Raw genomic sequence first — 72,089 nt, forward strand, 5'->3', positions numbered from 1 at the left:
CCAATCCTCAGCGAGCTTTGGATCGTCCTTTGATAGTTGTTTAATTATCTTAGTCAAAACTGATTATTGTCTTTTTCCCCTCTTAATATGCTAGACATTTGGAAAATTTTTAGAATGGTGAAATATTATAGCATTTGCAATCGATCCTATACCCGAAGCGTATGGGACACGATGCATAATGTCTTACATAAAGATACGATAAATCTATCAATCTTTTGCCATAATATTTCATGTGTCACGTTCTTACAATTTGAACTATGAAGAGGGATACCGTAATCATAATCAAAATTTTAATAACACACTATGTATCCTTTGACTAAATTTATTAAAATTTCTCAATCTAAGCTTTAGATCTTGAAACGAAGTACAATATTCTCTCCCTTAATTATAGCAAAACAATTTTTCAACCCTTACGACATTGCAAAGTTCAACACTTGTTTTTCTATAATTAATATTGCTAACTTGCAATACTTACCATAATAATCATGCTACCACTTACATGATGATTATTTCTTTACCAGCATAACACTTATGCTCCCACTAGCTTTGACATGTATTTAGAATTCAGCTGAACTTCTAGAAAACAATTTCTTAAGTTCATATTTCTAATACTAGATGTTTCGATAAGACTCTATCTAAGCTTCTCAAACTCATACACCTTTCCTTGGACAGCTCATATGTATATGTCTAAACGATTTTAAGACTCATATCAATAAGTCTAAGATGTTCAGACCTATTTGCCATTTCCCACAATTCGAACTATGAAGAGGTATGCCGTAATCAAAGTTGAATTTGAGAAACCCAAATCATATAATGCTAGCTTCAAAATCTCTCTTAGTGAAAGCGTTTCCTTACCATCATTCTTATGAACGAAAGAAACCTTATGACACTTAGATTTTGTGGTGTATTCATTCTTGTCCATGTGAATTTGTCGTAACCATAATCACAAGATAATGTTGATGACAAATCCAAACTCTTATGGATAGAACTTGCTTTTCATAAATTCTTGCCATCAAGGGTCCCACCATTACTTCCAAGTTATTTAGCAGTTCACCCCTCCATTTCAATGTACTTTCCATTGAACAAGGTGCCTTTCCCTTATACAATCCATTGAGAACTCGTAGAACTCATTTGCATAATTAACTCAATTCGGAATGGCACAGAAACAAAATTGTGTCAACACGATAGGTCGTAAACCTCAAGTCGTGTGCTAGTGTTGTATTATAAGGTCTATTCTTGATTTGTTCTTGAAACTTTTCAAGACCATTAAGACTCCCACTGACTCATTGACATATAAGATTCCCTTGTTAAGAAACATTTCTTGACAAAAAAATATTCAAGAGTTAATGCAACCTTTATCAAGACAACACTTTTCACATAATTGGTCCTAGTTGGTCTTTGTCTTATCCAAGACATCACAACTTACCAATTTCAAATGTGCGAGAACAAGAAAACCTTTTCCAAGTTCCACATTTGACGAATGTTATAAACCTTCTTAAGACTTATCACCTAATTCACAATCTTGGAGTATAACTCTAAGACTTGACATTGGAATGAAGTATGATTGACTTCTTGATTTAACCATTTTCACAATTCTCATTTCCTCTTCTTAGACATACAAATTGTACTAAGAATCACTTAGAGGATCAATTGAGATATGGTTCTTAATCATTAAGTCCTATCATAAAACACAATAAAAGGTACTCTCCCTTCTTCTTAGAACAGAGAAACTTTTATCTTTCTGCCTACTTGATTCTTCTTATTCCTTCTGCTATTGATTGAAACTCTTTTAATCAATTCAGAATTATACTTAATCTTATAAGTGTAACCATATTTACTAAACATTAGTAAATCATGAAGGATATCTTGTCACTCTTGTCGTGGACTTGATCAACACACAACTTTGTGTACTTGATCTCATAGTCCTTCACTTGACACTTTGCCAACGACTAGTCTAAATTTCCCAAATGTGATAGTTTTCATTCATCATGCAATTCTTGTTGCACGATTCCAAGTTCCTATCCACTTGAAACTTGGGCGATGAAAACTATCCCTACTTGGTAAACTTTTGACGCTTCCACAAGTAATCTAATTAAGAATCAAATCCATATTGCTAATATTTAGAAGTACATAATCATCAATTTTTTCATATATGCCATTGCAAGGATAATCAAATAAGATAAAATCCAAAATTTATTTTATTCATCAAAACAACAGAAAACATGTCCTTACAACGCAAAATTCAAATGAAAAACTATGTATTCTAATACTCCTAACAAATCTAGCATAACTTCCTAAGCTCAAAATCTGATCTTCGAATCCATGCGATCGCAATCCATTTCTTCGTGACCAGACTCATCTTGCTATTCCATCAACCTTCCTTTCTTTTCTTTGATCCTACAAAACATGCACATGTGATCTTATCACATCATGTATAAAGAATAGGAATTTAATGGAGTTAGATAGTGGATTTTTATACCTGAAGCAGAGCCACACTTCTTGACTCTTCCATCTCTTAGATTCTTCAGCTCCTTTGGTAGCTTCGAATCCATTTCCCTTTCCCTTGGCAGCAAAAACATGTGGCCTCTCCTAGAGCGTCCACGGAAGCATGGTTGGTTGATTCACTAGACAAATATGCTTCATTACTTTGACAAATCATTTCTGATTCAGCAGCAATGAGCATGTAAGTTAAGTCAATGAGGGTCGCGTAAATTTCCATCATATAATACTCTCTTATGAACTTATCATATGATTCAGGGAGTGACTGAAGAACCCAGTCCACAGCCACCTTATTGGGGAAAGACGCACCTAACATAATCAACCTATCGATGTGTGATTTCATCCCTAGGACGTGAGCACACACGGGTTTACCATCTTCATGTTGCATTGCCAATAGGGTCTCGGTGATCTTGAACCTTTCAAATCTTCGATCTTGTGGGTTGGGGATAACAACGGGAGGAGGAGGAGGGAGTGAGATCAAGCTAGTCCATATTGATCCTTCACTTTGGAACAAGCTATCACTTTCAATAGGAACACCGTTTCCTTGGGATCCGGGAAGACCACGGTTAGAATCAGACATCTACCAAACGGGAGAAATTTCAAGTTAGTTGATTGATTGAGTCCTTAATAAATCACCCAAATGAGATATTAAGGCTAGGACCCAACACAATACGCCACAGCCTAGAAAAGGGATGCCGTAATCTAGTTGCAGAATATTTGAAGGTAAGTGAATGACGATTCACTAATTTTCCACCATGAAAAACGAAAAAGAAATTTAAGTTTTAAATTTATGAAAAACTCCTAGAATCTTTGAGATTCATTGAACATTTCAATGGCATGTTTAAATCTCGATATGCCCCTCTAGTTTGTGACTGGGATGTCGAGGATCACAAAGCGGGTGTGAATAACCATGCAAACTTACATAGTGCCCCCACATGTTACAGTTATCTATTCGATGTGCCGGTAAACCACACAAGCTCCACCGAACTATGACAAACATTGAGTCACCCTTTGCTACCTTCGCTTAGAGTTATTTAGTGTGCTGGTAAACCACACACGCTCCACTAACGTCTTCGCAAGGGTACAAAGTGTAATTTCATGGAATTGCATCAATTCACTTTTGCCTAAGTAACTAAGATTGGGAATTTGTAAAACATTTAGTTACTTTTGTACTTCATTATACTTATAATGGAAGGTTTTTGTCCTATCCTACCCGTTCGGCTAACGACCCTCCACTAGTCAAGAGTGCGGTGGGTAAGAGTGGATACCCATTCAATCGCCATTTTATAGGCAATTTCCTTAAACACCCCTTATAGACCAGCTTCGTGAATGAGGCCTACTAACGGTAAGACTAACTTTTACGTATACATATACATAATGTTAGACTTTTAATGTTATATATAGTATAGGGTGTGTTTTACACTTTTAAAATACTAGGTGGTCAAATATAACAATTATACTTTTAATTGTAAACCAAAACTTTTATGGATTTATTAAACTTCTTTTAATTACACACCTTAATTAATTAATAAAACCATAAGGGTGTGATTTTAACTTTTCAAAACAATACTAGGGTTTTAGAATTTAACATTCCTAAATTAAACTTTTAATCAACTTTTAAATTCCAAAACTTGAGTGCAAGTTTTGAAACATTTCAAAACATTAGGGTTTAGAATTTAAATATGCATCAAAATTAAACTTTCAATCAAAATTTAAATTCCAAAACTTGAGGGCAAGTTTTTGAAACTTTTCAAAACAATTTAGTTTTAATTTCTCTTAAAATTTCGAATTTATGACATTTAAATTAAAATTTTAAATGTTAAAACTCTTGATTTAATAATTATCTTGAATTAGACTATTAATTTAATTATTAAATCATAAGGGATTATCTAAATCATGAGGATAATTACTATTTATACATTTAAGATATCCTAATCCCTTAATTATCTCCCTAGATCTCGAAAATAAGGATAGGATAATGCAAAATCTATAATTACCATATATAACAATTAGAGGATAATTACAAGATATGGGATAAACAAATCCCTAAAATTTAGGATCTTATATTGGGGAGGAGGCAAATTTCACAAATCAAGGGATTAAAACAAACCCTAGATTTTGAAATTTAAGGGTTTAAGGAAAGGATTTGAAGATCTTATTCAAACTCTTGCAAATTAGGGTTTGCAAACCCTAATCTCGAAAAACCCTAGCCTCCTAGGGTTTATTGGCAATAAACCCTAATATGTCAAGTTCATACAATTGAATAAGCTAATTGAAAACAAGTTAACCAATGGCTCTGATACCACTGATGGGTTTTATACAAACAATCATATGTGTACATGCAACCCTAGCATTGGATCTATATTTTCACTATTAGATACACAACATTATGAACACATAATAAAACCCTAAAGATGATTGCTATTTTCGAAATTAACCAAGAAGGTTAGATTACATACCTCTTGTTGTTATATTGTAATAACAACTTAAATCTTCAAACCCTAAGTCTTGAAAGCAAGCACCACAAGTGTAGTGCCTCTAATGGCTCACAAACAAACCTAGCAACCAAGGATTACTATGGAGAGAGAAGGGAAGTGTAAAATTCGGCTCTAAGCCTCTCTTGGAGTGCCTTAGACGAAATCCAACCCTATAAGGGTTTATATAGGTGATAAGGAAGGTTTAGGATAAGGCAAGTGTATCTTAGATAACCCTAATCCCTTAACTTCCTCCCTAAGGCTTCCAAGGCACCCTTAGAGCCCAAGGAAACCCTAAGACATTCTAGATTTCGTTCCCCACCTCTAAGGGAGGTTCTAGAATGCTTCAATGCTCAACTTTTGAACATTGTCACCTTTAGTCCCTGCAGTTTTAATTAATTACTTTAATCCTAAAATTAATTCCAAATTAATTTCTGATTAAATATTATTTAAACAATATGATTTCTAATTAATATATTATATCCATAATACATTAATAAATCATTTATCTTGATTTCACATTAATTTATTAAGCAAGTAATAAATTAATAAATCATCCTTCTCTATCCAACAATTATCCTATTCCATTGCCAGGTTTGAAGGCAACCCAAAAGGACCATGCACAATCAGGTCAAGTACTTGACAAACATGGTTACGGGCTTAGACACTAATCCAACAGTTTCAGCATTTTGAATTTCAACTACCGTTGTTAAGCATTCAACCGAGTCAAGAATGAATTGTTGATCTGAGTTAACTATGTTGATCCAAGTTAAGTATGTTGTTCTCATTGTACGAGTAAATTGTAACGCCCGTAGATCCGGGCTAGTCAATTTAGAGATAATAGGGTCGAAAATGACTTTTCGACAAAAGATTATTTAGAATAAATAATCTTAACCAAGCTGTAGAATATGTTTCAAGGGTCCCGTGCATATAAAGAATGCCGAAATCCGAGTTATAACGAAGAAGTTATGGCTCGTCAAAGTTTCACGGCAAAACAGACACGGCACCGGGAAGCGTACATAGTGAATTTACGATAGAGGACTTTTTAGCCTTAGTGATCTAAAAAAAAGTTGTAGTATACATTAAACCAACAGCTTCCATAAAAAGAACGCTCAAATCTGACTTCGTATGAGGAAGTTATGAATTTTCTAAGATTTGACATAGTAGTGCACGACCCGAAACTCAAACTTTAGTTCGAGTGGTTTTTGGCCTACGTGACCTAAATGAGAGTTAAAGATTTCATTAATAGGAACTCAACGATAAAAAGACAGACGAAAACGGAGTCCGTATGCAGGAGTTACGAATTCTTCTCTGTCATTTAACAGTCTAATCTCCTCTTACTGTTAAATTTAAGATCGGTCGAGAATTAGCCAACGGAGTCTAAATGAAAGTTATGTTGGAATAGTGTCTAAGGCTGCAACTATATTAGGCAAATATTTGACCCGATTGTGCATGGTCCTTTTGGGTTGCCTTCACCATAGCAACTTGACAGGATGATTTATTATGAGAGAATAAATATTATTAATATATTATGAGAATAATATAAAGAATAATAATATTGTTATTTGATTAATATAAGTCATAAATTAATTAGTATTAATTTGGTGACTTAAAGAGATTAATTAAATAAGAGGGTATAAACTGTCAATTGTTTGATAGTTACACTTTGGGCTGTAAATCCTTATTGGATAGAGGATGGACGAATTCTAGGGCTTGGGATAGCCTCAAATTCGTCCAAGGCTATCTTAGGTAAGGATTAGGATTGCTTTAAGGAAAGATTATCCAACTAGGGTTTAAGGGTGAAACCCTAGGAGCCTTACAAGTATAAATAGACCCCTTGGGCAAGGGAAATCGGCATCTCATCTAAAGTAGAGTACCCCTGGCCGATTTCTTCCCTAACCTCTCTCTCAAATCATCCTCCTTGCTAGTTGGTGTTTGTAAGCCATTAGAGGAGTGACAATTGTGACTCTAGAGCTCCAAGACAACAAGATCAAAACAAGAGATTCAAAGGTGAACTTCTAGATCTGATTTTGTATTGTTCTTATACCTAATTAGTCATTAGAAGTCTTGGATTCAAAGCATGTTTAATTAGAGAAACCTAAATCCAAGCATTAGGGTTTACATGTACACATAGGATTGTTCATATGGCCAAAACCCATCAAGTTATAGATCTTATTTTTACCTACGCGTGTATATAAATAACATCAAAAACGGAGCTCATATGAGAATGTTACGAAATTTTGAAAATCAGTTGATTTCCACCCTGTGTGTGATGCCACATGTCAGCACCAGGCGAAACCTTGGATCCTACGCAACACCACGAAGTGGTGAGAGGAACCACGACGTGTTGATGCTCAAGGAATCCTATAAATAGAGGTGTCGGGTTTCATTCATTCCTCAAACCTTCCAACTTCTTCCTCTTTCTCTAGAACATCTCTCTAAGCCCTAAAACCCCCCAAAACGCCCAGGGAACCCCTAGCACGAGGCGGAAGCCCCGGAGCGCCTGACGGATCTGAAAAGAAGAGCCTTTGGCTCAGAAAATCTGCTTCGGCGAAGCCCGGTTTTTGATGAAAACCCGTTGTAAGTGAGCTATTCCTACGCTATTTTTAATATAGCTTTTATTTAATTATAGTAACGTTATTAGGAACTTATAATAAGTACCCGGGCTATTATTATGGGTTATATAAGTATCGTTTAACGCTTATATAATAGTAATAATAGCTAGTTTATCAATTAGTCTCGGTGAATATTAGACTAAACTCTAGTGGTAATGATACTAGGTTTTGACCGAGGAAAATTGTGTTAAGAGTAACGAAGTGCTGTCCGAGTGCCGAGTCACCACCTTCTCAAGTGAGTGTATAGTTACTTTCATCTTACACATAGATATGAAGTATTTTATATTAATTACGTGCTATGTGTGCATATTATCTGAATTCTTGCTGTCTATGCTGGATGAATGATTTTATACATGTTTTAAATGATTTAAACTGTATATTTATTTTATATCTACAAATATTTTGGGATAAAACATGGGTAGATGAAATAGTTGGTGTGTGATGAAATAAAATGATGAGAGATAGGTGATGATAGGAAGGTGATGATAATTAGGTGAGGATAGATAGGTGATGATGAATCGGTGATGTAGGATGAGAGATACTATAACCTTGTCCGACAATTTGGAGATGTAGTAATCTACCAGAGTATAAATGACGACCACGGTCTATTCTAGACAACCTCGTGGAAACACCAGCAGGCTCATAACCTGTAGGTGATGAATTACGAGTTCAGGCAATGTTGTAACTACGTATTCATGTGATGATACTCTAACTCTTACTATGAATTACGAGTTTAGGCGATGTTGTAACTACGTATTCATGCGATGATACCCCAACCCTTAGTAGGCACGTATGGAGGGAGTAATCCCCAAATCATTGCTGTCTATGGGATGTAGGAGACGATCCTTAGGAACGAACATATAAGGAAATGCGATGTAAAGAGATGAGTGGTAAATACGATATAGGAGATGACCCTTAAGATAGTTCTTTAAGGAATATTAAATGAAGAAAATGGGGATGGGTAATCGGATTAATTGTTTGGCAAGTATTATGTGAAGAAACAAATTAACTATATTATTGTGGGTTGGAAACCCTATGTACTCACCAGGTTTCCCAACCTGACCCACTCAGTTTAATTGTATCACATGTGTCGATATAAAGCTACACTACATTGAGAGATTAAGGAGATGTAAATCACTAGTGATAATGAATATAAGTTATATTTATGCTTATGTTTCTGTATTGACGATGACATCCCAAATGTTTTAAAAGGAATAAAAATACTTTTCTTCGGAAATACTTTGATAACATATTTATCATGTTTTACTGGGAACAAATTCCGCAACATTTTTATTAAAGGAGTTAATCTGATTTTTATAAAGCATAAACAAAATCGGTCTTTTCTGGCCGTAAAAATAGGGATGTCACATAAATCATTCTACATTCATGTTCAATAATCATATTATGCAATATAATACATGCATACATTATTGTTATTAATCTTTCGTTATTCTAGAGTTGTGCAACGTGTTTCACTACATGTCATTTCTACTTGAGGACTCTAAATGCTCTCTCTATATCCTTTATAGAATATTTTTTTTTTGTAAACATCTTTGTTTTTTCAGTTCGACGTACCGCGTATGCCTTCGCAAAGCATTCGCAAATGTGAAGTAATATGGGTATATTTCATCACAAAGGTAGTAACCATGTTTGTACTGCTGAAGAGAGTGTCTAAGGTCATTATATATTAGTAAAATTTCTAATAATAACATCGTCCTTTTGGGTCGCCGCATGACCCATTTGAGGAATTAGAAGAAAAATATTTAAGGAGAATAATCAGTTTATTAGTTTATTATCTTTAATAAATTAATTAAAAACTATTTTGGAATTAATTAATTCAATGGGTTGAATATTAATTAGTTAAAAGTTGATTAATTGAAATATTCCATAATCCCTAAGGATAAGGAGGATCTTGAAATTTGCATACATCCCACATCGGATTGCAGCCACATGTGAGTTAAGGATCGACAACCTATAAATAGGGTACTAGGGATCATAGCATGCTTGCTCGTTGGTTTGAATTTTCACATCCTCTCATTGGAACGATTTCATATCCCACTCAAGGGTTTGTGAAAATTTCTCTTTCTAGTTTTCTTTTGGTTCTTTCTTTGGAGTATTGGGTGTGATTCCATTAAAAGATTCTATTTTGGATCCTTGCATCCAATTAAGGGGGCAAGGACAAGATCGCAAGCTAGAAAGTCTCTAGTTGCTAAAGGGTTATGTTATTATATTCTATCTAGTAGTTGCAGTAATAGATTGAAACTTGGATCATTATAGATTGCATGTGCACATATGAATTTTGTTTTAGTCTTCCGTTTCCATATTCATGTATATTGAATGCCCTATAACCCAACATGGCAACATGTACTAATTCCCGTTCACTGTGAAGGACATATTAGGTGCTTTCCCGGTACATATGTTGTTAAAAATAAGGGAATGGGCATGAACTTTACGATCATTATTAGATCATGAAACCCCAAAGAATGCATGTCAAATCTACAAATCCAGATATACAACATCTTCCAGTATTTTAGTTGGGTTCACCTATATCACCTCGGGTATATTGATAGTGCCAGACATTTGGACATTTTCCCCACACATAAGCGTATAATCAAGGTTAACGATCATTCCTGGTAATCCATGTCTCTCTTCATGTGCCAAATACAATTTCTTAATATCATGTGTAGTAGGTTTACGTAAATATTATTTGTGAAAAAACTCATAAACAGATGTGCAAAAATGATCTACGCACTTATTTGCGGCCATCTCATATACTTTCAAATACTTGTCTGATGTATCATAGGCTATACTGCATCCTAAATACCTAAAAGCAGCCACACATTTATTTATGTATAGTACTAAAGCCCATTCTACCTCTAGCATCTGTTTTTTGTTGGAAATACATGTATCGCACCTCTAAAACCTATTAAGACTGAAACGAAGCTCAAATGTTACATCATTATGAAGACAATATCGCCAAAATAATAACGTACCAAGAGTTCATGTGTGGCTTGCCGATATCAATTGACAACCATTCTTATATTACTAACATTCGTACAATCTTCATTGACAACCGTTTTTATATTACTAACATTCGTATAATCTTCATCCAATTTGTTTTGCACAACATTAAAGAATTTTGCGATAAACTCCTTATCATCATCTGAATCATAATTTACAAAAAAATCCATTCCACATTAAATTTTTGCATAACATTTGAATTTTTTTTATAAAAAATAATAGTTTCACATTAAATGGAGGAGATGGCTTCTTGTTAGTCTTCTTCATTCATTGTCTACACCACATATCACCACGACCACGACAATTTATGAACGATCGGGATGGTGTTCACCATCGTGGTCGTTGCCACCTGGACCATGAAGGGCCGTTGAAGGTACCCAAAAAGGCCTAAGGTAATGGGACACTTGGGCAACATTCCCTTCGGTCCCTAGCATCCATCCTAAGCCATTTTTTTTGTCTACTTCCCACTTGTGACCGTCCGCCTTTATAACTGTGTAGCTTTAGTTTAAGGCTAATGTTTGGGAAAACCTTATAAAAACCAACATATTTTCATCAAAGTTTAAAAAAAACCACTATATTATGTATTTGTACGTTAAAACTCTTATATTTTTTAAAATATATCATTTAAGGCATCGAGCTCGGTATATCCTCGATAGCCGAAAATGCTAGGTAATCGATTCTCTACATTTTGATTGTTACAATTTATTCGATTAAAAAATTTTAAAAAAATATGAGGGTTTAAATGCACTAAAAAATAATATAATAGTTTTTTTTAATCATTTCATAAAATATATTAGGTTTTCTAAGGTCAGAAGACCTTAAATAAGAATTTCCGAAAATGTAGGAGTTTTAATGCACTAAAATATAATATAGTGGTTTTTTTCTGAGAAAAATCTCCAAAAAAACCAACGTATTTTCATCAAATGCTTAAAAAAACAACTATATTATTTTTTAGTGCACTAAAACCCTTATATTTTCGGAAATTCTTATTTAAGGTATTCTGACCTCAAAAAAACCTAATATATTTTTATGAAATGATTCAAAAAACCATTATATTATTTTTTTTAGTGCGTTTAAACTTTCATATTTTTTTAAAATTTTTTAATCTAATGAATCGTAACAATCAAAACGTTAAGAATCGATTACCTAGCATTTTTGGCTATCTAGGATATACCGAGCTTGATGCCTTAAATGATTAAAAATAATACAATAAGTTTAAAACAAAATTATAAAAATAATAATTTTTTAAAATATCCTTACGACATTGTATTTTATTTTAGTAAAAAGGCCTTTTGACCATGACATTTTACCGACTATTTATCTTGTTAAAATGGTATTTTTGAGTTTTTGGCTTTGACTTTTTTTAGGTAGATGGTGCTGTATTCGAATATTAGGAACTTTTCCAACAATAACATAAAACAATGGTAAACCATCACTAAAATGGATTAACAATGATCATTTGGTAATGAAAATTAAAAAAAGAAAATAAAATAAAAAATTATGCTATCAAGAATTCAAGATGATGAAAAATGAAGAATAGTATAACTCCCTAAACAGGGCCGGCCCAACTACATGGGTAAGTTGGGCTTAGGCCCAGGGCCTCAAAAAAATGGGGGCATATTTTTTATCCAGCAAGTTATAATATATGTATATAATTTTAGCCCAAAAATTAAACCTAATTACTCCAATAGTCTAGCAAGTCAGCAATCATTGTTTTCTTCAATTGACTGTGAGTCTATGAGTTTTCTTCAATCATTGTTTCTTTTTTCTTAATATGATTAATTGAATATTGTGATTTGTTGTTTGAGTTGCAGATTTGGAAATTGGAATTTTCAATTGTTTTCAAATAGAAAACGAAGTGAACACAGTTTCTGAATTCTCTTTTCAGTTCTCATTTTGTGCTCTTCAACTTATTAGGGTAAGTTTTATATTTTTCTTCTAATGATTTTTTTTTATTTCTGTATGAACATCAACCACAGTTTCTGAATAATCTAAAGTTTTGTTTTTGTTTCTATGATGTGAATCAGGACTTGGGACTTGGGAGGCTGATTTTTGTTTATTTTGAAATCTTGAAAAGTATATATTTATTTCATTGTAGTGTTATTACTTATTAGTCAGTAGTTGTTGAAAATGGATTTGTATTTCTGATTGTATGTTTTAATTTTCAGATTATCGGCATCTTTAAAGTGGGAAATAAAAATGAAAACTTTGGCCAGGTTGTATCTTTCTTTGCTTAGCTTTTATAACTAGAATTATTGATTATTTTCTTTGCTTAGCTTTTTTCTTTGCTGATTTTTAAATATGTTTCCCCGAAAACAACCATCGGGTGCTCAAAATAGAAAACGAAAAACAAAAGAACAAGAAGAGGCTAATCAATTAAGAGGGTCTTTGAATAAATATTTTGTTAGAAATCAAAATTCCAATGATCCGGTTAATAATTTTAATGTTCCACCTAGTACTTCCAATGATTCGGTTGATATTTCCAATGATTTTGAAAAAAATGATTTTTTTGATAAAGATAAACCAAGTGATTTTAATATTTTTGATCCTAGAGTATGGGATGATTTAGATTCAAAAATGAAAGATTTACTAATAGAAAAAGGGCCAAATAGAGAAGTTGATACCAACACAATTTTTCCAAAAGATTCACTTGGTAGACATTTTTCATTTGATTTTTTCATTCGGAAATTAAGAAATGGTGATTCTTTTGATAGAAAATGGTTAGTGTATTCAAAAGAACTTGATAAAGTTTTTTGTTTTTGTTGTAAGTTGTTTAAAACTATTCGAACTAAAAGTAGTTTGGCAACCGAAGGAATTAAAGATTGGAAGCATCTTAGTGAAACATTAAAACAACATGAAAATAGTTCCGATCATATGGATAATTTAAGAACATGGAATGAAACGCGAATTAGGTTAAATAAAAATGAAACAATTGACAAAGAAATTCAAGAAATGATAAAAAAAGATACCGAACATTGGAAAGAAGTTATGGTTAGAATTATTTCTGTTGTAAAATGTTTAGCAAAAAATAACTTGGCTTTTCGTGGTACAAATGAAAAAATTTATGAAAACTCAAATGGAAATTTTTTAAGTGTAATTGAATCAATTGCGGAATGGGATCCAGTAATGAAAGAACATTTTCGAATGATTCAAGACAAAGAAACACATAATCATTATCTTAGTCATAAAATTCAAAATGAATTAATTGAAATGTTAGCATCCGAGGTAAAATGTGCAATTATAAAAAAAAATCAAAAGGGCAAAATATTTTTCTATAATTCTTGATTGCACTCCGGATGCTAGTCACCAAGAACAAATGACTTTGATTATAAGATGTGTAGATTTGGAAAGTGTTCCATTAAAAGTTGAAGAGTTTTTTTAGAGTTTTTAAATGTAGAAGATACATCCGGTCTTTAGTCTTTTCAATGTTTTACAAGATGCCCTAAAATCTCTTGATTTGGATATTAATTATGTTCGTGGTCAAGGATATGATAATGGGGCAAATATGAAAGGTAAACACCAAGGTGTTCAAAAACGATTGCTTGATATAAATAATAGAGCTTTTTATATGCCTTGTGGATGTCATAGTTTAAATTTGGTTTTGTGTGATATGGCAAATTCTTGCCAAAAGGCAAAAACTTTTTTTGGTACATGTCAAACGCTTTATAATGTTTTTTCCAATTCAACCAAAAGATGGAGTGTTTTACTTGAGTTTGTTGATGATCTAACACTTAAATCATTATCAGCTACTCGTTGGGAAAGTCATATTGAATGTGTTAAAGCAATAAAAACACAATTTTATCAAATAAGAAAAGCTTTAAAAAAACTATCTATAATAAGTGATAATGGACAAGTGTGTAGAGATGCTGATTCACTAGTAAATGGTGAATTTTCTAGTTTTGAATTTATTTTAAGTTTAGTTATATGGTATGATATTTTGTACAAAATTAATTTGGTAAGCAAAAAGTTACAATCCAAAGAAATGCTTCTTGATGTTGCTGTAAAAAATTTAGAAGGGTTAATTAATTATTTTGAAGAATATAGGGAAAGTGGGTTTGACTTTGCTATTAGTGAAGCAAAAGAAATAGCAAATAGTGTTAAAGTTAAACCCGAATTTCCTCAAAAACGCAATAAAAAAAGAAAACAACATTTTGATGAAATTCCAAATACCGAAAGAGAACACCAATCTTCTCAAGAAGCATTTAAAAGAGATTATTTTTTTATTCTTGTTGATATGGCTCTTGTTCAATTGAAAAGTAGATTTGAACAAATGCAATATTTTGAATCGATATTTGGTTTTTTGTTTGATGGTTCCAAATTAGTTTCTTTAGCTGATGATGAATTAAAGAAATGTTGTTTAAATCTTGAGTCCAATTTGAAAAATGGTGAAGATTATGATATTGATGGAGATGGTTTATTCATTGAGTTAAAACTTTTGCAGAAAATGTTGCCGGAGGAAGCATACAAAAGTCGAAGTCCTTGGACATCTATTCAAATAATGGAGTATGCAAGAAGAATGGATATGTTCCCTAATGTGTTGGTTGCATATAGGATATTATTGACGGTGCCGGTTACGGTTGCTTCCGCGGAAAGAAGTTTTTCAAAATTGAAGCTTTTGAAATCGTATCTCCGAAGTACCATGACTCAAGAAAGATTGAATGGATTAGCAATTTTAAGTATTGAAAGTGATTTTCTAAAAAATATTGATTATTGTAAAATAAGAGATGTTTTCGCTTCAAAAAATGCGCGAAGACATCGTTTTAGGTGATTTTTTGTATATTTTGGTTGTGTTATTTGTTTGATTATAAAAATTACTGCATTTTTTATATTAGAAATTACTACGTTTGTTTGATTATATGTTTTTGTTATTGTACGTTACACATATAAGGACATAATTTTTTTATCTCGCCCCGGGTAGTAAAAAACAATGGACCGGCCATGTCCCTAAATCATGATGCAATCGTATGACGCACTCCTATAAATAATACAGGGTACAAGTTGTAATATTAGCCGAGGCTATACTAGATAAGTGGGCGAGGCTAAGGGGGTGTTTGACTTAGCTTTTCACAGCCAAAAGTCCTTTTTGCAAACTAGTTTTAGAAGCTACTTTTGAAGTTTTTACATGTGGAAAAGGAACTTTTTGGAAAAATCAGGAAATCCTAATTTTTTGTAACTTTTTCAAAAATGACTTTTGGGTTTAAAAAACTAAGTCAAACACCCCCTAAATACAAATACAACAGAAATAAATAAGATGATGGTATGCTAACATTCATCCTTTAAACTGTCATAAAAGTAAAAGAAAAAGAAATTGATTTATCAGGTAATTATTTTTTTATTTTTTAATATTTGGGTGAGTTTTTTAGGGGTTGTAAATCGGGTCATCGTGTCGTGTTTTTGTCTGACACGACACGGCACGACAATGTTTTATGTAACACGAACACGACACGACACGATGACGTGTTTTTTTTAACTAACACAAAAACGAACCGATTAAAAAACGACAAACACGACACGGCACGACAAAAGACAACATAATAAAAAATAGTTTATTTAATTAATATTTAATTATACATAACAAAGAAAACACGAAAACACGACAAATAAATGCTAAATCGTGTAAATTTCGTGTTGAATTTTAAACACGAACATGACACGGCATGACATCGTGTTTTTTACACTTAACACGAACATGACACGAACACGAATTCGAATTTCAATTTCGTCCCAATTTAGTTTCGTGTCGTGTCAACAATTGTCACCCCTAATTTTTTTACATATCTAAATAACAGATTTTTTGAAAATGTTCACATATGATCATAATGACAGGTCGTAGCAAGTTACAACCGACCATATTGGTCATATGTAAACACTCTCAACAATATCGTTACCTAGATGTGTAAAAAAAAATTACCTAAATATGAACAAAATGAAAATATAATTATCCCGATAATTGAATTTTTCTTTCCAACTTATCATTTGGGAAGTGTGATTGTTTTTCAACATCCTTTCATTACTAACAACATTAGGAGATGTAATATTTAACTGTCTTTTCATTACCTACCAACGTTAGGAGATGTAATACTTTAATTATGCTTTTAAGTTATCAAAAAAAATTACCAACATATCTTGGGAGAAAATAAGAGAAGAAAGAAGACGGAAAGAGTTTGAAGAGTGATGTCTTCACTTTTCAATGAGAGGGAGAGGAGCTAGCAGCGATATGTGACCGAAGACTGATGAAGGGAAAACGCAGCCATAGGAGCACATATTGTTGGAGGTGGCAAACCGGGAGAGAAATTCACAGACATCGTCCGAAGCGATAAAATCCAAAATGGGAAAAATCATGAGAGTTCCTTTTTTTTTTTTTTTTTTTTTTTTTTTTTTAGATCTGTTTATATTTTCATTCAATTGTATATTAATTAAGAAAAAATAAATATTTTTTTTATTTTTGTTCCTACAAATTATAGTCCCAATTAAATAACCAATTAAATAATAACATGTGTTATTTTAGTATATTAAAATTTCATTAAATGAACATTAAATGTGACACATGTCATTATTTAATTGGATAGGATGATTTGTAGTAATAAAAAATAAAAGAATATTTAATTTCTCATTAATTAATTTGCTTTAATCATATTATGTTTATTTAAATGGGTCAAAATCGAGTAGCTTTTTTTTTTTTTTTTTTTCCTGATTTTGTATATGTATACACTAGTTGTGTAACTCGTATATTATACGGGTTGATTAAAACAAAATGTTATAAGGGATTAAACAATAAGTTTATTTGAATTTGAAAAAAAATGAAATTTACGGAAATAAAATATCTTTAATAATTATAATATTGATTTACACATTTAATACAATAAATACTTTATATATATAATAATAGAAGTATTAATTAATGGAATTATAATTTTTGATTAATAAAGAAATAAAAATCCACATAATGACATGTGGAATTTAAGTAATTTAAATATCTTACATAATGACATGTGGCAAGAATGTATTAGAAGATGACATGTGGCAAAATCATTTTTATTTATTAGAGAGGATAAAATAATCTTATCATTAATTTTGCTATATTTATTTATAACATTTTTAGGGAGCCTGAAGATCATTAAATTTCTTTTGTTGAGTATGCAAGTATTGTATTCAAGTGTATGCAATATTAGTATTTATAATCGTTATTTTTAAAAACTTTAACCCTTCTATAAAAAAAATAAAGATATGCAATTTCATACCGTTGCTAAGTTATAATTAAATCCATCCGGTGGCATTAAAGAGGTATCCCAAACTCATGGATTCCGTCTTTCGGTTTTGAGTCATTCGAAAGTTTAACTTGTTGAGAATTGAAAATTTTGTGTTGTTTATATAATAGATGTATAGAAGCTATATTTCGTTATGGCCGATGTGGGATAATTTTAATTTTTTTTTTAAAAACAAATTGCAAAACTAATAAACAAAATAAAATATACTTTTAAAATATAAAAAAACAAAATGAAAAACTAATAAACAAAGAAAAATATAAATGCCAACATTTTAAATAAAGACCTTAAAGTTAAAAGTTCATTACCACCTGGACATCTCAGTATTTGCGTTTAATTTTCACTAAGATCATAATATAATAGGTATATTTTGTATAAATCTATATAAAAAGAGTTACGGAACAAAAGAAAATAAATCTTTGAAAGAAGATTAGAACTTGCAACCTCCAAGAGACCCCTAACGCTTTAACAACCAACTATAACTTATATTGTTATCTCATTAAACACATTAATAACATTATATATATATATATATATATATAAACAAATTTTTTCTAAACCAATTATAATACTGGAGTTTTTTTTTAAAGACATTAGGATACCCGAGATCTATTGTGGATCCTCCTCTAAATCCGCTGATAGTCGCGGGAACCTTTGTCGCACCACCACACACCAACTCACCTCACCGCACACATCCGCCGCAGCAGTACTCCGTCCCGCTACAAAGGTCAAAAATTATGTTTGAATAAGCAGGCTGAAAGTTGATTCCCTTTTTTTCACTTTCAGCCCTAGACTTGTATAAGTCATATTTTACCCTTAAATCAAAAATAAAATCCCATCAAAACAATAAGTATTAGGGCATTTATGCACAAGGACGCGATTTGTGATCTTGTAGAACCAGCAAAGATAAGAAATCCAAAATGAAAGATCGTGAATTTACTAGAGCATATGATGTAATGATTCGTGGATCATGTTGCCTTTCTTTCCTAAAAGAGAGATCAGCAGTATCATGTGGTACTATATAAGTACTTATAATTCTGTACACGATGTCAAAAGATCATTATATATGCAACAAACACCGGATTACTTATAAACCACCATTATTTGAGGTTGGGGAGGAAGAAATACCCAAAAAAAAAAAAAAAAAAAAAACTAGGAAAAGGCGCACATACAAGAAAACACATCCAAAAACGGCCTCATCGAACCTCATACACATACGATCTACAAACACTATACTATTCTAACCCCATTGCCATATTGTAAGCAAAGCTGTTCGTCTTCATCCTTATCTTCGATCCCATCTTCTCCACCACCGATTCAGTCGAACGACCACCACCCTCCTCCTCCTGCGACCCGTCACCACCACCCTCGCCCTCCGGAATCTCCTCGTCTCCACCACCTGGGGATGCAGAAGCCGCCGGCAAGATGGTAGTTTCCTTCTGAGCATCAGCAATCTCCTTTAGCCTCTCTTCGCTCATCCCAAAAGCAGTTGCAAACTCCGGCCCCATCATGGTTTGCAAAAGAGAACCTTGACCCACCAAGAACTGTGGCCTGTTGTTTCTTGCCGACGTTGAAAATCCAAAGAACACAAACGGGTTCGATCGTGAAGCTACTTGACAAAAAGGAAAGTATCGTGGAATCCAAAACACATCACCTTCGTTCACTTCAGCATTCATGGCTAATGTCCCATTTGGAAACACCACTTGAATGTTTCCAGTTCCACTTAACACTACCCCATACTCTATTGCTGTTGGATTAATGTGAGGTGCCATCATCGATCCCTGTGGATTGAATTCATATGATCATATTTTACGTTGATTTGGAATTCAAAAACGAAAACGAGAGGTGAGATGTTAGTTTATATATACCGCAGTGAGATTGACAAGATAGACTCCGAAGTCGGATTTCTTAAGTGGTTCATAGTCGTTTTCGTTGACCTCAATGCTCCATCCGTAGTCGTTTTTGAAATCAGGTTTCCGATCATAGATATTGTATGAATCCAGCGACTTGCTGTCACCTTTCTTCCTGTTCACTCCAAACATGGAATTTACAAAATCAGTCAACGACCATGTCGTCTTCTCTCCTTCGTCGTTTTTCACACGTACTTGAACGATTCTCTTCATCTGTGCTTGCTTCTCGTGCTTTCCTTGATCCAAGAATCTCTTCCATAAGCTTGGTTCTTTTTCAGACTCGCTGTCGGGTTTCAAGTACACAATCGCTCCTTTTTGTCGACTTGAAAGCAACTCACCGACTGTATTATACGAAACCTATCAAGCAAGAAATCAAGAACGATCGTAAAGTTAGCTTATTCCAAGTATTACACAAAGCAATCTGATGGATACTCACATTAAGTGCTGTCGATAGAGTTTGGATATCGAATCCGGCAAGCACTGAAGATGGGTTTGCTCCTCCTCCGATGTAAAACGACTGCAACATAATACAGTGATGATGGCAGATATGATGCAATAGATCGAAATCAGAAATTCATTCAAATTTGGGTACCTCAAAAGCACTCCAATCCGAGCTCTCGGAGGTGTCGATGCTAGTGATGATATGGAGTCTTTGACCCTCTGCAGTGTTTACGATATAGAATGCTGAACCAGCTTGGACTCTGTACAAATCTCCAGATTTCAGATCTTTTTCAATGAAATCGTCTTGATAGATCGACCCGATTCTGGCCTCGCCTGCAAATTAAACATCGTTTTTGTGCTTATCAGAATTGGGAAATTAACGAGTACCGAGTTGGGTTTGTAGTGGAAGATAATTATATGAACCTAATTCGACGAAGATGATCAGGCTGGAATCAAGATACTGTGGGATGAACATGCTGTTTGGTTCCATTGTTATGAACCCAATATGCATCGGACTTTCTGTGAGTTTTCCACCGACACCCTTCACCACTCTCATTCCACCGGCGTCGGTTGCCACCACTCGCTTTGCGTCCTGCAGTATAAACCTCCTCGAGTCCATTCGTCCCCTCCTACTACCTCCACCGCCACCAGCACCACCACGACCAGCTTCTTCCTCCGGCGGCATCTCCCTACTCCCACCACCACCACGACCACGTTGAGACTCCGGTGGCACCTCTTTTCTCCCCCTTCTTGTCTCCTCCCCAGCATCACCCTCCCACCGACTTCTACCTTGTCCATAGACTCCGATCACCAGTGCATTTGACACCACAACCGCTAGCAGTAAAAACACCCATAGTTTCGATGAACTTTTTCCCATTGTTGAACTTTGTTTCGGTGGTTTGAGTTAGAATACGAGAGTAGTTTAAGTAGAACTGATGCGGAGATTGTGCGGTGGGCACGTGTCAGCCATGCAAATGTTTTAGGAGATGGGTGGCATTTGATTAGTATACACACACCATCAACCTAATCACATGGTCTTTACTCGTGAATACACTAGCACACTTGGCGCTAACTTCATGTACAAAAACCATGACTATTTTGTGTACCATTTTAGTAGTCATATTCGAGACTAAAATAATCTTTTTATAGATTGGTGTTAAGTCGTGACGATTTTGTCTCTGATCTTTGATGAGAGAATTAACTACGAATCAAGATAATCGGATAACTCAGGGCTAACTATTTCTTCGTGATTGGTATTATATAATATTGCACGGAGTGGTTCGGCGGATTGCTCGGCAAATCCGAGGTGGCCTCAATCGGCAAATACCGTGCCACCACCCCGGTGAATTCGGCTCGGTGGCGATGCTCTGTAATATCTCATCGAGTTTGACTACCCCATTCTAACCAATCACACAACGGCTCTTTTTTGAAATTATGAATTCCAACCAACCACATCAAAAAAATCTTTCTATATTCTTTCTAAAAATGTCATATTTATCGTCTTCATCATTAGGTATGTTTGATGCGTTCCTTGAAACGACCATAGAGGTCACTTAGGAGACTCAACAGAAGGTCTAAGAACTGCGTCAACAACATGCGGATAATGCACATCGGAGAAACAGAAGGTACATACAAAGATATCATGACATGGCTAATCAACGACACATGGAAGATTATTTTGTCGAAAACGTCACTTTTCAAGGATATTACTTTAGTCGACGCACTACTAGAAAAACAGCCTTTTACGACGCGCAAACGAAGACACACAATGATTTATGTTACGCAAAGGAGAGTAACCTTAAAATAGTGTTATCTCTTCAAAAAATTTAAGGATTTACGTCACGCATTATTGCGTGCCCTTAAATTAGTGTCTAAAGAAAAAAAAACACGGAGGGCGTTTTATCTTAATGGCGTGTCCTCTATACTTGTCGCTTTATAATTTTAATAATGAAACACGCGTTTAGAGAGGGGGAAACGAAATCTCCAAAAAATTTGAAAGCCCGCCTTCTACCTTTTTTTCTATCTTTCATCTTCTCGATCGACTCTCCTCTCTCGGTTCATCTCTCTCCTCTCCGATCCGCTTCTCCGCTACTCCTGACCTCCTTCTTATCGGTCTCATAAAAAATCTCGTTCCTCACCTTTGCCGTTGACCACTGGTCCTTCCCCATTGATTATTGGATTAAAATCACTGATTATTGGATCGATTGTGATTTGTCTTTTTAGGGTTTTTTTTCAGAAGAGACTGGAGATCCTATACTATCATAAAGATCGGAGTTTTTTGATGATGATAAATCGGACCCATCCACACTCATTCTGCTATCTATTGAAGTTGATCTTCTTTCATTCTACTGGTATTCTTAGAAAAGGACCAGAGCACAGAACCTTTGTAAGGCTTAGAATCAACTCTCATCCTGACCTCCATTGCAACATCGAATTCGAAATCTTCTCAGTTGACATCTTCCAGAGCCTTCGCGGCAAAGAAAGCCAAATCCTCGGGTGCAAAGGCGAGCAATAAGAAAGCTCAGCCTAAATTCAAATTCGATGTGAAACAAAGTCGAAACAGGAAGAGGCTGTTGGTCCTCCATCGATGATGCAACTCATGATGTCATCTCGGATGAAAGAAACCGGAGGCGCCTCCTCGATGAAGATGAGCGTGGTATGTCACTTGACATCGGCCCCAACGGACGGCCGTTGTTTACTTCCGCTGCTTCTTTATCTGAACTCAGTAGAAAGGACGCATATACTTACATGAAGTTTAGGTATTGTATACGCCTTTCATTTTACCAGTACATTTGCAAATCTAAATTTTATCCGTTGATTGAATCCCCCAAATGCTAGGAATTGAATTTGATGTGGATTCATACTGGAACTTGGCTTTGTTTTGACATACAATAGGAAGAAACTGGAGGAGGTGTTGCTGTTGCTATATGCTAAACCCAGCAGCATATTGTTGTTGCTGTGATAGAAAAAGCTCATCATGTTGTTCTAGTAACAGTAATAATTCATTGCTAATTCAAATATGCATTTGAAAACAAATGGTATGTTGTGTTGGGTGGTTATTGGTAGTGTATTTCTTTATAGTTAGCTCTGAAATGATGTTTTTTTTAATAACTGCAGATGAAAACAGGATGTGTTGCTCTTGTTCTATGTTTGAATATCAGCGTGGACCCACCCGATGTAATAAAGATTTCACATTGTGCCAAAATGGAGTGTTGGATAGGTATAGTTATGAGTTTATGACATTCACATTCTTCTTCTTGCTATTAACACATATGTTTCTTCTTTAAGGCTGTCAGTTTTGTTTTAGTTATATAGCGCTTCAAATGTTTATATTTACATGTATTTGATTTCAGATCCATTTTCTATGGCCTCACAAAAAGCTCTTGAAACAATCGGAAATACATTGAGTTTCCAGTATGAAAGGTGGCAACCCAAGGCCAAATACAAGATTCTGTTAGATTCATTCCCCTAAAAAAGAAAAATAATTTCTTATTCTTTTATTATCATCATCTTTATTACTACTTGACAGGTGAACGATCTTTCCTCTGTACCTAAATCAAAACGGATACCAATCTTTCTCTAAGCAAAGTAGATAAAGATATCATCCAAGCAGTAAAGGCAAGAATAGTTGAATGTTATATGATTATGAACAGGGGAAAATGCATAAAATAAATAATGATCCTTTTTGTTATGGATGGTGCACAGGACAAGGGCAGGCTGGTCAAGAGTGGAATGAAATATGATCTGTATTCCAACCATGTGACATTGGCTGGCATATTTTTTGTATCGGGGTAAAGTTTCAAGTTTTATCATCTAGTTCACTTTCAGGAGAAATATTAAGATGCGTGCACACAATTCCATGTAAACCTTCCACAATTTGAAAAAATTTCTTTGTGGTTAATACTTAATACATTTCATTCTAAGATTTATTCTCCTTCTTGTAGTTCTAATGCAAATCCACCATTTTGGATTCCAATACATATTGTGATCCCTGAACGACCTACTGAGTCAACCGTATTCAATGTCATAGTAGGTACTCTGTGTGAAATTCTTTTAGTATCTTTAAACTGTTCCTTGTGGTTTAACTTTATTCTAAGTCATGATTTTTTTTATTGAATAACTATGCCAGATTCTCAACGCGATCCAGTTCAATTTATTTAATGGTCACCTTCATGGGAGAATCACTATCTGGACTCAGCCTTCCCATGTAAGCTTTGCCAAGTGATGTTAGAACCCTTGCTCGCATAGTCTATTCTGCTCTTGGTGGTGAGGTTGTTGTTGTGTTTCTAAGAGGTGGGGTCCATATTTATTCTGGTTCAAGTTTTACACCTATTAATAACTATCAGATCAATGTTTTTTTTCTGCAATTGCTTCTTATGCATTTTCTTCTACAAGTTGCGGTTCTGCTACTGTTTAGCATGATATAACCAAGGAACGTGCAATTGCAGAAACTGAGTAACAACATAACAGCCACAACATCATCATATGTTCTTGAAATGAAAAAACTACCCAGAACATATGTGATTGCGGTAATTTTTGTACGAGGAGTAGAATAGGGTTTGTACCCTGATGATGCACCGATTGAGTGATAATGAATGAAGCATAACATTACTTCTCTTTGCAAAATTTGACATGCAGATTGTTTAGATGGAAGTATTCCTACATATCATTTTCAGAAGGGTTTTGGATCTGGCTCTAGGAGATGGGCTCTACACATCGAGGTTATTGATCAACTATTAGATGCTTGCTCCCTTTACCCAAATAGTTTCAGCGTTTATGGTTGATGAATGATATTATCTGAATAAACCTTGGTATGTGCTTTTTTCTGGTAGAGAATACAATAAATTACAATTAAACTACTGAGTCGAAGTTATTGGGCATTTTCACTTTTTCATAGCTTTTCATTTTCCATGACAAAGCTTGTTGGTATATTCCTTATTAGGATCTTCAAACTTCATGGAACACTAAGTTCAATTTTCTAGGATTTTAAGCAGTGATCCATCTCATAACCCAGGTTAGATATGACTGACTATTGCTGCCACTTGGATTTTTTATTTAGGCATAAATCTTTTAAAATGGAAATTTTTGCTACTTTTGACATCAATTAGAATGCAAAATGTTTGGCTAAAAATGTAATTTCACATGTTCTTTATCCTAACTTTTTCATAGATTTGTATAAAAAGTTGCTACATTTTTATTCATTATTTTAGCATTCAATGCATTGACACTTGTTCAGATTTCTTTAACTGGAACAAGGTCAAGATACGGTATTGTGATGGTGCATCTTTTGATGGGCACCCTGAAAGTGAACAAAAGGTATGTTCTTTTCTTGGTATGAAAATTTCTTTCAATTTTTCAAACATGCCACTTTAGTATAAATAAATAAATTTGTTTAAGCTATTTCTCTAATTTATGGATGGTTCTTATTCTGTTGGATTTAATTAAAAAATAAAAAAAATGCAGGGATTAGACAATATAAAATGCAAGCTATTAGAAGGAACAAATGCTCAAGAGGTGAGAGCAATTGGTGTTGGATATATGCAAGCGTGGTTATTACTTGATATGTTGGGGAAAGGAATAGAATCGGCTCTGATTAATCCTTCAGCTCTAGTTGATAAGCCATGGTAGGCATCGGGTGAGACATTAAACAACATTGACCATGAAGCAATGGTTGTTGACCCTGCACTTATGTTAACCATCCAGGTTGGCAGTTGTCGCTGAACTGAATCATGATTTTATTGATCATATTGTTAGTTGTTTGGTAATTTTAAGGACGAAATGACAAATATGTAGGCATATGTTGATGTTGTTCTTGATTTGGCATCACATTTCAACACACGATTGCTGGCAAGTCATGCTGTAACTGCAGAGACAAGTGGCAGCCGTAGCAAAAAACAACAACATACTTTCTTGATCTGGCATCACATCAGTCCCACCACCCAACCTACTGGCACTCCTGCCCCTGGAGCTACACAGGGTTACATTTTACTTTTTACTACACTTGTTATTTATTGTTAAATGCAAGAAACAACAACATACTTTCTTTTACACTTGTTATTTATTGTTAACTTAATAGTAGTGGATTTGTCCTTGTGATATGTGCTTAGGTCAACTCTACAAAGAGTCAAGAACCTATCCTTAGGACATTGTCAATTTCAGAGAGGTGACTTATATTTTATATCCATTGCGCGTCGTATATTTCATATCCTATCCTTATGACTAAAAAAATCATTTTTTGATATATATTTTTTGTTTTGTTTTGCAGAGGATACTAAAGAGCAAAGTGATAGTGATGCCCTTGAGAATAATCCACAGTACAGACTTGGAGTTGAATTTGGCTAAGTCATTATTGAGTGAGATGGGCCAATGTACAACTCTTATCCATATAATCAGCTGTTTGGAGCATTAGTCTTAAAGAATTTTGAAAGGCAAGATGCAACTTTACTTAGATGGAATTTGATGTACATAGTAGATTAGATGCAAATTTATATATTGTAAGAAATAGAATTGTATGACATTAAATTTATGCAATGGATTCTAATTTTTGTATATGATATTTTATTTTCTATTATGAATCATTAAATACAAATTTAATTTGAAAATAAGTAAATCTATACATAATATTTTTTTTTAAACATTTAAAATTATGATACGCAAAAATGTGTGTCATCTTCATTTATGACATGGCCTTTCTTGACAGGGGCTTTCTTGATACGCATTAAGTGTCATTAACACGCACGTCGTAAGGTTACGACACACGAACGCGTGTCGTCTTCCTTTATGACAGGGCCTTCCTTGATACGCATTGCGTGTCGTAAACGCTCGTCGTAATTGCGCGTCGTAAATGAGCGTCGTAAATGCGCGTCGTCTCTCTTTATGACAGGGCCTTCCTTGACGCGCATTTGCGCGTCGTCTGAGCCTTTTACGACGCGCAATGAGCGTCGTAAAAAGCTGTTTTTCTAGTAGTGACGATTCCATATGCGTAAACCTCTATTTGTGTGTATCGTGAACAACGTCACGGTAGCATGTCCATATTTTTAACAACGTCGGGATGCTAAAGGCACGGTTGGTTTTACTTCTTTACAAAAATGCACCGCTGCACTATGTCACTTCCCCCGATGCACTAGATGAGAATCATAGGATGTCCGGATGTACTGCACGCGACAACCTTCACAAATTTTGCAAGTATGTCATGAGATTGTATGGTCCATGATATTTGCACAAACCTACTTGTTGTGACGTCCAACAGTTATATGTTTATCATTCGAATGTGCACGGCTTCCCTGGAATGTTGGGAAGCCTAGATTGCGTCCATTGGGAATGGGACAATTGTCTAAATGCATATCAAAGCTTATACACCCGAGGAGATCATGGTTATCCAACTATCATACTTGAAGCATTGGCCTCACAGGATTTGTGGATATGGCAAGCATTCTTTGATTATGTTGGTTCACTCAATGACATTAATGTTCTTAACATGTATCTGTTATTCTATGACATGTATAACAGGACCTCACCAGATTCTTCCTTTCAAGTGCGTGGAGCATCATATAGGTACGAGTATTATCTTGTCGACGGGATCTATCCGGAGCATGTTTGTTTTGTGAAGTCATTGTCTTGTCCAAATGATTGAAAAAGGTTGAAGTTTAAGAGGGCTCAAGAGAAGGCGAGAAAGGATGTTGAACGAGCGTTTGACGCTCTTAAAAAATGTTGGCATATACTTAAACACCCTACACTTTATGTTGATGCGAAGAAAATGAGTGAGGTGATGTATACTTGTATCATATTGCATAATATGATTCTCGAAGACGAAGGAAATGAAATATGTGAGTATAACAAAAACAAGATCGTTCCATCGACACAACCTTTTGAGGTTGGAAGCGACGAGTATTTGACGAGGAGAGCGATAATTCATGGTGTTTAGACCTATCATGTTCTTCGTAGAGACTAAACGGGACATATTTGGACTGTTGGACCACATCGATCTTAACACGTAACCGGTCGATGATTTAGAGGGCCAATTTTCCGATGAAAATGTCTTTTAGGTCTATATATTTCGTATTTTAATATCTAGGTTTCGTAATTTCAATTTCTATGTTTTGTATTCTTTTAAATTCTATGTTTATTTAGGTTTGATGTAATTTGTTTTGAAGTTTAATGAAAATTTAGTTTTACATTAATTTGTTCAAGGATATATATTTTTGATATAATTAATTTACAAAAAAATAGCATGGAAAGTGGGGCAACCCATGCCTTTTAAATGGCAAATTTTGGTTGTAGTGTGGAAAATCTGATGTGGCACCTACGTGAACTGTGGCAAGTGTGACATCACTCCCTTTAGCCTACAAGACACTACTCATTTGTAAGTGGAAAAAAATGAATAATTACATCACAGTATACAATTAAAATAGGGTTTTGAAACCATAAATTACATCTTATATGAAATTTATGTTTTCTATGCACTATCCAAAACTAAGAAAACAAAACAATGTCATCAAAAAGTATATTCTTTCTAGGTCTAATAAGATCAAATGAACATTTCTTATTGAAGTCTCAAGGACACCACCATGTCGAAGAAATTTTCACATCCAAAACACCCTTGCGAGTTGAAAACAACGAAGCCAGATCCAACAACCACTCAAGGTCACATATTGGAAGAAAAGTTGAAATATCAAGATCGTACCACTGCCTAAGCTTATGCATCATAATTTCACAACTTCACACCCTGTTAACTTTAACGTCCAAATTTTCACAATAATTTTTTTTCATTTTTAAATAAGATAAATAACAATTTCCATAAAACTATAATCAATACAAAACTCATTTGTTCATAAAATCGCATTCCAAAATCCAAGATCATAGTATAAATAAAATCACTGTGTAAGTATCAACACATAAAGTTGTTGATTTTTGTGTGAAAAACCATGCCTACGCTTTCCCATGATCAGAAGAAGTACCTGAAAACATTTAATCCAGAACTATAAGACAAAGCTTAGTGAGTTCCCCAAAATATCATATACAACACATAACTAAACATAACAATAATGGGTTTATTTCAACCCAACATGTCTACTTCAATCAAGAGGTCTATTTCAACCGGCAAGTCTGTTTCAACCGACATGTATGTTTCAACCAACAGGACTTTTTCAACTGACAGATCTGTTTCAACCAACATAACATACAAGCAAATAAGCAATATCCTACTAGTCTAACTAAGCTTACAATCATGCCATAACAACTATATTATAAGTAATACAGTGAGAAAACTCACCCGAATCAAATACTAAAGAAACATAATACAAATCCAAACTTTACAAGAAACAATCTCACGAACTTGCTAACAACAAACATAGGTCAAACATTAGTCTATAACTCAAAATCATTAGATTGACCAAAATTCAAATCGTTCAAAAAGTCAACGAGAAAAGGTCCCCGCCCCGCGACTACTACCTTGGTTGCATCGCGGTCACAAAATGAAAAAACAAACGTGAACCCAAACAATACTTGCATCGCGTCTTATCATTGGTCGCTCTACAATTCCCCTATCAGAACCCATTTCTCGTTAAGCACTTAATCACTTCAGGTTAAGGATTAGATCTTCAGATCTAATCAGTCAAGGGACTTAATGGATAAAGTGTCCAACTTTATCCCGATTTATAACCCAAGCAAACCCAATCTCAAACCCTAACTCATTTTGTCCCAAAATGGCTTGAATCCTTTGCATAGAATCCAAGAAGCTCATTCATTCACTATAAAAGGTCCTTAACAAGTCCATAATTCACTCATAAAAAATCAATGGTTCTGGATTTCTCCAAACTCTAAGAACTACACAAAAGTGGCTAAAAGAGATCAAAATCTACCCCCAAGTCTAAATTCAAGCATAAGACTGAATAAAGCAACAAACTTTAGATCTTACAATGATAGAGAAGTGACCTGAAGGTAGAATCTTGAGCTAGAAAGGATTCCTTCAACAACCACAACAATCTTGATCTTCAATAATCTCTCGAAACACCACAAACTCTCCAAGAGGCACAAAATAGGGCTAGGTTCGATCTAAAAGTTAGAGACTAAAGACTAGAGAAACCCTAAAATGTTTATGCCTTTAAATATGGTCCAAAGCCTGAGACCTAAGTTTTGAACCTGCCTGCCACTATGTTGCGATCCATACCTTATCACACCACAACTTAAGTGGCATGGTCGCGTTGAGACACACTAATGTTCGCACCGCAGGACGCTAAAAATCCTACCTCTTAAACTTGAATGAAATTATTGTCAGAAAAACTTATATGGGGAAAACGGATGTTACACTAACACATGGTTGACATTATCCGCGTCGCTACCACAAATCAAGTACAACACATTTAGAACATCAATACTACAACCAACTAGATTATCTTTAGTAGGAAAACGATTCAAAAATACCCTTTAACAAAAGATATTCAATTTAATAAGGATTGACTTATTCCACCTCGTTTGTATTGCCACAACGTAGAGGGTCATTATATATATATATATATATATATATATATATATATATACACACACACACACACTACACAGACATCCTACACACAACAAATCCTATAATAACATAAGTGGTACAATGAGAAAACTCACCTAAATCTGAAGAGATAAAAACACACTCACTTGAGTCCTCAAAGAATCAGTTACATGCGCCACCTAAGTCAAACAAAAGTCAAACCTCAGTCTACAGCTCAAATCCCCAAAATTTGACCAAAAGTTGGTCAAAAGTTAACTGTAAATTGTTAACTACTCAATGTCAACGGTTAACGCCTCGCGGCCTTGCTATTGGTCGCGTCGTGATTACATGGAGAAAAAAATCACGATTCTCTTCACAGAATCGTATCACGACCTATCGTTGATTGCATCGCATTTTTTTAGGGTAGAAGCCTTTTTTTCTTAGTAAGCACTTAATCCCTTCATACCAAGGCTTATTCTTTCATATCTGAATCGCAAGGGACTTAATGGATAAAGTTTCTAATTCTATCCAAATCTATGCCCCAATCAAACCCAAACTCATAAACGGTCTAAAATGGCAAATAACTTGTTTATGGCTCAAAGGGAGCCGTACATGCCTAATTTCCTGTCATCCTAAGTCTAAAAATCATCTTAATACACTTCTAGGGTTCTGGAGTTGCTCAAACACCAAGAGCATCCATTAAAAGGAACCAAAAGGAACATAAAAAAGATTTGTGCACAAAAAAATTATAAATTCTTTATACCTTCCAAGGGTATAAAAGAGAAAGAATCGGTTGGGTCTTTTCTGGAGACTAAACCTTCTTGCACCAAAACTCAATCGTCTTTTTTCAATGATAACACCAAATACATAAGGACCTTCAAAGTCACTCAAGATGACTCAAAAGGGATCGAGTTTGATCTCTAGGAAATAGTGGTTGTAAAATGACGAACCATAGGAATTAGTGTCTTTATATATGGGCTAAATCCGGAGATTAAGGTTTGGGCTGATTGTGGCCAAGCGTTGCAACTTAATGACATGGCACACGCCACAATCACCAAGCCATCGCACCGCAATCCTCCTAAAATCCTTAAAAACATAACTTAAGGGGAAAATAGCTTGATAAACAATATACCAGAAGTCAGGTGTTACAACTTTCCCTCACTTGAATCAAATTTTGTCCTCAAAATTTGCATCCACAAATATCTCTGGTTAATGTGCATTTTTCATGATTGATATCGAATGATTGCAAGCCTTTCTTAGTGTATAACATCCCGCTCTCCTGTCCTTCCGAATATTTATCCCCAATATCTTCTTTTCAACTCCTAAATCGTTTACCTCAAACTCACATTCCAATAGTGCCTTCAATACATTAATTTTAGCTATGTTCTTGGTTGTAATGAGCATATAATCCACATATAGCTATAAATATACATATATATATATATATATATAAGTGTGTGTGTGTGTGTGTATGTATGTATGTATATAGTACTCCCTCCGTCCCAAATTGATAGTCCACTTTTGATTTTTGAAGTCTTTTTTCTTCAACTTTGACCTTAAATATTTTTATTTGTATTATATATTACTTGATAAAACTTATAACAATGAAAAAACATTTAAAATACAATCCATTCATATATTTTTCATTAAGTATTATCTATCAAAAACAAAAAATTTTAAGGTCAAAATTGAAGGAAAAAGATTTCAAAAGTCAAAAGTGGACTATTAATTTGGGAAGGAGGTAGTATATAATAACCATCAACAAATTTCTTTAAGTAAACATGATTATCAAACTAGTTTTGAATGTAGCCATGAAAATCATAAACAGATCAAACCTCTTGTACCATTGTCTTGGAAACTACTTTAAACCATAAAGACATTTCGTCATCGGACATACATGATCTTTCTTTAAATCAAAGAATCCGTATTGGTGGGACATGTAAATCTTCTCATCTAGACACCCATGAAGAAATGTTGTCTTGACGTCAAGTTACTCAAGCTCCAAATCAAGTGCACTCACCATCGCTAATAGAACGCGAATTGTTTTGAGTTTCACGACAAGTGAGAAAACGTCATGATAATCGCTTCCTTATTTATGTGAGAAACCATTTGCTACCAACCATGCCTTGAACATTATGTTGGAAGGTGGTGCCCATAGCCACAAGTCGGTAATATTAATATAAATAGTAGTGTCCTTTTGGGTTACACGCAAGAACAAATATGAGAAAAACTGGAAAGAGATTAAATTATAGGGATTAGTTTGTTAACTAATTAATTGTTTAATTTGTTAAATGCAACATGGAGATTTTGGAATGTTCAAGATAAAAGAATTTGAATATCAGATAATTACCAAACATAAAGATAATTATTTTGAGCCTCGATATTTTTATGTTAGGGTTTGAATCATTTCCCTATAAATAAAGAGGTCTATACCCTAGTTTAAGAGTTAGATAAATCAATTAAAACCTTAAAATTCATCATATATGTTGCGTAGATCATCCCATGCGTCGGTAACCGAGTTTTGGATTCAAAAGTGTCTAGTTTTTTGGGTGCTTTCTATTTGGGTGTTTTCCAGTCTTCTATTTTCTTGTTGGGTATGATCACGAAAGCAGGATTCTCCATTGGATCCTCCAAAATCCGATCAACTGGAGAAATCAAAGAACACGGGTGTATGTTTTTCTTTCATTATTGTTTTTCTTTCCATTAGTTGCCTAGATCTGGTTGAATATGGTTCCTATTTGAGTTATGAGTTTTGATTATTTGTATGCTTCCACTGTCTCTTTTGTTGCCTAAAAGACCCTCATAACCTAGCACCTTGTTGGTTCAACTCCATGAATTCCTTCTTTTTTCTGATGGTGTCATTCGCATCCCACTGGTTTTGCTCCTACAGATAATGTAACGATATCCATGTTTTAATCTTCTCCAATGATTGTATTTCTTCATTCATTAGTATTAACCAAGTTGTTGATTCTTTACTTGCTACAACCTTTTTATATAATCGAGGATCGTCAATTTCAATTTCTTCTCCAATCACCAATGCATATAATATAGAATGATGTCACGGGAATTGACACATCCAACATATGTAATGTGTTTTGAATGTTCCTTTTTTGCTTTCTTTTTGTTATAGTTTCTTCCTCATTTTATTCTTTCTTGGCACCAAATTCTATAGACTCTTTCTCCCTGGTTTGATCTTGAGATTCATCTCGTCTAGTATTTTCCATGCCAATTTAATGTTCTTCAATCACAATTTTTTTTGGGATTTATGTTACAAACTCCACTTTCTTGGATAGTACCCTAATCATGTTTCCTGCAAGGTTTTTACTTTCTCCTTTTTGGTTACACATAGCAAATTCATTAAAGGTAACATATCTACTAATAATAATTTTAAGGTCTTTCTTTTTTTCTATACACCACATTCGATAACCTTTCACTCTAGTAACATGTCCTAGAAATATGAACATCATCGCCCTTGGCTCTAGTTTAGCATCATTAACATGAGCATGAGCAGGTCATCTAAATATACGTAAGCCAGAATAATCAGGGTGTTTACAGGATCATACCTCTTGAGGAGTCTTTACGTTAATTGTGATTGATGGAGACCTATTCACCAGATAACTAGCAATATTGAATGCTTCTACCCAGAACTGCTTCAATAAATCAACAAATAGTCACGTGCATCATGTATGATGCATTAGTGTTTGCATTATCGATTCTACCACTCTGTTTTGTTGTGGTGTGTGTCATAAAATATGATGCCTCACTATACCTTTTATTTTACAAAACTTGTCAAACATTGTATTACAAAACTATAACCCATTATTTGTTATGAGTGTGTTGACTTGTTTCCCTGTCCGTTTTTCAATAATAGTCTTTCACTCCTTAAACTCTCCAAACACGTCATCTTTGTCTCAAGAAAATACATCCAAAACTTCCTTAAATAGTCATAAGTGAAATGCACAATGTATGAACATCCACCATGGGAATTCATCGGATAGGGACCCTATAAATCTGAGTGAATATATTTGATGATTTCCTTACTTATGTGTTGACCAAGACTGAACCTCACCCTACTTTGCTTTCCTTTGACACGAGCCCCATAGAATTTGACTTTTCTAGTTACCTCTCCACAAGACAGCCCCTATTTACTCAATATTGACACTCCCTTCTTGCTCATGTGCCCTAATCTTCGGTACTATAACTATGTTTTGGCATAAAGTTATTCAAAGGACTGGGATACAACCACCATTTCTCTAACAGTGCGGCCTTTCAAAAAATAAATTTCAATTTTTAGCTTTCCTTTCATAACAACAAAAGCAGCTTTTTATACTTTTATCCAGTCGTATTCATTAAAATATTTCAGCCCATTCTTGGCTAAAGTTCTAAGAGAAATTAGGTTCTTCCAAAGATCAAGAACATACCATCAATCAAGTTTTATAAACATACCATCATGCACTTTGATTTGCACCATGTCATTGCCTCTGATACACTAAATTCCCTCATCGCCCATCTTCACTATGACATTCCATTTTGTAAAAGATTTGAACCAATCATGATCAGTAATGTAAAAATTAGCCTACTCATCCGAGTACTCAGAATCAGCCATGAGTCGAGGCGCTTTCCTAAGAATCGGTCAAACTCGGGTCCAACTCGGTCTAACTTGGAAAAATCTGGTCCAACTTGGAGAAAATTGGTCCACCTCGGACAACTTGGAAAAACTCGGTCCAATATGGAAAAACTCAATCAATATAACATCCCCTTTCAAGGTATTTATTTTAGGTATTTATTTTTAAATTTAACCATTTTATTATTGAGTTTAAGTTTGGGCCACGACGTGGCACTGGAGGGGCCACGACATGACATTCGCTATTGAGGAACGTGTATTTGTGTGATGCCACATCGTAGCAGCCATTTTGGACCAAAACCCTAATTTCGGGATCGGTGCCCTATTTAAGGGCACTAACTCCTTAGGTTGCCTCATTTAACAGCCTCCACCCTCTGAGATCTTATTCCATCTAAACCCTAGCCTCCATATGTATGTTTTGAGTTTGTGAAGCCATCTTTGTGAAGCTTGAAGAAAGAAGAAGCTTATCTTGGTGTTTGAGTGCTTGGTTCCAACTTAGATCTTGCATCTTCAGTTCATTTCTGACCTTTTAGAGGTATAAAGTCTCTACCTTTCTAATTATTTGTCTAGCTCTATTTCTAGGTCATTTTATGAGATTTTGGTCCAAATCTTCTTGTTCTTGGAGTTTGAGTGGACTCCAGAACCTTTGAGTGCATTGTTAGCTTCTAGACCATGGGTTGGTTGGAAAAATGGATTGCATGGCCTTTTGAGTGATTTCATACCTAAGTATTATCATTAAGAACTTAGTTTCAGAGATATTAACTTATTGGAATTTATTAATGGATAAAGTTGGAAACTTTTTCCATTAAGACCTTAAGGAGGACCAAATATGAGTTTTAGAACTCTTGGGATTGAGGGATAACTATAACATCCTAAAATTTAAGACTAGGTTCTTAAATTAACTAACTAATTAATTAAAGGATGATTTGCATAATTAAATCATTTAAATGAAAATCATATCATTAGCTTATATGAAGCATAGAATGTTAAATGTTGAAATGTTAACATTTCAAAGTTAAGGAACCAAAAGTGTCAATTTGGCAAAGTATTTTTGACCAAGGGTTAAATCACCAAGGTTAAATGGATGAGGAAAGTTAATAATGTGATGAAAAAGTACTCATTATGTCAAACTTTAAGTTAAAACATAAAATAATGGGAATTGACATGTTTTGACCATAAAATACAACTACAAGGACTAAAGATGATGAGTCTTGAAAAAGAAGCGTCCTCTCACCTCACCTAGCTAGAAAACGTGTCAGAGGATCTAGATCTCCTCATTTGATGATTTTTTTCTTGATTAGAAACTCTCCCATGGTGTCTTAAAAAGCTCTCAAGCTAGGATTTTAACCTCCTCAAGTTTTAGCAAGATGGAGCGATAATTGGAAGAATCAAAGGCTTGGTAGGTACAAACTCTTTTTCTTTTAGCTCTATTTTCAAGTTCATAAATGTGGGAAAACCCCAAATTCGAAATTAGCTTCATCTATGGATTAGGGTTTAATTTTTTAACCTCTATTGGGTTGGTTTGATGATTCCAACCTCAATCCAATCATCTCATTTATGGATTTGGGGGAAAACCACATAAACCCTACAAACCTAAATTTGGGATATTGAAATAAATGATTAAATTGGATTGTATTATATAATCTAGATGTTGTTTGATGAAAATGAATCCAATTGGAATACTCAAACACATCCATGATGGTAGAATCATTTATAAGCTACGACTGAAATGGATTTGGGGACAATATGATGAAACTAATGGAAACCTTTGTAGTTGATCAATTGATGAGTAAATGAAGTTTATAATCATAAATTGCTACTCTTGGAATGATTTGAATTCAGAACATAAGGTGTTGCTTGATTCCTAGATTGATAAATGGAGTTATTGACCATAAGGGCATTTTAGGATATCTATTGATAAAAACATAATGATTGACATCAAAGAAGTGAATTATTGGATTAGTGTCTAAGTCCATAACTATTTTGGTATGTACTTGACCCGATGGTGCATGGTCCTTTTGGGTTGCCTTCACCAAAGCAACTTGATAGGATGAATTATAGAGAGAGAGGATTAATTATGATTTATTAATATATTATGAGAATAATATATTAAAGGAGAAATCATATTGTTTAATTAATATTAGTCAATAATTAATTAAGAGTTAATTTTGTGGCTAAAAGACATTAATTAAATAAAGGGGACTAGAACTGTCAATTGTGTGATATTGAATATTGGGCTAATAGAGGATGGAGTGGACAAATTCTATGGGGAAACCCATTAGAAATCGTCCAAGGCCTCTAAGGAGGGAGTCCATGGGTTGCTTAGGGCCTAAGCAGTCAAATTAGGGTTTCCTGGTTAGATAACCATTATAGCCTCACTATTTAAGGACCCCTAGAGCACCAAAAACGTGGCTAAGAGTTTCCTTAGGGTTTCCAACCATTTTTGGGTGTCTCTCCTCTTCTCCTTCTTCATCCTCTTGCTCTTGGTGTTTGTGAGCCATTAGAGGAGTGACACTTGTGACTCTAAGCTTTCTAAAGCCATTACAAGGAGGATTTGAGATTGTTATTGCTACATAACAATCAAGGTAAGATCTAAATCCTACTCTTATGTTAATATCAATTATCACATGCTAGATCTAGGGTTTATTGTTTTGGTACACAATGTTGTATGTTTAATTAGAAAAATCTAGATCAACGCAATTAGGGTTGCATGAACACCATAGAAATGATGTTATGCTCATAGTCCATCAGTGGTATCACAGCCTAGGTCGTTTTCTAGTTGAATAGATGCAAAAGTGAATTTTTTGCTTATGATCCATGTTGGACCATGTTTATGTATGGATACATAAAGAGTTGGGCCACATGAACCATGGATCATAAAACCCATGGGTATGGATTTGGGTTATACCCATGACCCTTGGAATCCACACATATAAATACACGTATCATGACCTAAAAACGCCACCCATATACACTTGACATGTTCTTGGAGTTCATGGTTGTTTTTAGTGCATGGAGTTTCTCTCTCAAGAGTCACCTTTGTTCTATGTGAGTTGTGATTCCATTTGAGGTGCAACACTTAAGGCACTAAGTTCTTAAAGTCCAAAGTCTTTCTAGCAACACCAAATACATCAAGACGTCAAGCCACATAAAAGGTATGTTACTCTAACTAGTATCTTGTATTGTTTATGCCAAATTGTTAGTTATAGGCTTAATACCTTGGAAACACGTTTGCATGTATAATTTTTGAAAACATAGATCTAAGGTATTTAGGGTTGTTTGTGAACCATAGGATGGTGTAGTATACAAAACCCATTAGAAGCTTCCTAAGACCACACGTGGAGTAGATTCAATTTGGGTCATCGTGGATCGGTTAACCAAGAGTGGTCATTTCATCCCGATCCAGGAGAGTATATCGGCTGAGAAGCTAGCCGAGATCTATGTTTGCGAGGTAGTGGCACATCATGGAGTGTCGGTTTCGGTGGTGTCAAACCAAGATGTTCGCTTCACTTTCAGTTTTGGAAGCGATTTCATGACGAGATGGGTACTCGTTTTCACTTCAGCACAACCTTTCACCCTTACAACAGTTATCACACCAGCATAGATGGGGTGGGATAAGAGTTGCCTTTATATGGTGAAATCGTACAAGTTTGAATGTTCTATTTATATAAATATATGATATAACATTGTGGGATGAAAACCATATATGCTCACCAAGCTCCCAAGCCTGACCCACTCAGTTTTCTTTGTATCACAGGTATCAATACGAAGACATATTTCACTAAGAGATTAAAGGAATTGTAAATCACTAGTGTAAATGAATGTATGTTCTGTTTATGCTTATGTGTCTGTATCGGAACATGACATCCCGAGATTTTGTTATATAATGAAAATACATTTCTTTAAGAAATGCTTTGATAAATTGTTATCATATTTTGTTTTGGGAACAAATTTCGCAACCGTTTTCTTTGAAAGATTACTCTGATTTTTAAAAACAAAGCATAAACAAATCGGTCTTTTCAGGCCATGAAATTGGGGATGTCACAACTACATTGAGAGACCAGTGGAGATTTTGGATTGCAAGACGAATACCTTGAGGAAAAAGGTTGTATAGTTAGTGAAGGTGCAGTGGATGCGCCGCAAGGGGTCAGAGTGGACTTGGGATCCCGAGGAGGAGATGAGAGAGCATTACCCAGAGTTATTCGAGGTAGCAGACTTCGATGATGAGGTATGAGACAAGTGGGGGAGAATTGTAACGCCTGGTTCCTGGTATGCATTTCATTTATAATTTATTCATATTTACATAGAAACTCGACGAACTGGAAGGCCCAAACTCGTCGAGTAGATATTTTCAGAACCCCGTGATTTAGGTGACCTACTCGACGAGTTGAGAGGCCTCAACTCAACGAGTAGATCGGCTGGGATGAAACCCTAATTTCCAAGGTTTTTCACCCTATTTAAAGGACTTAATCTTTTTTCCCTCGGCCTCTCATCAGCCTCCCTGAAACCCTAAATCGTATTGTGAGCTCCTTGGTGAGAAACTTGAGGTTTTGAGTGGATTTTTGTGTGTTTTTGTGCTTGGTGAAGGATTTGGAAGAACTAGAGGTCATCGAGCTTGAGGAGAAGCATTAGATCTGGGATCTTGTCCATCTTTGGCAACTTTATGAGGTAAAAAGTCCCTAACTTGACGATTCATAGCCTAGATCCCTCTTAGTCTTGTTTTATGGGTCTTTTTGACCCCATTGTTGGAAGCTTGATAACCTCTATAGTTCTGATGCTACAGACTCCCATTCTTAGTGTTATTTGGTCCTTAGATTCATAAAAAGGGGCCTAAACCTGTTCTTGTCCAAGAAAAGACCATGTCCATAAAAGTAGGTTGCTATATATCGAGATTGGGTCCATTTGAGGCATGTAAAGCCATCAAGTTGTCGACTTTACAAGAATATGCCATGGGTACAATATAGATTAGTATTTTGGAACCTTAGATCTGAGGAAAGGGCTGAATAGACTAGAAATGCGAGGAACTCGGCAAGTTCATAGAAGAACTCGACGAGTTGGGTCGAACATTCCTAATTCTGTTAATAGAACTCAGCGAGTCCACAAGGGAACTCGACAAGTTACACTAGGAAAGTTCTATTTATGTTAAGAAGGAGGAACTCGGCGAGTTGGAGGAAAAATCGACGAGTTAGATCGCAATTTCATGATCTTGTGATTCATGGGAACTCGACGAGTTGAAGGGTAAACTCGATGATTTGAGTCAACTCGGAGCATTGACTTTGACTTCACTTTGACTTTGACTTGACCAAAGTTGACCTTAAGGTTTATGAGTACGGAATGGTATCTAAGGGGTTGTTTTGGTACAGGGAGTGAGTAGAGCTGATTCTAGGCAGAGACATTTTAGCTATCATCTGAAAGTGAGGTGAGTTTCCTACTGGTTTGAAGGGGTCGAAGGCACCAAGGCCGGCCCGTATATATCATGTGTATTGATTAGTAGTTGAGTGTAGGAGAGGCCCGTATCTCATAGATAGCGGAGTGTGGGCGAGGCCTGTATCTCATAGCATTATTTAAGTATGGATATAGGACTGATTGATAGATTTGGCTATACTTGTTGTCTGTGTGATACTTGTATGTATGCTTAGTAGCTGAGTGTGGGTGGGCCCCGTATCTCATAGTTAGTTGAGTGTGGGTGGGGCTCGTATCTCATAGTCAGCAGAGTGTGGGCGGGGGTCGTATCTCCTAGTAACATGATTATGTGTATGGCATGTGGTAGTTTGGGGAGACTCACTAAGCTTCGTGCTTACAGTTTTCAGTTTTGGTTTCAGGTACCTCCGGTAGCAAGGGGAAGAGCTCGGGATGACAACAGTGCACATATCATTTGTTTAGCCTGGGATGTTTTTACTCTGATATATTGATATGAGTTTTGATGAGATACTCTGATTCGATACTATGACTTATGTTTTTGGATGAAATGATTCTGATAATTATGATTATTTTACTAAATAAAAATGAAATTTTTGGTCATGATTTTTGGGATGTTACACCTGGCATGCTGAATGTGCTTAGCCCTACATAGACCCTTTGTGAGTGGATCTGCAAGATTCTCTTCAGATGATATTCTATTCACAATGAGGTGACCTTCTTCCAATCTATGTCTAATGAAATTTTACTTTATGTCGATATGTCTTGATCTTCCATGATCTCTTGGTTCCTTTGTCAAGGCAACCGCTCCTTCATTATCATAGAAAAGTTCCATCGACTCCTTAATGGTTGGAACAAGCGTCATCTCGTCGGAATATTAATGGTGACTCTCTTCCTCTCCCTTCACACAACACACATCCCACCCTCGATCTCACCCAAATCTTGCCTCCCTAGTCTTCAGCAACGACTGGACCAAAAGGTCTCATACGAAAGCTTGGCATCTCGCCCCTAGTCTCTAACAGTCCAAAAAGCATTAACAAGTCTTGTCGGAAAGCTCGTTTCCCCGCCCAGATCTAATGAAACCGGTGGGTGGTGGTTGTCGAGGCCAACAAAAATAATAACCCTAAATATTACACACTAAAATAGTGTATAGTGGTAAAGGGATCGAATCCACGGAGATTGGTTCAATTTATAACTCTATGAAAGATCTCTTTGTAAAAATACTTGTAAAATAACAATAAAAACAAAATTGGGGGTTTTGGTCTTTTGAAATACTTGAAATAAACTAGAATTAAACTAAGATTTAAATAAACAATTTCAACAAAAGTAAGAGTTTGATGTAAAATCAATAAGAGAAGGATGGTTGACTTAAGGTTTCCTCACATTGACTTTTGATGAACATATAATTAGAATCCAATGGTGCAATACTTTTTTTAAATCCTCAATTTGGCTATATTAATCCTAGAAGCTTGAGATTACCTAGACTTTTCTTAGTTGTTAAAATGGTTAGAGAAGCTCATAACAATTTCCTTAGTCAAAGTCACAATTTCCATTAAGCATGTAATTAGTGAAAGTCAACTAGCATTAAGAACCAAAAAGTCACCAAATCCAAGAGGGGTCAAATGCTTTCACCACCATGTTGGAGGAAATGTTTTTAAGATTGTGTGAAGCAAAAACAACACAAAAATCATTTGTTGCTTGCTAATTTGAGGATCCTTTACTTAATCAAGAAATTAGCCAACTAATCACCACAAACACATTTAAACTCATGAATAAAAACATACTAGTGGTGATAATATGATAAAACACAAAACATTTCCATAAAGATTTAAGAACAAGTTCATGGATTCTTCAACATTCAACAAAAGTTCAAAGGATTCAACAAAAAGTCAACCAAGATTAGTTTAGCCAAGCATGGCTAAACTCAAAGAAACAAAGTTAGAGAAGATTGTACCAAACATTAAGCAAGAATCAAGAGGTAAAAACATGATGTTCTTGAGTTGTTCTTGGCCTTCAAAACTCCAATGAGAATCTTCAAAAATCGGATGTCCAAGAGTTGAGAAAAGTGGCACACCAAACTTCCTCATATAGATCAAAACAAGAATTTTCGGAGTTGCCCCTGCAGGGGTTGCGTGACCCGCGTGCTGTTGCGCGGGTGGGTTGCACGGGTGGTCCCTGGATGTAGCATCTTTGAGGTTTGGGCCTCCATAGCTTAGCCCACTTGGCCTAGTTCGCGTCCAATCAGCTCCTAGCCTATTTTTCTTCAATTTTTCTTGATTTTAAGCCCAATTTGACTTCTCCAAATCCTCCAAAGCTCGTGAACTCGCCCGATTAATAATCTACGCACGCTTGAATATTCCCCCGCATCTTGCAAATTTAAAGTTTATTTCTCTCCAAGCCTTCAAATAGTCATCACGATCACTCCATGCATCATCTCCACTACCCATCAAGCCCAAAATCCTCGACGTCCTCTTATTCCAATTGCTTTCCATACGTCCCGAACATTCCCGCTCCACTAGTCTCCATGAAATCTGCAATAAAGCTCACAAAACTAGAAAGTACCCGAAATTTGCCATAAAATAACAAAAAAGAAAATATGCATGGAAATTATCTAAATTATTAATGAAATATGTTAAAATAAACTATAAAAAGAAGTAAATAAAATAAACTATCAGTGGGGTTTCTAATGTTGGTTTTGTCGGAAATATAGTAACAAGTCTAGCTGGAAAGTTGGGTTTCGTCAAGAAGCTCGTGATCTTCTAACATTTGTAACTCTATTTCTTCTTGTTAGAGAGGAAGAAAGTGTTGGATTAGTGTCTAAGTCCATAACTATTTTGGTATGTACTTGACCCGATGGTGCATGGTCCTTTTGGGTTGCCTTCACCAAAACAACTTGATACGATGAATTATGGAGAGAAAGGATTAAATATGATTTATTAATATATTATGAGAATAATATATTAAAGGAGCAATCATATTGTTTAATTAATATTAGTCAATAATTAATTGGTAATTAGTTTTGTGACTAAAAGAGATTAATTAAACTTAAGGGACTGGAATTGTAATTATAAGATAATTGTAATTTGGGCCATGGATTGCCTTATATTAAGGAATGGACGAATTCTATAGGGAAACCCATAAGAAATCGTCCAAGGCCTTAAGGAAAGGGATCCATGGGTTGCTTAGGGCTTAAGCATCCAAATTAGGGTTTCTTTGTTAAGATAACCCTAATAGCCTCCGATATATAGATCCCTTATGACCCAAAAACGTGGCTAAGCATCCTTCTAGGGTTTCACACGTTTTAGGGCAGCCTCCATCCTCTCTCATCTTCATCCTCTTGCTCTTGGTGTTTGTGAACCATTAGAGGAGTGACATTTGTGACTCTAAGCTTTCTAAAGTCAATACAAGAAGGAATTAGGATTGTTATATTTTGATTAAATTGGTTATCATATTCTAGATCTAGGGTTTATAGTCTTGGATAACTTGCATGTACAATAGAGAAAACTAGATCCAAGCATTAGGGTTTGTATGAGCACATAGGATGTTCTTATGACCAAAACCCATCAATGGTATTAGAGCCTAGATTGGTTTCTATTGTATTGATGCTTTGTATGTTGGAAAAAATCGTTTTTTGTGGTTCTGCTTGCTGAACTCGTCGAGTCTATAGATGAACTCGTCGAGTTCATGCTAACTCGACGAGTCGGCTGGTCAGTAAGAAGGAAAACCGGGATTTCTTGCTGTTTTTGCTTGAGGATACTTGCCTTATCATACTAGATCAATATAAATCTGATTTTTTTGATATATATGACTATATTCTTGATCTAATTGAATATATTTATCAATTAATAAAATATTTGTTTCCTTATGTGATAATTGATTAATTATTTTGATTAAATTGGTAAATTGTTTGGCAAGAAATCATTAAATAAATCAAATATGGATAATTATGTGATTAATTGTTAATTTAGATTATTTTTTATTTGATCCTTGTTGTTATGAAAAGTTTCATATTTTCCCCTTTTAGGTTTTATAGTTTAAATTTGAACTCAAAAGTTTTAGTTTTGAAATTTAAATAGTTGAAACCCTAATGTTTTGAAATGGTTCAAAACTTGCCCTCAAGTTTTGGAATTTAAATTTTGATTAATTGTTTAATTTTCATGTATATTTAAATTCTAAACCATAATGTTTTGAAATATTTCAAAACTTGCCCTCAAGTTTTGGAATTTAAAAGTTGATTAAAGGTTTAATTTAGGAATGTTAAATTCTAAAACCCTAGTATTGTTTTTGAAAAGTTCAAATCACACCCTTATGGTTTTATTAATTAATTAAGGTGTATAATTCAAAGAGGTTTAATAAATCCATAAAGTTTTTGGTTTAAAATTTAATTGAATTAAAAGTATAATTGTTAAATTTGACCACCTAATATTTTAAAAGTGTAAAATACACCCTATACTATATATAACATTAAAAGTCTAACATTATATATATGTATGAGTAAAAGTCAGTCTTACCGTTAGTAGGCCTCATTCACGAAGCTGGTCTATAAGAGGTGTTTAAGGAAATTGCCTATAAAATGGCGATTGAATGGGTATCCACTCTTACCCACCGCACTCTTGACTAGTGGAGGGTCGTTAGCCGAACAGGTAGGATGAGACAAAATGTTCCATTATAAGTATAATGAAGTATAAAAGTAACTAAATGTTTTCATAAAATTCCCAATCTTAGTTACTTAGGCAAAAGTGAATTGATGCAATTCCATGAAATTACACTTTGTGCCCTTGCGAAGACGTTAGTGGAGCGTGTGTGGTTTACCGGCACACTAAATGGTTCTAAGCAAAGGTAGCAAATGGTGACTCAATGTTTGTCATAGTTCGGTGGAGCGTGTGTGGTATACTGGCACATCGAATAGGTGACTGTAACATGTGGGGGCACCATGTAGTTTGCATGGTTATTCACACCCGCTTTGTGATCCTCGGCATCCCAGTCACAAACAAGAGGGGCATATGGAGATTTAAACATGCCATTGAAATGTTCAATAAATCTCATAGGATCTAGGAGTTTTCATAGATTTAAAACTTAAACTTCTTTTTCATTTTTCATGGTCACTTACCTTCAAATGTTCTGCAATTTGGGTTACGGCATCCCTCTCCCGAGTTGTAGCATATTGTGTTGGGTCCTAGCCTTAGTATCTCATTTGGGTGATTTACTAAGGACTCGCTCAATCAACTAACTTGAATTCGTTTTCTCCCGTTTTGTAGATGTCAAAGTTCGACAACTATGGTCTTGCCAAATCCCATGGAACAAGCATTCCACATGAAGATGGTATTCCATGATTCGATCGTGGAACAAGAAATCATGCTTCACTTCCTCCACCTCCTCCAATTGTTCTCCCTAACCCACAAGATCGAAGAATTGAAAGGTTCAATATCACTAAAGCCCTATTGGAAATGAAACATGAAGATGGTAAACCCGTGTGTGCCCACTTTCTAGAAATGAAATCACACATTGATAGGTTGATAATGTTGGGTGTGTCATATCCGGATGAGTTAGCTATGAATTGAGTTTTGCAGTCACTTCCTGAATCGTATAATGAGTTCAAAAGAAAGTATTATATGATGGATCATGACGACAACCTCATTGACCTAACTTACATGCTCATTGCTGCTGAATCAGAAATGATTTGGCGAAGCAATGGAGCGTATTTGTTGGGAAAGTCAACCGACCATGCTTCCGAGGACATTCTAGGAGAACCGACCTGCGTTTGCTGCCAAGAGAAAGGGCGTTGGATACAAGTCTTCCCAAAGAGCCTGAAGAGTCCAGAAGATGGGAGAGTCAAAGAGTATGGCTGCACTTCAGGTAAAATCCACTATCTAACTCCGTCAAGTTCCTATTCATTGATTCTTGATACATGATGTGATAAGATTGCATTTGAATGTTTTGCAGGATCAGTGAAAAGAAAGGAAGCTTGGTAAGAGAGCAAGAAGAGTCTAATCACAAAGAAATGGATCTAGATCGCATGGACTTGAAGATTAGATTTTGAGCTTAGATAGTTCTAATAGAGTTGTTAGAAGTTTTCTTTTTGAATACATAGTTTTCAGTTGATTTTTCATTGTAAGGACAAATGTTTTCCGCTGCTTTTATAAATAAAATAAATTTTGGTTTGACTTATTTATTTATTTGTTTATTTCCTTGCAATGAAATCGTTATGAAAATTGATGTTTGCATATTTCTACAACAAGTGGATATGATTCTTGTTTATGATGTTTATGGAAAATCAAGAATTTACCAAATAGGGAGAGTTTCTCATCGCCCAAGTTTCAATTGGACAGAAACTTGGAATCATGCAACTTGGTTGCACGATGAATGAGAAATTTCATATTTGGAAATTAGACTAATTCATTGACAAAGTGTCAAGTGAAGGACTAGGAGATCGAATACACAAAGTTGCGTGTTGATCAAGTCCACCATAAGAGTAACAAAGATATTCGTCATGATTTACTAAAGGTTTAGTAAATATGATTATACTTACAAGATTAAGTGTAATTTTGAATTGATTAAAAAAGTTTAAATCAATAGCAGAACGAATAAGAAGAATCAAGTAGGCAGAAAGATAAAAGTTTCTTCATTCTAAGAAGAAGGGAGAGTACCTTTTATGCTTTATGATAGGTCTTAATGATTAAGAACCATATCTCAATTGATCCTCTAAGAGAGTCTTAGTACAATTATATGTCTAAGAAGAGGAATCAAGAATTGAAGAAATGGTTAAATCAAGAAGTCAATCATACTTCGTTCCAAAACAAGTCTTAGAGTTAACATTGTGACAATAAGTGACAAGTATTAAAAGGTTTATAACATTCATCAAATGTGGAAAGTTGTGATGTCTTGGATAAGACAAAGACCAACTCGAACCAATTTATGAAGTGTTTTTTGATAAAAACTACACTAACTCTTGAATATTTGGTTGTCAAGAAATGTTTATTGACAAGAGAATCTTATATGTCAAGGAGTCAGTGGGAGTCTTAATGGTCTTGAAAGGTTTCAAGAACAAATCAAATAAACCTTATCGATCATCACTAGCACACGAGTTGAGGTTTACAACCTATCGTGTTGACATTATTTTGTTTCTGTGCCAATCCAATCGAGTTAATTATGCATGTGAGTCCTATGAGTTCTCATTTGAATGCATAAAAGGCAAGGACCTTGATCAATGGAAAGTACATTGATAAGAAAAGGTGAGTTGCTTAACTACTTGGAAGACATGGTGGGCAGCTGTGCTACCATAAGGCAAGAAACCGAGATTAAGAAAGTTCGACCCATATGAGTTTGAATTTGTCGTAAACTTTGGTTTTAACAAATTCACATGGATAGGAGCACATACACCGTTTAAATCTAAGTGTCATAAGATTTCCTCCTTCATGAAAATGATTGTGAGGAAATGCTTTAAGAAGATAGTGATTGTGAAAATTGTATTCTCAAATTCGATTATGGTTACGGTATCCCTTTCCATGATTCGAATTGTGAGGTTTGGCAATTAGTCTGAATTGTTTAGACACGCATATGAACTATCTAAGGCAAAGATGTATAAGTTCAAGAAGACTTGATAAAAGATTATCAAAGCACTAAGTATTAGAAACATGAACTTAAGAAATTCAACGGGTGTTGTTTTTCTGAAAGCTAAGTTGTTTCTGAATACATGTCAAAGCTAGTGGGAGCATAAGTGTTATGTTTATAATAATCATCATGATAGTGGGAGCATAAATGTTATGAATGTATGATTATTAAGGAAAGTATTGCAAGTTGGCAATATTAATTATAGAAAACAAGAGTCATTCTTTGCAAAGTTGTAAGGATGGAATAGTTGTTTTGCTATAATTAAGGGACAGAATATTATGCTTCATTTCAAATCTAAAGGCTTAGGTTGTGGAATGTTAATAAATTTAGTCAAAGGTATAAAGTGTGTTCTTAAAATTTCGATTATGATTACGGCATTCCTCTTCACAATTCGAATTTTGAGAACATAGCAAATGAATATGGCGGAAGATTGATAAAGTATCAAATCTTTATGTAAGACATTATGCATTGTGTCTCATACGCTTCGGGTATAGGATCGATTGCAAATGCTATAATATTTGACCATTCTAAAATTTTCCAAATGTCTAGCGCATTTAGAGGGAAAAAGGACAAGAATCGGTTTTGACTAAGATAATTAAACAACTATCAAAGGACAATCCAAAGTTCGTTTAGGATTGGTCGCTTATGAGTAGTTGGAAGTATAGTATTGGAAAATATGGAAATGTTTCCATAATTGGATGGACCATATCGACATTATTATGAATAGATAAGATTCTATTAAGAATGAGTTGTCATATGGAAAATATGGAAACGTGTCCATATTGGGAATTGAATATTGAAAATCTATGACTAGATTAGAAACTTTTATGCAAAAGGATGTTCAAAGGAATGTACTTTGAGTGAGAGACATCATATCTAAGGAATTGTATTGTAACAATCTCCGATAGAGGACTTTGTAATATCGTTGGCAATAGTCTTTGTGACTTTTGTGCTATAGCATTACGAAAGGATCATTGCATAAAATGTTAGAATCTTGCATATTCTATAAGTGGCAAGAATTTGATATTCTTTCACTTATGAAAAAGGATTTGGAGTTGTGAAATGAGTATGATTGGAAATGTGTTCATTTGATCTATTTCACAAAGTAAGAACCATAGGTAAACATTGTGTGCATGCTAAGAGCATGGGACAAGTGTAATAATTCAAGTAAGAAGTTGATTACCCGAAACGACAAATAATGAGTAATCGATATGGTGATAAATAAAAGGTGTTTTATTTATACTCAAAGGAATGAGGCCATATGGGATTAGTATTATTCTTGTGTTTCACTTTGCATGTTTTGACTTCCTGAATAATTTAATTGGTTTAGAACAGTCAAATTATTCGAACGAGCCACAGTCGTTCATATGTTGGAAGTAGGTATGAATGAAGACTGTCGTGAATTGGTGTGTGGATTGTCTAAAGAGCATTAGACATAAGCAAATGTTTGTTGCAACGTTCATGAGTGCTTATGAATATGATTTGAGCATTGGATTAAACCCACACTCACTTGGATCACTCCATGAATTGTATCACAAGTGATTGGTGAGACGATAACATCTTATATTCTTGAAACCGAGATGTGTGAGTTGTATCTTGCAAATCGGTTGCACATTGATAATATGTAAACGCACTAGTAACTTGGTGTTATAAAACATATTGTTGTGTGTGATTTGGTGAGTAAGTGAAAGCAAGCATTGTATCAAAGTTTATCCGTTCCTTTTATCCAAAGTAGGATAAAAGCGATATCTTTGGGCCCATCGATGATTTAGTGATGACAAACGTAAATGCTCGGCCGGGCTAGGGCTAATTTGATTTGTTCAATTAGTCAGTCGTCATAAATCGGAAGTCAAGAAATAGTACAAAGAGAATGATTAGAAATCACGTCTCATACGATATCTAGAATGGAGGAATATATGATCCCTTATCTAAAGGACACGCGTATCTGATAGGATCAGAGTTGACAGCGGCTTTGGAAAGCTACGATTGCAGATCGGGATCTAAAGTCATACGCATAATAGTTATTAGACTTATCCAAGTGGGAGACTGTTGGATTAGTGTCTAAGTCCATAACTATTTTGGTATGTACTTGACCCGATGGTGCATGGTCCTTTTGGGTTGCCTTCACCAAAGCAACTTGATAGGATGAATTATGGAGAGAAAGGATTAAATATGATTTATTAATATATTATGAGAATAATATATTAAAGAAGAAATCATATTGTTTAATTAATATTAGTCAATAATTAATTGGTAATTAGTTTTGTGACTAAAAGAGATTAATTAAACTTAAGGGACTGGAATTGTAATTATAAGATAATTGTAATTTGGGCCATGGATTGCCTTATATTAAGGAGTGGACGAATTATATGGGGAAGCCCATAAGAAATCGTCCAAGGCCTTAAGGAAAGGGATCCATGGGTTGCTTAGGGCTTAAGCATCCAAATTAGGGTTTCCTTGTTAAGATAACCCTAATAGCCTCCTATATATAGATCCCTTATGACCCAAAAACGTGGCTAAGCATCCTTCTAGGGTTTCACACGTTTTAGGGCAGCCTCCATCCTCTCTCCTCTTCATCCTCTTGCTCTTGGTGTTTGTGAACCATTAGAGGAGTGACATTTGTGACTCTAAGCTTTCTAAAGTCAATACAAGAAAGAATTGGGATTGTTATTGCTATATAACAATCAAGGTATGATCTAAACCCTAATTATATGTTATATTGGTTATCATATTCTAGATCTAGGGTTTATAGTCTTGGATAACTTGCATGTACAATAAAGAAACCTAGATCCAAGCATTAGGGTTTGTATGAGCACATAGGATGTTCTTATGACCAAAACCCATCAGAAAGATAACTTTAAGATATGTTGTTGGATCTGATTAGGGAGGAAGAGAATTTATGGATCTTATGATCGCCATCCAGATTTGTTGTTAGATTTCACCAAAAATAGGTTAGAAAAGAGGATTATGGATGAAGATGGTATCGAGGATTTGTTGTTGGATTTGTATGTTTGAGAGATAGAGAGAGAGAGAGAGTAGTTTGGATTTTAATATTACAAAAAAAACTAATAATTAAAAAAAAGCTAAAAAAATAAATACATAAAGGTATGACAGTTATTTTAAGTCTAATAAGGAATAAACACGAAACAAAATTAAATCATGAAGATGGTCCAAGTTAAAAAAGAAATAATAAATAATAATAAAATAAAATAAATGAAAAACTAGTTGGGGACCAAGTACACATAATACCCCAAACCACATGGACCATTCGTGTAATTTATCCTAAAATAAATTTAAAGGGGCAAAATAGTAATTGCAGATTATTGGTGCAACAAAATGAAACCACATGGACCAACCAAGCAGAAAATGAAACCACAAGGACCAAGGGCGATATGGTTTCCATAGGTATCCTTAGAATGTTAAATCTGATTAACCATAGGGACTAATCACTTAATTTTGTCTTGATGAACGCAGAGCTATGTTATGGGAGTCTATTACTTCTGACCATGGATTGTTTATGTCTGTAGCAGCAACTTTGAAGGAGTTTGGTCAATGGATATGTGGGAATTGCATGAGCCTTCATGCCCTTAGACGTTCATGTCACCACCCGGGTGGCTTGATTAAGTTTATTGACGGGGCTAATGACATGAGCAGGCATATTGTTGGCATTCCAAAGCCCCTACCTAATGAACCGGAAGGTGACATTAATGATGGGTTGGTGATGGATGCTCAGCTACTTAATTGGTTTTAAACTACCTATCACCACCGTCAAAAGCATCCCTCATAACTATCGTATGGCTTTCTCTTAGGCTTTAAAAGAATCACTTTCCAAGGTGGTTGCTCATGCCGGATCCGTTGAAGCATGGGTTGCTTTGTTAATTTTTCCTAAGTGTACTTTTGAGGTGTTCAAGCCTAAGAATAAGCAAGAAAGTAGGTCTGGCAACAGGAAGTCTTTGCAACATCGTAATATCCTGAGCGCTTTAGCTACTTGGGGGACTGAAGACGATATCGTCAAGCTAGTTAAAAACTTATTTGACAATGCAAGTGTACTTTTGAGGTGTTCAAGCCTAAGAATAAGCAAGAAAGTAGGTCTGGCAACAGGAAGTCTTTGCAACATCGTAATATCCTGAGCGCTTTAGCTACTTGGGGGACTGAAGACGGTATCGTCAAGCTAGTTAAAAACTTAGTTGACAATGCAAGACTAGAGAAACAAGGCAAAAAAGAAGAGTACATTCAGGATAAAAGAACACTGGGTAGCACTAATGTCAGACAATGTCTTCGTAAGGTTGTCGATGGACATTTTACAGCAGCAGTGAAAGTTTTATGTTTATCGGGGGTTGCTCCATTTGGGGGTGATACCATGAAGGCATTCGAGGATAAGCATCCATACGAGCCACCGCCTTCCATACCTAACACCATATTTTCAGAACTTCCCCTTGTAGTGGATGTTGACAATGTCCTTTGGGGAATTAAATCCTTCCCTAAAGGTACCCCGTGTGGGAGAAATGGGTTAAGAGCTCAACACATTTTGGATACCCTTTATGGAGAAGGTTCGGCTATAACCAAAGACCTCCTACGTGTTATTACATTCGTGGTTAATCTATGGCTAAGGGGAATATGCCCTTCGAGTTTGGCAGAATTTGTTTCCTGTGCTCCTTTCACACCGCTCTTAAAGCCTGACAAGGGAATACAACCTATTGCAGTAGGTACTATATGGAGATGTTTGGTTTCCAAGTTGGCTATGAAAGGTGTTGGTAAAGAAATGACCAAGTATCTCAATGATTTTCAGTTCGGGTTCGAGGTTTCGGGTAGCGCTGAGGTCGTATTACATAGTGTCAATAGGTTGTTGAGTGAGTGTCACGATGACAGATCTCTCTCCATGCTTACCGTGGACTTCTCTAAAGCCTTTAACCTTGTTGACAGATTTGCATTACTTCATGAGGTCAGATTGAGGTGTCCATCTAGATCCTTGTGGGTAGAATTCCTATATGGTCAAGCAGCACGGTTGTATTGTGACATCCCCATTTTCACGGCCAGAAAAGACCGATTTTGCTTATGCTTTATAAAAATCAGAGTACTTCTTTTCATAAAAATATTGCGGAATTTGTTCCCAGAAAAATACGATAAATACGTTATCAAAACATTTTCGAAGAAACGTATTTTATTCATTTTAAAACATTTAGGATGTCATTGTCAATACAGGAACATAAGCATAAACGGAACTTACATTTATTTACACTAGTGATCTACATCTCTTTAATCTCTCAGTGTAATGTCACTTCATATCGACACCTGTGATATAAATAAACTGAGTGGGTCAGGTTGGGAAACCTGGTGAGTACATAGGGTTTTCCACCCACAATAATATAATAATTATGTTTAAACAATTAAACAATCAACCCAATTACCCATCCCCATTATCTTCTTTATTCTTAAGGATCTACCCTAAGAATCAGCTATTCCTCGTTCATTTATTCCTAAGGAGTATCCTAAGGAATAGGTACGAATTCCATTGTTGTAAATGACACATCAGTCAAGCACAATCTGCTAGTTCTGCCACTAGGGCGCAGCTACCAAAATTGTGACATTCTCTATGGGGCGCACCTGCCGAAATAGTCCTTTAGGCGCATCTGTCGGGGTTATGAGGTTCTTTATTAGGCGCTTCTGTCGATAGAGTCCTTTAGGCGCATCTGTCGGGTTTTATTGATAGTATCGTTTTCGAGAGTCCACTCGCAATACATATCAATGGGTTTTTAGAGTACACCGGTGAACACGTCGTTCACAACACCTACAGGTTGCGAGCTTGCTAATGTTCCATTAGACTGTCTACAATAGTCTATGGTTGTCATCCATACTCTGCTGAATGACGGGGCCATCATTTGGGAAAAAGGCTTCTCACATCGTCCACCTCTCACCCTCACCTCACGGTCTATTTCACCTCTCAACTCATCATCCAACTCATATTTCATCTATTACATCTACCCATGTCTTACCCCAACATTTTCGTAGATATAAAATACATATATAGTTTAAATCATTTAAAATGTGTATAAAATCGTTCACCCAGCATAGATAGCAAGTATTCAGATAATATGCACACATAGCACGCAATTTATATAAAATACTTCATATCTATGTGTAAGCTGAAAGTGACCATGCACTCACCTGAAAGGTGGTGACTTAGCACTCGGACAGTGCTTCGATACTCTCAAAACAATTTTCCTTCAATAAAACCTAGTACCAATACCACTAGGGTTTAGTCTAACGATAACCGCGACAAATTAATAGTCTAACTATTATTATTATTATATAAGCGTTAAATAACACTCAATATAACTCATTACTATAATTATTTGAAAGCTATATTCCTATAATTATTTTAAGGACCTAATAACATTACTATAATTATTTGAAAGCTATATTAAAAGTTGCGTAAGCGTAGCTCACTTACAGCGGATTCTAAAGAAAACCGGGCTTTGCTCGGAGTAGCGTTTCGAAACCGAAAGACCCTTTTTCTCGGGACTCCGGGAGCCTCGGGGCTTCCTTTAGGTGCTAGGTATTTTTCCTAGGGCTTAGGGGTGGTTTGGGGAGCTAGAGAGAGAAAGAAGTTAGAGAGAGAAGTGAGAAATGGTGTGGAAAGCCGGCTGCCTTCGTTGCCTTTTTATAGCCTGCGAGGTCTCGGTACGCTGGGCGTAACACTTCGTTCGTACAACACGCGTTGCACTTCGGATGGTGGTGCGTGGTTCATTTGGGTTCGCAGAGCACTATTGTACGTTGGGTGTTCCGAGCTCAGACGCTGGGCGTACCGAGGGCCAGGTGTCCGAATCCGAAGCGAGTATCCTGATCATCAATGGAGGGCTGGGATTGCGCCAAGTCATCACTTTCCTCGCAATTTCACATTTTTCCTTCCCGATTTCTAAAAATCATAACTTTTGCATACGAGCTCCGTTTTAGACGTTCTTTATATCCACGAGAAGGTGGGAACGTACTCTACAACTTTCGTTTAGATTCCATCGGCTAATTTTGACTCTATTTTAAAAGTTACATTATTAACAAGCCGGGACAGAATTGGTCCGTTAAATTCTCATAACTTCTTCATCCGACGTCCGTTTTCGCCCATCTTTTTTTCGTTACGCTACTCTTAACGAGATCTTCGATTCTCGTTCAGTTTGTGTCGGCTAAAAACCGCTCGATTCGAATTTCGGGTTGTATACTGCCAATCCGAAACTTCAAAAAATCATAACTTCCTCATACGAAGTCAGATTTGGGCGTTCTTTTTATGGACACTCTCGGTTTAACGTATTCTGTGACTTTCGTTTAGATCGCTAAGTCTAAATCTCGCTCTATCGTAAATTCACTATTTACGCTTCCCGGTATCGTGTCGGTTCCGTCGCAAAACTTCAACGGGTCATAACTTCTTCGTTATAACTCGGATTTCGACGCTCTTTATATGTACAGAAACCTTGTAACATATACTACAACTTGGTAGAGATTATTTATTCTTAATAATCTTTTGTCAAAAAGTCGTTTTCGACCCCTATTGCCTCTAAATTGACTAGCCCAGATCTACGGGCATTACATGTATCTAGGCAACACACGTATTTGGTCCACTATTAGGGTTTAGAAAGGAGACCCCTTGGGACCACTTCTCTTTGCCCTTGTGTTGCAACCGCTCTTGCATAATATTAGAGACAATTGCAAGCTTCTTCTCCATGCATGGTACCTTGATGATGGCACACTTATTGGAGATGAGGTGGACAAAGCGTTGGACATCATTACGGTGATTGGCCCAAAATTAGGCCTTCAGATGAATATTAAGAAAATCGAGCTCTTTTAGCCCTCGTGTGATGGTAGGAAGCTACGTGAGGGGCTATTCCCGGTTGGCATAGGGAGTCCGCCTTTGGGGGTGAAACTTATTGGGGGAGCTGTTAGTAGATATGCTAGTTTCATTAGCAGCTTAGCCATAAAGAGAGCCGAAAACGCTGTGAATTTGATGCACCTTCTTCCACAATTGCCTGACCCCTAGAGTGAGCTCCTTCTGCTTCGGTCTTGTATGGGTATTGCTAAGCTTTTCTTTGGGCTGAGGACGTGTCAACCCGTTCACATGGAGGAGGCGGCAATATTCTTTGACAATGGGTTGCACGGGGTGATTGAGGACATTGTGGTTTGTGGTTGCCCTTTCTTTGGCGACATACAGTGGTGAATTGCTTCCTTACCCATTAGGTTTAGAGGTTTGGGTTTATACTCGGCAGTAGAGGCTACCTCATATGCTTTTGTTGCCTTAAGGGCCCAATCATGGGTATTGCAAGACCACATCTTACGGGATCGCGACATATATGGTATGGATTCTGATTATGATTGTGCATTGGCTTCTCTTCATAACAAGCTTCTAGATTTTGACCTAAACAATTTTACTACTAAAGACACGTCCCCCCCCCCCCCCCAAATCCCAGAATACACTGGGGAGTGTCCTTTTTCGTAAAAGTGTCCAAGATATGGAAGTGCATCTCGACATGACGGCTCGGCAGAAAGCGGTTTTCCAGTGCTTGCATGCACCACATGCTTAAGATTTTCTTCTAGCTATACCTACAGATGGGCTTGGCCAACATATGTCTCCTGTGGAGTATCGTACTATCCTCAAATATCGACTCATGATTTCAATATTCTCAGTTGACAAGATATGTACGGTGTGTCGCAAGGTATGAATTGACTCTTTTGGAGAGCATGCAGTTCACTATAAATAACTCTCGGGGTTCAAATATAGGCATGATATGGTTAGGGATGTTTTGTTTGGCATATTTAAGCGTGTCGAGGTTTCCGCTAAGAAAGAGGCACCTGATAATTTCTTAACTGACCCGACAGAAGGAATGTCAACCCTCAGAACATTTTGATTTTTAGATTGGTCGAAGGGAAACACGCATGTGTGGACCTTACAGGGGTATCCCCTCTCATGGGCTTGAGGGTTAGGGGTTTCACGGCGAGACGGACTACTTTAAAAGCTGTTACAGGCAAAGTCACCAAACATAATAAATTGTGCATGGAAAATCAACACGTGTTCATACCATTTGCATTTGATACATTTGGTTTCCTCGCGTCGGATGCGGTAGAACTTCTTAATAGAGTACAATGAATCATGCATATCAATGTTACATCCCCTAGATCTATGGATGTAATCTTTAAAAGAATTAGTTTTACCATACAAAAAGGCTTAGCGGCGCAGCTTGTTGTCCGTTTGTCATGTCACTCATTGTACGATGATAATTAAATTAAAATATATTTCGTTTAAAAAAAATCGGTAGCTACATTGATGACTGAGGAAAAAGAAAGATACCAATGTTTTAAAACCCAGATTGACTCGACCGGTTGAAATGGTTGGATCGCGACCCAGTAAACTCTTTCACAAAAATAACCACGAGTGCATTCAAGATGCTTTCAAGCCCACCTTTCTTTCTCTACCTAGTATTACAATCAGTCCTATTATTTTGTTGCATTAACAAATTTCTCATGGTTCTGTGCCAATCATAAAAACACACATCAATCACAAAATCTTCCCAAGGACAATAAAATATTTAAACCAAAAATATACATAAGTTGATATGTTTTGAGTTTCAAGTTTGCCCCTATGTATAAGTAAAGCTATGAGGAGAAATACTATTAGTTTGTGTATTTATATCGCTCCATTTATGCAAAGAGGAAGGTATAGTAGGACAAATTCCAAGTGATAACAAGGATTAGGAAGGAATATAGGTTTTTCGCATAAATTGGGGATCAAGAAGGATGACATGTCCCACCTTTTTGGGCAGTATAAAACACTGTTTTTTGTCGGGCATTTATATTGGTCTTAGTTTCATTAGATCAAATGAAATCAGAACACGCAAATCACCTCTTTGAAATAAACTCATCGTGCTTTCTTTCATGTCTTTGATGTGGTTTCCTTTTCGTATTTTCTTCATTTCACCAACAAAAACACCATTGAACCAAAAAAAAAATGTCCCTACTTATAATATCAAACTCCATTGAAAAACCGAGTCCTCAATAGAATGCTCTATACCTCTCTCGTCTCATCAACATAGGCAAGATCATAAACAATGAAAAAGAGATCTAGAGGAAGTAATTCCATATACATACACATATACATATAGTGATATACTTTCAGCATCAGAAGGGCAAAATGGTCATTTACTACTCTCTCATTCTACGCAACAAATTTGAGACAACGTGTATCATTGTGAATATTCTGGCATCGAACAGCACAGAAACGCATCCCACATCTGACGCATGTATACTTGGCTGAAAACCCACAAACAGTGCAGAAGTGGCGGCGGCTGCCGGAGCTTGGCGGCCCTACCGCTGCTCTTAGATATGTTGGCACATGAGGACCCAAGGATTCCAAGTTTGCCTATTATCAAAACACAACACATCTCCCTCATCCTCATAATAATAAAAAATAGCCCTAAAAAGCCTGTCTGTCTGTATCCTGTGTAAGTTGTAACAAACAAAACTAATAAAAGGGAGGAAATGAAATGTAATGTAATTTACTCACGTCATGCAAGAGCTCAAGGAATGTTCTCGGGGCTTTCTTTGCTGTCTCGAGTGCTTTCGCCTGACGAGTTTTCCGTTTTGTTCCTTTCGATTGCTTTTTGTGGAACACTACAAATGGTAAAAGATAAAACGTATAATTAAAGAGAATTAAAAACAATAATAATAATAATAATACAATGAAAACTAATATGACCTTGATCATCATCTTCATCAAGGGATGCATCATCATCATCATTAGGTTCAACCATTTCGGCTCCAGGATTGTCATTCTCAAGCGCTTCAAGACGTGCGAGAATTGCCTAATAGTAATAGTAATAGTAAGTAGAATTTATATTCTCATCTCAATCATATTAATTAAATATTAATTTGGGAAGAAAAGAGGAAATTAAATTCCAAGGAAGGACCTGTGTTCGATTATCAGTGCTGGCAAGTGCAGCTGCCATTTTGGGCGCGACTTTACGCGCTCGAGTCGACATGCGACGGAGCGAGTTTGAAATCTCATCATCCATTTGCTTTTTCTTTGCTCTACAAATTACAGTAATCAGATTCAGTCATTTAGAAGTTTAGAATTAGGATTTAACAAAGTAGCAAAAAATGTGCTTCACTAGTTAATAATAATATAACTTTGTCAAACTCTTGGATCTACTCATGTATCTGTATCAACAGTTTCCATGGTTCAAAACCACTTTCTTGTCTTACATGTAAACCATATTTTCTTGTATTTCAAATGGACACGTGGCTTTATAAATTGACATTAAACAATGTGCTTCACTTCTAATGTTATGTAGTTGTGTTGACCATTCCTGATGATTTGTTTGTTGCTTTTAATTAAGTCTTTTATTTGGTACTAAGAAACATTATGAAGTGGTTTTTCTTTTGGGACTGTGGTGATATATGTCTTTTAGATAGTTAGCTTATTGAATCAGATAGGCTCATTCAAATATTACTAAAATAACAGATGCACACAATTTTTTTTATCATACTGGATCAGACATATGGATGATTAAGAGGTTTATTAAGTGGTTTTTAAAACAACAGCCCAAACTATATCAACAAAATCTGATTATAACACCAAAGATAAGTGCTTAGTGTTAACATGAAACCGGATAATCACCAAACTATATCAACAAAATCAGATTATAAGCTTCATTGATTGCAAAATAAATAAATAAATAAGATCAATGTGCTTTAAATTTAAGTGCTTTGTCGATTCAAAAAAAAAAATCATCAGCTTATCACGAGGTGTGCATAACCAGAAATAGAAAGTGGGATTCCAAACTAGAAATTAGGAACAAGAATTGAGCTCTAGAAATCAAACATCATGTATCGATCCAGGAGGAGTAACCGGATAAAGAAAGTCGGAATTACCAGATGAAGGCGCAGTAGCCGTAGCCGGCGCCGGCGATAGGACGTCTGGAGCGGATATCGGAGCAGGGTCGCAGCTCTTCTTCTCACTGATGAACGTTGTGAAGGAGCGTGTTTGGGGAATGAGCCTAACGACGGTAACGAGGGCATTCCTATTTGGGGAGAACGGGGGTATTTTGGTAATTTTAACTTTAAAAAGCCAAAAGATATTGAAAAATCAGGTCCTCTTTATTTATGAAAAGTTGCATTTTGACCCATTTTAAAAAAGAAAATGACATTGCACCCCCAATGTTTTTGGATTTGTCAAATCAGTCTCTAAACTTATTTTTTGATTTTATAAGTGCATAAAATGGATCTGCTTATTTGGTCTTCTAACCTAAAATAACATGTTAACTATGCCATGTAATTAGTTGAAGTTGATGTGGTTGTCCGGTCAAATACATGGTGTCTGGTTAGTTTTAAAAATGATAACCCTTAACCACCATCGACCACCACAAACATCAATTTTTTAATCAACCCCTACATTTAGGGCTTAAACCTTCATCTTCAATGGATTTGCAGCCACAACCAAAAGAAACACTACAACTAATCAATTTCAATCAAAATTAACCCTAATCCGAAGGCGTATCATTCTGTAGAAACTCGTCGGCGGTGGTGGAAGGAAACTCAACTCCGTCATCACCACCACCCACCGAAACAAATGCAACCTTAGCCAAAAGCAAATGTGTCAATCTCAAAGGCTCTCTTCCGCCATTATTCAAAAAGTATTTAACTCATTCATCCAACATCTTATTTCCTTTTTGTTTCTAGGCCCTTTCACCTTCACAATCTTGTTGTAAAACATTATCGCCAAAATTAATCCGGTCTTTTTCCTTCAAAATCAGATAACATAAGAACCTGAATCATCGTATAAATATCGTCAACTGAATTGCCAGATACATTACTCTCTGAATCCTTCAACTGATGAGGGGTTTTTCTGGTGTTTGGTGGGAACTCGTCTGTATCTTCATGTGAGAGAGGAATTCTTAGGGCTTGTTCGATGGAGTTGTATTGGAAGGTTGACAAGACGTTAGTAGGTTGGTTGTTAAGTAAAACATGGCGATGTTGAAAGATTTTGATGGTTTTGTTTCATAGGTATGCGACCGTTCAAGGAAGTGGATCAAGAAGATTGTCTACGTGGCAAGAGGTAACCGGGTTACCCCCTTCAGAATTCCCAAAGGGACTATTTAAACATGACAAAAGTCATTTTATTCCCCAAAAAATAAGTTTAAGGAATAAATTTTGATAACTTGTAGGACTACAATGTCATTTCTCATTTTAAAAACAATGATAAATCGTGACCTTATTCGTTAAGGTCCTCATTATACCAAAAACCCATTTTGAATAGGACTTATTTCATATACAAACACTTTTCAATTTATTATCTTAAAAAAATCAATAAATCAATAAGCCATTTTAGAAAACAATCCAAACACGGATTATTTCATATACAAACACTTTTTCAATTTATTATCATTTAAAAAAATGAATAAGCCATTTAAAAAAAATCCAAACACGAAGCACATTCTTTCTTTTCAAGGTAATAAATCGTCACCTTATTCGTCAAAGTGCAATGGAAGCAGCCACTTAAGCACCACTAAAACGGATTTCCAAAAAGAAGAAATGACAACCCCATAAATTTATAGTTTTTGTTATCGTAAGGCTGGAGGGAGTGGCCCTCGCCAAAAGCTCACCTCCAGCTCGCCACTATGACCACTCCTTCATATTCGATGCATGTCTTGCTAAATGTTACTCGCCAGACTTCTAGCGACATGAAAGAGAAAGAGAAATGGAAGAGAAAGGTTGTAATTGGCTTATTTCTCATTTTTTTTAAAACTAAAATAAAACAACCTTTTAAATACTACCACTCCCTATCTCTTACAACTTAGATGATATACCACTTTTCTTCCCATGTGGCTTAAAAAAAATCCTAATCTCTTACAACTTAGATGATATACCACTTTTCTTCTCATATGTAGGGCTGTCAATTCTCAACACGACCCGCGACACAACACGAAATAAATGGGTTTGGGTTGAGTTTTTCAACCTGCCAACCCGTTTATTAAACGGGTCATATATGAGTTTCTCAAAAAAAAAAACGGATTGACCCGCCAACCCGTTTTTTTTTAATAAAAAAATATTTTATTTTTAAATATATTTATGTATCAAGTATTAATATTTAATAAATATTATATAATATATATCATTGAATCATAGACCATTTGACTATTTTGACATTTTGACTCATGGTGGATGGCCTAAGGTCATAAGTCGTAACCTATAAGGCTAAGTCTGTAACCGTTTTTCCCATTTGCCCTAAATAATAATCTAAAAATCAAATTTCGTATGAGCATATCTCCCTCTTCCAGACGTCCAGTCTCCCAGTCTCCCAGAGTGCCACTCTCCACTCTATTACTTTGTGATCGAAATCATGTATCGAAATGGTGTTGGAGAATTGATTTTGTTTTTTAGGAGATAAAATGAGAATTGTGGCTACTACAAATAAACTTTACTTTTTCTACAAAGTATATTGCCACATAATGTTCTGTCCAACTCCAATAAAAAATTTATTGATAATAAGCACTTGAGTCGTCTTTAAATATTCTTAATAATGAGAATTTTTTTTTTATTTTACATATTAAATTTATACAAAAAAACATATAAACAAAATAATCTATTCCATACTTCAAAAGATCCACTTTTGATTCAAAATCTATATATTGCAACATAACCATTGATATAGATCAATATTCTCTATCTAGTTCTTTCATATATAGAGTCCATATTATGGTGCCTCCTAAAAGCTATTTAACTAATTATCTGAATGCAAAAGCAAAAGCAAACAGTTATTCTTACAACAACCTCTAAACTAAACTAAACTAAACGAAACGAAAGCATCACATCATATAAGATGTAAATCAAGAGCTCATCAACAACATTATATTTTGTACACAACACTAAAAAAGAATCCGATAATAAGTAAGAGCCCACTAAAAAGTCCATTTACCTTTTTACCCTTTCTCCACATAAAAACAGCCAAGAATGATTTGCCAGCCAAATCATACGATATATCATATCATTTCATTTCATGGCAACTGCCCTCTGTGAATTTTGACTAGAAGGTATTGTTGACCATTGCTGCCCTAAAGAACCTCCCTCCTGAAACCCATCTTGGTTTTCATACCTGAGGGCCCCACCATTGCATGAATTTACCATTCCGCCACCCCTTGTTTCTTGGTTGGTGTGGGTCCCGAAACTTACAGCTGGCTCTGAGTGCACGCGCTTCATACCTGTTGCCACGTCATCACTTGTATTTTTTAAAGCATCGGTTTCGGTTTTCTTTGCAAATCGACCACCGGAACTTCTCACTCTTCTCATCGCGTGTTGATGCCGGGATTCATGAAGATAAGGCTGTAACATAAGAAAAAAAAAGGTGTTATGTTTTCCATGATTCCATCGGAATTGAGGATTGGAATGGAATGGAATGACCAAGGGATGGAATGGAATAAGCAAGATAGTGGAATGTCATTATGTTCTATTTTTATGATCATGTTTGGAGTAGAATTGAATTTTCATATTTATGTTATATGTGAATAAAAGATTATGTTTTAACTCTATTTCAGATATTGGCTTTGATTATAATTAAAGAATCGTCAAAAATAAAATTTAAAGATAACAAGAGCTTATCAAAACTCAAGTAAAAATCATATTTTTAGGTTAAATTACAGAAAAACAATTATATTTAGGGGAATTCTATTTTTTTTCCAGTTAAACCATATAAGTTTCAAACGAATTTCCAAATTAACCATTTTGACCTGATAAAAATGTGTAATTAGAAAAAATGTCTGAAACTTTTATGGTTTGATTAGAGAAAGCAAAACTCAAAAGAATCCTTCGATTCCATTCCATGGTTCTTTTCCATTCCTTTATTTTTATACAATCAAAATAAATTTGGATTAAAATAATGAAAAAAATTTTCCGAAATATTTGTGTCATCAAAAATTTACATGAACAAAAATGGGTAATATTTGCAACTTTTCATTCTCTTCCATGATTGAATGAAAAAACAAAGGAATGGATATTAACAAGATGGAATCCTTCGATTCCATTCCAACGGAATGAACCATTCCATTACACCGTATAAAAGACTCAAATCATAATTCCGTTGCATTGAATGCCAACCTTTCTATCTTTTATAAGTTTCTTTTCAAGCTCAGCTTTAGCACGTGATTGTCTTCGCCTCAAAATTGCATGATATTGTTTAGCATTCACATAAACAGGCTCTTGTGCCATTTCAAGTGGCAATGGCATCCTCACTTGTTGCACATCAACAAACTGAGGATGAACCTTCCAAAAAAAAATATTTAAAAATCAAAATTTGACATGAATTCAAATTCATCAAAATATATAATGTCAAGATTCTCACAAAATGTTGACCATAAGCTGCTGCCATCATCCCACCATAATACGGATCATAATAAGGAGCCTACAAAAGATCGGAATTAGTGATTCCGTCCTAGAGAGGAATTGCTGATTCCAGGGAAAAGGAAAAAGCTTACAACTGATTGGTTGACAAGTTCAAGTTGTGGTGGCTGTGAAAGGGTTTCTTCATTTCTTGGAAGTATGTCATGCTGAAAATTTTGGTGCTCTTGTGCACATGTATCTGAGCTCAAGGGTAAATCAGTCCATCAATATTATGACAAATAAATATGATTCAAGTGAAGTCAACATGTACAACATCCTGATAAAGGACTTACTATGACAAAAATAAGGATAAAGAATTGATGTGTAGAGAATATATCACTCCTGAACAATAAGTACATGAAGGGTATAAGTTATTTAATAGGTTAATAAAGAGCTTGTGTAGAGAATATTCATTCCCATTTTTTAATTTTATTTTTTGAATCTCCCATTTGACCCTTTTCACAGCAAAATATAGGGGTAATCACTAAATTGACCAAAATGGAAGGAAAGAAAGGAGAAAAATAGCTAACACTCAACAAAAAAGATAAAATGAAGAAAAGATATAAAGATAAACCATGTTCAGAGTGTATAATGAATGATATTTATTCATAGATGTAAAGAAATGCAAGAGTAAACATGGAGTATTGAGATAAACCAATTAGGGAACACCTCTTGCTATATTATTAAATATTAAAAAAAAAAATAGGATTTATATAATAAAAGGTAATTAGATGGGCTAAATAACTAAATTGTAGTAGAATGGAAAGCACCTGAAGGAAAATATGACACATTGTTATGTGTTTCTTTGCTGACATCATCTTCTTCTTCACTTAAAACTTCATCAGACTGAGTGTCCCTGTCTAATGATTGTTCTTGTGAAGATGAATCATGTGAATTTGCTCTCATGGCTGTAGTGGACATGGAGTTGATGCAATTTGCCAGTAAGATTTACCTGTAGTAGATGCTTATATGGTCAACTTCAATAATAGTTTCCATTTTATCACATTGTCACATACAAATTCATAGGATTTATAGAAAGAAACTATCGCATTGAAAAGATACCAAATTACCAATTCAATAAAAAGAAATGAGGTTTTATGCAGATAATATTGCAATAATGCAAGAAAATATATCATGGATTCAGTTGCACCTATAATTACAGGTAATTAAAAGAACCCCTAAATGATCCACCTTAAGGATATACCCAAATCAAAAGAAGATCAATTCTGTAAAAGAAAGTCGGCCTTCAATCAAATGGGACTAAATACTACAAAAAATCAGAAATCAAAACTCAAATCTAGAAATTTCGACATTGGAAACCGAAATTAGAATTAAAACAACATACAACCAATTCTAGTCACGAGTAATCATCAATTACATGCAGATATATAATCCTCATAACGAAATAACAAAACGGAACGCCGAAACAAAGGAATTCGATGAAGAATTGAAGGAATTTAACATGCATAAACACCGAATAGAATTACAATTAAATAAAACTGGGATTAATGAATCAGTAAGTTGGGTGTGGAGTAGCTTACCGGCAGAGGGTGTTGTTGAAAAGGTAAAAACGAACCCTAGAATTGGGCAAAGAAATCGGAGAGAAATCTATAAAGAAACTGGTAGAGGTTGAAAATTTAGAGCGAGAATCCCTGTGCATTTATCTCTATCCATGTTGTCTATTTCGAAAATGGACTTGACTCACTCAACCTCACATCACATACGTACCCCCACCAATTTTATATATCGACGCGTGTACCTTTGAGACACATCATACCTTACTTTATTTAATACCAAGGGACTGGTTATTATTTTATTTTTTATTTTAAAGGAAAAGCATACTCTCTGTTGGGAATTGTTCATGACTCTCAAATTCTCTCGTCGTTTCTTAAATTAATTAAATTTTTTAAAATTAGTTAAACTATGTAAAACTTTTATTTAAAAAAAAAATTAAATATAAAATAACAATTTAGAAAGTTTAAATTTATAAGAAAAATAAGAAATTTTTTAAATTATTAAAATTAGTGAGACTTTAATATATTTAATGCATTACATATATAAATCATTTCTAATAAATACCTTACATATATATTACCTTATATATTAAATGTGAAATTTTAATTTAATACAATAAAAAATACAATAAAATGATAAATGGAAAATAAAAAATTTAAAAATTTTAGAAAATGTCATGTGCCTAAATAAAGGAGAAGATGACATGCGGCAAAAAACATTCATTTATTAGAGTAAATTAACTAACAAATTGAATGAGAGTGTGACAAGTGGAAAAAAACTAATTAAATTTATTCAAAATGACATTTGACAAATTGTATGAGAGTATGACAAATGACAAAAAAAAAAAAAAAAACTTTCATTTATTAAAGTATATATATATATATATATATATATATATATATATATATATATATATATATTATTTTTTAGTTATTTTACCAAAAAAAACTTCCAATCTAAATGGTATTAGGGCGTGTTCGGCAAAATTAGTTGTTAGCGGGTAGCTTGTAGCTTGTAGCGTTTTGTTAAACGCTACATGAAGTAGTATTTGGATTTGGAGCGTTTTGTTTAAACTAAACGCTAGAAACTTGTAGTGTCGAACAAGGCTTTCTGTTTAAAACGGAACGTTTTGTCAAACGTTATAAGCTAGAAGCTTCCAAATGCTCCGTACCGAACACGCCCTTAGAAGATATCTTTTTTTTTAACTTAAGAGTTCAAATACTGCTATGGACATAGGTGAGTTTAAATATTAGTTTAGCTGTAGTTTCCATTTTCATTAAATATATTTTATTATTATTATTGTTATTAATTTTTTTTCATATTGAACATTTCATTGTTATATGTTCGATTGGGTTATGTTATTTTTTTCCATTTAAATTATCCATGTATTATTCTTTTTTATGGATTTTTGTACTTGTTATATGAAAAAAATATATTATTATTTTTTGTGTTTTTCTGATTTATTTTTTTAAAATTAATTATATTATTTTTCAAATTTATTTAGTTAATCGGGTCCACCTTACTTTCAATCCGTCGTCACCACCAACACAATGACAATCCGAGTAAAAAAAATAATTTTTTTAGAATTGCTTATACACCCCCTTCAAATTACTAATATGTTGTTAAATATTTTTTTTTTGTCTTATAGTTGGTTTTCAACTTTTTTTTGTTTTGTTCTTTTTGTTTTTTTTTTTTTAATATTAATATTAAATGCATACCCTTATTATTATTATTATTATTATTAAATTAAACAATAATATTAAAAAATATTTTTTCACAGTAAATTATTGAGATCGTGTTTCCTCTTTATCTTTTTTATTAGTTTGGGCCATCCATGTGTTATTTTTTTTTTGTGATTTTTGTATTTGTGATATATGAAAAAAAACTATAATGTAATTGTCTATATTTTTATTTTCTATTTTTATTTTATTGTATTGTTTTTTAAATTTTCTTAAATTATTTTCACAATCATCCTCGTCACAGGAACAACCTAAGTGAAAAAATATGGAAACATTGATGACTCACGGCCGGAATATACAATTTGGTAGTGTTCTGGACCACCCAAATGATCCCTATAGTTAAAAGTAAGATTCTTAAATAGTCCCTAAAGTTAAAGGTAATTTCCATAAATAGTCCATAGAGTTTTACAAATTCAGTCAGACACACAAAATTATTACGTCGAGGATAATAATTCTCACAATTTTAAATAAAAGACAAAAGTAATAATAATTGAAAGTTATATATAAAATGCGGATGTTTTATAAAAATAGAACAATATTCGTAAATAAAACTCACACATAAACTCACATATAATTTTGATATAACTTCACATATAATTTTGGTCAATGTCGAAGAAATAAGAGATTGGTGCAAGGTTGAGGATCAAGGAAGAGCTTATGGATCTTGATGTGTGCTTCATTTCCAGCTTGTTTGAGGTATAAAGCTATGAACTTGACCATTGATATCTAAGATCTATCATTTTTGAGTTTTGGTTCTTTTTTGACCCCATGGATATGATCTAGTGGCTTGATGCCACTCCAAGAGCTTTGAGCTGCCCTTCTTGGTGTTTCTGAGGTTCAAGGTCCATAAAGTTGGTACCTTTAGGGTTTAAACTCATCCATGCATAAGTTTGGGTCCTTTTCATGTGGTAGAATGCTATATTTTGAGGTTGGGTCCTTTTGGGGCATGCAAAGTCACCAAGTCAGTGACTTTATGGTTTTAGATACTTATTGGACTCAGATCTGCGGTTTGGACTTCTGGATTCATGCCTTAAGAGCTTAATGGAAGGATTTGGCTTATTGAGTGAGTACATTGGGCGTACAAGCCAGACAGCGAGTATGCTTAGCGTACAGATGGGTACGCCCCACGTACTCAACAAGGAAGGATTTTGCATGTTGGGCTTCGGTTAGGCCATCTTTTGGGGTTAGTTGTCTTGGGCCCTGTTGATCCATCAGGTTTTGGGCTGATAGTTATTTTGAGAAGGCCTATAATGGGTTTGGGCGCAATTTGAAAAATTGGGCCATGGTTTGGGCCTTGGGTGGTTTTTGGTGTTTGGGCCTTATTGGATTGATAAGTTAGGCCTAAGTCTTGGTCCAAGTTAGGTTAGGGGTAAAATGGTCTTTTTACCCCGAGTATGGATTTACGGTTATCGATAGGAACCCAATTGTTAATTGGGCGTTGTTTTGATATTGACAGTTCGAGGAATCTGTCAGCCAACAGCCAGGGATCGTCTGTATGATTCGACAGTACGAGGTGAGCCTTCTCACTATGTGTATGGGTCGAAGGCACTAATGTCGGCCCATTACTTGTTATGTGGGATGCTAGTTGTCTATGTGATGCTTGCATGAAAGACCATGGGAGGAGCCCATGACACTTGGATATCAGACCATGCGGGGAGCCCATGGCATTCCAATTAAAGACCATGGGGGTAGCCCATAACAACTATATGTATGTTGCATGATATTATGTGGTTATATGTTGTGTGGTATTTTGGGGAACTCACTAAGCTTTGTGTAACACCCCAAAAATCACGACCAAAAATTTCATTTTTAATTAAGTAACTTATAAAATAGTTTACTGAAAAGTGTCATCAATATCATATAAACCCATAATCTCATAAGTCAAATATCATAAACATGTCATGGAATAATAATAATGTCAGAGTACGATCCCATGGATCTTAAAATGCGGAATCATAAGTGTGTGTGTGTGTGATGCGCTGCTACCGAGCCAGCTCCTTCCCCTTCGACAAAGAGGTACCTGAAACCAAAACTGAAAACCGTAAGCACAAAGCTTAGTGAGTTCTCCCATCATACCATATACCATAAATAACATATCAAGCCAGACATATCTGGGTGTCGGCCTATCCTTCGGTCTATCTCAACCGGATAACTGCCTAGCATATCTGGGTGTTGGCCTTCCATTCGGCCTATTTCAACCGGATAACTACCTAGCATATATGGGTGCTAGCCCCCCCTTTGGTCTATTTCAACCGGATATCGGGGACTATTTTACCCCTACCACTACCACATAGAATCATAACATACTGGCACATAGAACATAACAAATATTGGCATACAAGACAATTATCACACAGACAATCATCTAACTACAAGCTTCTACTAGTGGGCCGACATTTTGGCCTTAGACCTACTTCTACTGGAAGATAACTCACCTCAACATCGTGCAATAACTAAATTGTCCTCAATGTCGGGATCAAATCCTTTCACTCCTACGCATAACAACCTTCCTTAATTTACCATTACATAATCTTAACCCTTACAAGGGTTACTCAGGTCAAAGCCAAAGTCAAGGTCAACACCTTGGTCAACGCCAACTCTGGGTCCAAGTCAACGTCTGGTTGACTCGACTCGCCGAATTGTCCCAACAACTCGCTAAGTATCCAAATCCTCAAAACACTAAGACCTCGATCCTACTCGTCGAGTCTTGCACGCACTCGTCGAGTTCTACTTCATACAAAGTCGGGACCTTCAACAACTGACTCGATGAGTTCATCCTTGAACTCGTCGAGTCCTTCTTCATGCAAGAAGACACATTTAGCCCTGGACTCGTCGAGTTCCTTATGAACTCGTCAAGTACGCCTTCATGCAGTTGGGACTTGCCTTGAACTCACCGATTTCTGATCTTGAACTCGCCGAGTTCCATGATTTCCAAGCATAGATTCACATCTATCTTGTTGAGTCCTCTGCTAGACTCAACCATTTCGATCAAAACAGAAAAGGGTTGGGGAACCATACCCTGACTCGTCGAGTGCCATGAACGATTCGCCGAGTCCCCCCAAAGTCCATGTCTATACAGTTGATTTCAGTCGGGTATAACACATCCAAAACATAGATCTAGCCTCCTAGGGTCCATAATACACATAAAGTTACAAACTTGATGTTCATGCATGGGGTATTTGGCTCAATGACCCTAAAATGGAGTCTACAAGATGCATGGGGCTCTTAAGGTAATAAATTTGGCACCTTTATGCCCGAGGAACCCTCAATGGTTCCAGATCTGAAGTCATACCCCTTTATAACCACAAAATCCCGAATATGGCACTTCTAAGGCTTAGAAAAGGTAGAAATGAACCCTAACTAGAGATCTAAGAGATAAATGGTCAATGTTTCAGCTTTATACCTCAAATGAGTTGGAAATGTGCCAAAACCTCTGGGTCTTCTTGCTTCCTCTTGGTCTCTCAAGCTTCTTTCTTATTCTCGAACTTCAAACACACACAAATGGTACCAAAAAGCTCAAGAACACTCAATAATTTATTAGGGTTTTGAGTTAGGGCTTTTCTGGACGATGGAGGCTAGGTTGGGACAAGATAAGGTGTTTAAATATGGTGCAAACCCTAAATATTAGGGTTTCATCCAGACAGTCCTACTCGCCGAGTCGGACTCTCCGACTCGTCGAGTGGGTTACTTAAAACCAGCGTCCAAGAGTCTAGTCTACTTGACGAGTTGGGCCTCCAACTCGCCGATTCCCAGTGCAAAAACATATAATTAATTAAATTTAAATACGTACCGGGAATCGGGTGTTACACTTTGTGCTTACAATTTTCAGTTTATGTTTTAGGTACTCCGGTTTTCAAATGGAAGAGCTCGGGATGAACACAGATCACACACCACATGTTTTTGCATTGTGTGAATTACTCTGATTTGATGATGTTTTGCTAAATCTTAGTTACTTGGTTTTATGGGAAAGATATGTATTAACGATTATTAATCTAAAAACAACAAAATTTATGTCATAATTTTCGAGACGTTACAAGTTGGTATCAGAGCCTTGGTTTGAGGGATTC

The 72,089-nt window shown here is 35.2% G+C and overlaps 4 protein-coding genes across 4 annotated transcripts; 1 reads left to right on the plus strand and 3 right to left on the minus strand.

Annotated features, from left to right (window-relative positions):
• Positions 1 to 12,910: 12,910 nt before the first annotated feature.
• On the plus strand, positions 12,911 to 15,377 carry LOC111877470 (uncharacterized). The gene is made up of 2 exons (XM_052764935.1): positions 12,911 to 13,834; positions 14,007 to 15,377. The coding sequence occupies exons 1-2, from the start codon at positions 12,911 to 12,913 to the stop codon at positions 15,375 to 15,377; spliced, it is 2,295 nt and encodes a 764-aa protein (XP_052620895.1).
• Positions 15,378 to 18,921: 3,544 nt separating this feature from the next.
• Positions 18,922 to 21,132, minus strand: LOC111877517 (vicilin-like seed storage protein At2g28490). The gene is made up of 5 exons (XM_023874042.3): positions 20,649 to 21,132; positions 20,377 to 20,558; positions 20,221 to 20,301; positions 19,743 to 20,141; positions 18,922 to 19,655 (listed from the first exon to the last, which is right to left on the minus strand). Exons 1-5 carry the CDS (start codon positions 21,100 to 21,102, stop codon positions 19,110 to 19,112), a joined length of 1,662 nt encoding a protein of 553 aa, XP_023729810.1. The 5' UTR covers positions 21,103 to 21,132; the 3' UTR covers positions 18,922 to 19,109.
• Positions 21,133 to 58,353: 37,221 nt separating this feature from the next.
• LOC111877500 (SWR1 complex subunit 6) lies at positions 58,354 to 60,427 on the minus strand. The gene is made up of 5 exons (XM_023874019.3): positions 60,269 to 60,427; positions 59,305 to 59,425; positions 59,094 to 59,199; positions 58,902 to 59,008; positions 58,354 to 58,757 (listed from the first exon to the last, which is right to left on the minus strand). Exons 2-5 carry the CDS (start codon positions 59,407 to 59,409, stop codon positions 58,554 to 58,556), a joined length of 522 nt encoding a protein of 173 aa, XP_023729787.1. The 5' UTR covers positions 59,410 to 59,425; positions 60,269 to 60,427; the 3' UTR covers positions 58,354 to 58,553.
• A 2,662-nt stretch (positions 60,428 to 63,089) lies between these two features.
• On the minus strand, positions 63,090 to 66,471 carry LOC111877499 (nuclear transcription factor Y subunit A-9). Its single transcript, XM_023874018.3, has 6 exons — positions 66,310 to 66,471; positions 65,539 to 65,720; positions 64,864 to 64,967; positions 64,731 to 64,790; positions 64,487 to 64,651; positions 63,090 to 63,715 (listed from the first exon to the last, which is right to left on the minus strand). The coding sequence occupies exons 2-6, from the start codon at positions 65,687 to 65,689 to the stop codon at positions 63,386 to 63,388; spliced, it is 810 nt and encodes a 269-aa protein (XP_023729786.1). The 5' UTR covers positions 65,690 to 65,720; positions 66,310 to 66,471; the 3' UTR covers positions 63,090 to 63,385.
• Positions 66,472 to 72,089: the final 5,618 nt, after the last annotated feature.

Source organism: Lactuca sativa, chromosome 6, assembly GCF_002870075.4.
Source record: "Lactuca sativa cultivar Salinas chromosome 6, Lsat_Salinas_v11, whole genome shotgun sequence".
Taxonomy (NCBI): Eukaryota; Viridiplantae; Streptophyta; class Magnoliopsida; order Asterales; family Asteraceae; genus Lactuca; species Lactuca sativa.

Bases quoted from the DNA above. Each gene is read 5' to 3' on its own strand.
- LOC111877470 (XM_052764935.1), top strand. From the start codon at position 12,911: ATGTTTCCCCGAAAACAACCATCGGGTGCTCAAAATAGAAAACGAAAA. The intron at 13,835-14,006 runs GTAAAATGTGCA...TTTTAAATGTAG, and splicing joins TTGAAATGTTAGCATCCGAG to AAGATACATCCGGTCTTTAG.
- LOC111877517 (XM_023874042.3), bottom strand. From the start codon at position 21,102: ATGGGAAAAAGTTCATCGAAACTATGGGTGTTTTTACTGCTAGCGGTT. The intron at 20,302-20,376 runs GTACCCAAATTT...ATTATGTTGCAG, and splicing joins CGGATTGGAGTGCTTTTGAG to TCGTTTTACATCGGAGGAGG. The intron at 20,142-20,220 runs GTGAGTATCCAT...CTTGCTTGATAG, and splicing joins CTCTATCGACAGCACTTAAT to GTTTCGTATAATACAGTCGG.
- LOC111877500 (XM_023874019.3), bottom strand. From the start codon at position 59,409: ATGGATGATGAGATTTCAAACTCGCTCCGTCGCATGTCGACTCGAGCG. The intron at 59,200-59,304 runs GTCCTTCCTTGG...TATTACTATTAG, and splicing joins GCACTGATAATCGAACACAG to GCAATTCTCGCACGTCTTGA. The intron at 58,758-58,901 runs GTGAGTAAATTA...TTTTGATAATAG, and splicing joins TCCTTGAGCTCTTGCATGAC to GCAAACTTGGAATCCTTGGG.
- LOC111877499 (XM_023874018.3), bottom strand. From the start codon at position 65,689: ATGTCCACTACAGCCATGAGAGCAAATTCACATGATTCATCTTCACAA. The intron at 64,652-64,730 runs GTGAGAATCTTG...TTTTTTTGGAAG, and splicing joins CAGCTTATGGTCAACATTTT to GTTCATCCTCAGTTTGTTGA. The intron at 63,716-64,486 runs GTTGGCATTCAA...CTTATGTTACAG, and splicing joins AACTTATAAAAGATAGAAAG to CCTTATCTTCATGAATCCCG.